Source organism: Chenopodium album, chromosome 10 (genome assembly GCF_948465745.1).
Source record: "Chenopodium album chromosome 10, dcCheAlbu1.1, whole genome shotgun sequence".
NCBI lineage: Eukaryota > Viridiplantae > Streptophyta > Magnoliopsida > Caryophyllales > Amaranthaceae > Chenopodium > Chenopodium album.
In genome coordinates, this window is record NC_137843.1 from 48,305,396 (window position 1) to 48,377,484 (window position 72,089).

Here is a 72,089-nt window from a genome sequence, read left to right on the forward strand (position 1 = left end):
CTTTATCATCTCAAGTTGTCTATGGTCTGTTTCAACTTGAATGTTGCACTTATATCTATCAATGAAAGCGTTTATTATTCCATCTCAAGTTGACAAACGGTTTTTAGAGATAGTGAGAACAAAGAGTGAAAAATATTCCTATCAATTCCCTTAATGTTCATTATAGTTTCAAAAACTCTTAAGTGAAAATAAGGATTGTCCGTTGGCTTAAACTTAGGGATGTCATTGGTATTGAACTTCTGCGGAAGAAGCTCCTTGTCCACTAAGACCCCTCGTGAGCTAATGCCCTAGAACCTATAGTCATTGGAGAGTTTGCTCAAGCTTTCTTACATGAGCTCCATTTATTGTTGCTTCACAGGGTCATTGATTTGAAGGGACATACCCTTCATCAATTCAGTCATGTTAACCACGTCCTTCCTAAGTTCGTTAACTTCTTCCTGAGACGCCATTATCTTCTTAGCTTTTCTCTTTTGTCGAATCGATTTATCAAAAAGTAGTGCTTGGGAAAAAGTGTTATCCTTGATTAATCTCCCTTCTCTCCTTGACCAAGTGCTGTGGAAAGGGAAATCGGGGATACTTAATGTTAATTATTTGACTCAAGCTCTATTCAACATGTAATAGATGGGAAGAGAACATGGAAGGGAATAGGAATGGAATGGGGGATGATATGTATGGAGAAATCATGTAGAGAGTGAAAAAATGATATAGATAGACGGAAAGGACGACTCATGCATGAACCTAAGACATGGTTAGGGTGATATATGTACAAAGTGTGTGAATACTTGTGAGTGTAGGTGACATGCTTTGACTCGTGTCATGACCATGTGACCAGACTATGTGACTAGACTCCATTAAGGACTAACCGTGGCTACTGTCATTAATAAACTGGTTAAACCGATTAAGCAAACTGATTAATTAGACTCGTCGTGAAGAATCGAGCAAAATCATGGACTGTTGCCAGAGCAACAGGACTGTCGCCAAACGCTAAAGACCAGCGCCAGACGACAACATTGTCGCCTGGCGCTAATCACTAGCGCGTGGCGCTACAGCCTAAATTTTTTCCCCATTGCTGGAACATTGGTCTGGGACTGTTTCCAGTATTTTACTCTAAAGGGACAAGCCTAAAGTCATACTAAGTCAAGTTCGATCAATTTTATTTAGACTTTAATCATTTATATTAATTAATTAATTAATTTAGCAAAGTCCTTTAGTAATTAATTAGTTCATTTAGACTCATTCACAAGTCAAACAAATGGTTAGTGTAAACACATATAGGTTAGGTTATGCACAAGCAAAGAATGCACAAGTAGTCAAATAGTCACAATATGATGCAATGAGTTTGCAACCTAACCATGGCTCTAGTTCTCTAAAGTTCAAGGATATGGGTTAGTCAAAGAGGGTCCATGGTTATGAGTACGGATGCACCGCGCGGAAGCCTTACCTTTAGAAGGGTTGGCGCGAGTGGAGGGGACCCCGCGAGTTAAACTCGCTTCCACGGTTTGGTGAATTCAACAAACTCGGATGTACCCTTCGTTGCCGGGAGCGTTCGATTGGGTAGATGGAGCGTGAATTCCCAGAGGGTTATGGCCATATGTAGGACACATATGGGTTTCAGAAAAAAGGGAAAAACTCAATCAGGAAGTAAAAATCGAGCAAACAGTACTAGAACTGGTCGAAACAAGAAGGTAGATTTCTGGCTCGGTATTGAAAGAACTCGGCGTGAGACAACAGTGCCTGTCGCCAGACAACAATTATTGTCGCCAGGTGACAGAGCCATCGCTTTAGCGATGGCGCTGTTTTCTCAGCGCTAATTCCTACATGCCTCAATAGTTTTCTGTTCTTGAATTTTCCAATTTTTGCAGCGTTATTTCGATTGTAGCTGTGAAAGAATTTCCCTAATATCCTACGTGTAAAAATCCTATGTTTTTGACGCATTACGGATTGTCTTTCCAATGCGGACTTTTTTTATGCTTATGCCAATAATGTTAATCAAAATTACGCACATGAAATACTTAGAACTTTTCGAGTCTCATCCACTCATTCTAAATTATTGCCAAAATAAATTTTAGGAATTAAAATAGAAATCCTCCCCATTGGAGTCGCCAAAAAAAATATAGGGAATATTTCAAGCATTTCACACTTGGGCCCCACTATGATCATACACTTAAGCATGGTGGCGTCCAAAGGGAAGGAAGCTAGAGTAAAAGAGTCGCCACCAAGTTTTAGGAACTTGTAAACCGTTCACAGGGTGAAGTTTACACCTCTTCACGATCCATGAGATCACTAACTCCATAGGTCCGGAACCATGACTGGATATTCGGGGATGGAGGTACAAATCCAACCTAAAAGAGATTGAACCTTCCCTAAATAGGCCTCTACTTTATTCTTCTCATATTCATGTGCGCTTTCTGACTAACACACAATCAATATGTTAACCCTAAACCTGTTTATCTATGTTGATTGAATATTAATGTACAAACAAATCTATTATTGACGATCACTTGAATTATAATCATATTAGCCTAAACAAGATTATTAATTATCTTATTAAGCGTGATTACAAGTACAAATTCCTTTTAAACATGCATAAAAGGCGTGATCAAGCAATAACAATAATATATAATATCAAGCAACATAATATAAATTGACAACAATCATCATCATCATCATATTAATAATAATAATCTCAATCTCAAAGCAATAATAATATTAGCAAGATCCTAGGCATGATACTAACAAGATTAATAACAAATCCTAACATGTCACTAAACCATAAAGATCAAAGCTTTATCCCTAACATGATACTAACATGATCTAAAGAAAGAATAGGAAGCATCCCATAGAAATATACATGATATTAGAAATCTTAGTTATTACCCTAAACATGATACTAGGAATCATAAAGACATCCTAACATGATACTAGGAATTAAAATAATCAAAGCATGATTTCTATATAACAATTAAATTACTTACTTGGATGCCTCGTATCTCTTTCTAATAACAAAATACACGCGTTAGTAACTTCAAGGAAAATAATAAACAGTTAAATTAAATAATTGAAATAGGATTTGGAATCAAACCCTCAAAAACTATCAACCTTTCACATCTAGGGCGAAGACAACTTCGAACTTGGCTAGGTGTGTCTAGAACTTGTGAATGTGGAATTTTGTAAAAGGGGAAGTTTAGAAAAAGAATAGAGGGAGAATAAGCTTCTAGCTTTTAGAGAGAGAGAAAGAGATGATTGTTGATGATTAAAAACGGGAAGATACGACCCCTATTTATAGAAAAATAGTCCGGAAATGATAGAAAAGAGTTCAAGTCCCATTCAGAATAAAAGACCTCCTGTCGCGAACGACAGGAGTTAGCGTCAGACGACAGGTATTAGCGCTAGGCGACAGGTAGTAGCGCCAGGCGACAGACTCTGTCGTTTGGCGCTGGGACAGTTTTTTATGGATTTTGTTTTTATCATATCTTTTGATATAGAAGTCTAAATAAGTCATATAATATGTCTTTGGAAAGCTCTTGAATTCTACTTTTCAACTTAGTTAGAATCAGATTAAAATCTTATGTAGATAAAAAGATATGGCCGAAATAGTGGAAGGGTGTCAGTTTTGGATAGAGTTTCGTATTTCTTTAATATCTTTTTTGTTATATCTCGAAATTAATATTATAATATATAATTGGAAAGATAATTTCAAGATTTATCCAACCATATACTATTTGGATAAAAATCATGAGGCACGAAAATAATATCTGACCATCTTCCATTTCGCACAGATTAAGGACTCTCAAAAAGAGAAGTTTTATTCAATTTCGAATTCTTTGATCTTATCTTTTTAAAAAGGATAATTAAGATATTTTAGAAACTTATAGAAGCTTCTAATAAATCCTAATTAGTTTAGGAATGAGATTAAACCTTTCGACCCTCCACATGATCATTAGGTTGTAGGTAAAATTCGGTATGGGCCCAGTTTATTATTTTGGTCATAACTTTCTCGTTATTTATCGGAATTGGGCTTATAATATATTGTTGGAAAGCTCTTTTCGAGCCTAATCCAACTACACTATTATTGGACCCTTATCATGGACCAACCTAAATTGGACTGGCTATTTTCATAAATAGAGTGTTAAAAGAAATATTTTCAAAAATAAAAAGAGATATATTTTAATAAAAACAACCGCATCACAAAAATTTTCACATTTTCACTTCGTTCGATAATCAAATGACGTGAAAGGTATTCATCACTGGGTTTAGTTTTGGGGAGACACATTTGGGTGTCTACACAAGGGTAATATCACAAATAGACAGACTTTCAGCAGCCATATTAATACACACATTCTCATAAGCATGAATCTGATCAATAATAGGCTTATCATCAACAGCTTGAAAACTCAACCACTCACTAACACAATAACGTTTAGTACCAGCATCACCAGTCCCATATTTTTTCTCTAAACCATCCCAAATATCCTTAGCATGATAAAAACCCATATATATATATATATATATATATATATACATCCAACAGATTATTCAACATATAATGCAACAACATGCCCTTACAGGTTTATCATCCTTAACAAACTTAACATCAGTTTCAGACAAGTCATCCTTATCAACAGGTTCAACAATATCATCAAGCACATACGCAACATCAATTCGTTCTAAATAAAAAAGCATCCTAACAGTCCAACGTTTATAATTCTTTCCATCAAGAGGTTCTAACTTAGACATATCAGGAATAAGAAATTTGGAAGCCATAATCGTCTTTTATATTGTTATTCTAATAAGTAATAAAAAAGAAATTATTTATCTCTTGATGCGTGAACCAAACTAACAGTAGCCGTGTCGTGGAGAACCACTGACCTAAAAGACGATTCCGCGCTACCTCCCGGTGCAGTAGACTAGAAGCGGTCACCCTCTAGGATAAGCACGGCGCCGGAGTTTATGTGCACTCACAAACCCGACTGGAATTCAGAACACTTGCCCAGAAAAAAGAAGAACATAAATCGTGCTTAGATGATTTTTAGAGAAGAAAGAAGATTGGAATTGTTGTATATTTTGGCTGAAGAAAAACCGAGTATATATAGCCAGCAAATGGAAAACGGCTAGCATAAAACGAGGGAAGACCTAGCCAAAAAACTGTCCAGATGAACTTGGTCAGTCAAGAAACAATCAGCTATAATCAAGGGATTAATGGCTGATTAAATTCCATAACAGTAAAAAAATCCCAACAGTTAAAAAGGAATATTCTGTCAACAAAGAAAGGAAATAAAATTTCTCTAAAAAAGTAAGAGGGACCCACGCCTGCGCATCCCCTAAGACCCCAAGTCCCGAGCTCGACTCCTACGCGTGTGTGTGGTATAACATCCACCTCCCACTCACTCAACTAAGTAGTGCTAAAGTACTATAATATAAAAACAAGGCAAAACACTCTTCCCCAACCAATGTGAGACTTTTTCCTTACATTTGTTTTTCTCTCTCTATTTGTTTTTTCGAACTCTCTTGTTTTATATCAAGAACTTCCAACAATTAGTTAATGTATGTATTTATCTGCAATTCTCTCTATTTCAATGAAAATTATTGGGCATCATCTTCACAAATAGTCCCGTTGTTTGGTGTTATACATTAATGTATGTATTTATCTGCAATTCTCACTATTTTGATGAAAATTATTGGGCATCATCTTCACAAATAGTCCCGTTTGTTTGGTGTTATACATTGGCATATGTACTTTGTTTCTTTTTTTAGATTGAGTAGATGGTGTTATTTGGGAGAATGTGGCGTTGAATTATTTGTATGGTAATTCAATCTCTATTTCATAATTAAATAAAGTGTTTTAATTAATTTAATTGAAGGTGGAGATGGGGTTTAACTTGCAAACCCTTCTTCATGTGAATTATTTGGTTGCCGTTCACTGTGGTTTTACATGCAAAGCTTGGATTTGGAGATTATTCAATTAAGTCAGATTTATTTTGCAAAGTCTGCTACCTGAAATTACTTGATTGAATTTCCTCAAAAAAAAAAAAAAATAAATAAATAAAAATAAATAAATAAATAAATAAATAATAAATAAATTACTTGATTGAATGTGTCTTGGCGTCTTGCATGTTTTAGAAGGCGTCGCAATGTAACAAGTCGCAATTCTCGCAAATAGCTACTACACCCCGCAATCTACCAACTCTCTTGCAGCAATTCCGATTACAGTAGTCGCAGGCAGCAGCGTCACAATCTAACAAGTCACATGCAGCTATTACGCCCCGCAATCTACCAACTCGCCAGTAGCAACTCCGATTGCAGTAGTCGCAGGTAGCGGGCGTCGTAATCTAACAAGTCACATGTAACTACTACGCTCGCAATCTACACCACTACCCCGCAATCTACAAATCTTGCCTCACCACATCGTAATCACAATAAAGTTATCCATGGTTAACAATTAACTACTTCACGTATGTTAACGATCATAAAAGATGCCCCGTTACCATAAATCATAACTTGCCAACTTTGCCCACTCATTTAATTGGTAATATTACACATTCGCCTAATCTGAATTCTCTCAAAGGGAGAAATTCCACGTTTCTCAATTTGAGAAACAAAAAAACTAGAAACAAAAAATTGTTTCCCAAGGAGGTATTTTAATCTTTTCGCACACTCTGTTGGGGGATATGGACGTCTTTTACGTATTTTTGGCTTGGAAGATGTTAATTGGGCGTTATCTCTATCCTTAACAATGGAGCTTGAATTTTTCAATGGAGAAAGGCAAACACCTCCTATTTGAATGTTAATCTTAGGGTTTTTCGTTAAATTCGACAACAAAGCCGCCGAAAATGGTGAAGCTGGGGTTGAGGTTTGTTGTGTTGTTGGTGGTGTTGGGCATGGTGTTTGTTGGGATTGTTTGGGTTCATCCGCCATGATAATGAGAAAGGAAGAAGAGAGGTGGAAAACAAAAGGAAACGAAGGCCGGTGATTAATCAAGTTGTAAAAACATTAAAAAAAAAAAAAAAAAAAAAAAAAAAAAAAAAAAAAAAAAATTAAAAAGTTATTCTAAAATTATTGAAATATAGAAATTTGGCTTGAATACTTTATTAATCCCCATCTCACTACGTTGAGGTTCGACTCAGCTTGGCTATTGGCCAAGCTGCACGGCTACAGTGCAAACTATTTTTGAAATTTTTTGGTGGTGCTTTAAATTCATCTATGCCACGATTGCCACCCTTTAACAAAAAGGCTACAAGACACTGAAGAAAAATCCAACTTTTACATTGTCCTTTCGGCTAACATGGTTTGGTACGTGCTGTAAGCCAGTAACATGTCAATTGAGATCAAACTCAAACTCATCTTACCATTTCTGCCGTAAAAAAGTACCACTACAAAAGAGCAAATTAACCAAGCTATCTGCCTACCTTTAAAGTATCAATTACAAATGTACTTGGTCATAGATTCTCAATGGCGAATTTTTTAGCACTACACTCGTGAAACTACAAAAGGTAAGCTGCAAACGAAGCAGTTCTGTAATCAGTTGAGCAGAAACTAACGTTTCTTCTTGCTTGCTTTGGCAGCACTCGATGGGCTTGCAACAAGGTACACAAAAAGAGAGACTATGGAAATAACTGAGACTAAAGAACCATATTTAGCCAGCAATCTCTGCAATTTTAGTAAACACAAGGTATTAGTATTTTTGAAAAACAGGAAGGAAAAAAAAAATTATCCAAGGAACAACTCGTGATAAGAAAAAACACGTACCTTAGCCTGAAAGATCCACAGCGCCAAAAATTTATAATCAAGAAGATAAATGAAAATTCATCAGTGAACGTGATACATAAAATATCGGGGAAAGTTGTAAATATGTTCTGAGACACTCACCCAATCGAATTTAGCCTCTGGGGGTCTGTCTTCAAGGATGTCCAAAGGAAAGATTGGCGTGGAATACGCTTCCTACACAGTACATTTCAACTCCATGAGTTTCTAATAAACAGAACTAAACTCTAAAGGATAGATTTGACAAATTGGTATGAAAATATTAACCCTACTGAGTGTTTCAAACATGGGTATTTTGAGATTCAAGGTGAATCCTCTTCTAGCACCAAAAGCCACCCTGACACTAGGCAAAGGATTTTCCCCTAGGCATGTGGCAAGTCATACTTCCGCCCCCAAGGAATTAAAGGAAACTAGCATAACTTTCCAGAACATCTATCGACTACAGCTACTGGTAAATCAAGAATGACATAATACTATATGTGGTACTTGCGGTGGTTGGACACAAAATTTGATCACAGGTAAGGTCATAATGGTAGAGACCACAATATGAGATCCTTGAGCACATGGCCTTCATGGTAATAGACAAATAGTATGACATGGAAGCTTATATCCATTTGTAGCCACCAGTCATCACGCAAAATTAGCCAAGTACCATTAAGGGTTGGGGACAATGGAGGTCAACGATAAGCACTGTGATTTACGCACATTAACCAAATATGACCCACATTCACACCTGATTACAAGTAAAAAAAATCCCAATTTACTTCACCTACAACTGTGCCCTTTCTTTAATACTTGGCTCAATTCCTCATTTCCAACAGATGCCTTATAATCCCTTGCATAAGTCGAATTGAGGCAAGTAATAGGTCTGGTTTAAGTATGACTATGGGTAGATAACTCAGGCTACTCAGCTAGTGACATTCAGCTGAAATAGTCCCCAAGGTAAATTGAACTTATGCCCTCATCTACTAGAATAAAATGATATTTAACCATCATAGAGAAATCGCAATAAATATTAAACCTGGAGAGCAGCTTTAGTTGGAACACGATATTTAATGACAGCTGGTGCACCATGGAACTTTCCTTTCACTTTGGCTTCCAACTCAAAAGAGTGTGAAACAAGAGCACCGCTGGCAACAAAAGAAAGGGTTTACTTCAGATCCATTGAGCTTTACTACACAGGCATTTTAGAAAATAATATGATTATGAGTAACTAACACATCAAGTCTCTCCCATGAATTTGAGGTTTTGCCATCTATGATATCAAAAGCATCTTCAGGCCAGCTTTCATCAGTCAGGCTTACATCATACGCCGTCCTGAGAATATACAAAACAAAAGAGGTCATTTGTGTTCTTATTTTCAAGGAAGAGCATCAACCATCATGGACAACAATAAGCTATTGCATTGAAACTCAAAACAGATCAAAGGAAGGCCATCAAATAAAATTAGCAGGTGAAGTATATTGACCACCAAGTTTAGATAACAAGAATAGGCAATGACTGGAGAAATCAAATATGCTCAAGCATCAAAACAATAAAACACAAAGCTTTAATGATAAATTCATAAATAATACAGATTGGTAAAAAGCATTGAACATGAAATATTCACCCATTCCAAGCGTGCGACAGAAACAAACCCAAGAGCACAGCTAAAAGATCTGCAGCTTTGCCATCTCCGAGAATCCAAGACAGTTAGAACAATCATATATATACTTATGTATACTTCACATCAGTGACTTTTAACATACATCAGAAGCCAAATAGTAACTACATAATCTATTGCATAAAAATTTTCTTTGCACATTAACTTCCAAAATCTATCAACACTCTACATAATGCACAGTGGTCAATAAAATAAAGCACCATGAGAGCCAGACAACAGAGACTTTATAAAGACCTTCAATTACTCTCCTTTAAGAATCTTCATGACCCCTGTTGTCCTGTAGTTTCTTTTTTAAGATTGGGTCTCACAACATTTAGAGTCAACTTTATTCCATTTATGATTGTATCCAAAGTCAATCTTGAACACAATTTTACCAACATGTTTTCCCTTCCAAATTACGAAGTCCACAGAAAATATATCTTCTGGTTACATTTATTGCTCCTCTCATTCATTGAAGGCTCTTTAATATGGTAAACTAAAGTGAAGTTAGCAGACACACAAAAATATTTGGTCCATGTCACGGGTGCAACAAGGATTTTTTTGTCCATTTGATGATTAAATGAGTAATAACCATCAAAATGAACAAAAAATATTCTTAGGTGCACTTTGCACCCGGGTGTACATAAGAATTTCTTTAATCAAGTGACACCAAACATAACTTACATAAGGCAATACATTCATTATCTAAATATAAAGGAGTTCATGAACAAACCCGATAAATACACTGGAAAGTGATGCCGACCATACTTATATTTAGCAATTTGGCTCACACTAAACAGTTACAAAAATACAAGATTGAAGCAAAATGCTCAACTGAAACTAGAGATTTTAAATTAGACCAGGAATTTAACAGAATTTGGATATTAAAAGAAAAGTTGGGCTTTGTCACTTTGAGCTTGATTGTGCATGCATGTTTTATCATGTTACCACTAAGACTCTAAACCAAAATTCTTTGAAAGTTGGGCTGTTGAGCTTAAAAAGTAGTGCACAGTGGTCATAGCAAAAAGAAGCCACATTTATTTGTGTTGCGAGCTTGCAAGTTGCAACAGTGAGTAAAATAGCATTCAGTTCAACATAATCTATCGGGTATTTCATGTTTATACTTGTAATTTTAAACTAATCTACTTGTGATTTTATACTTGTGATTTTAAAGACTCAAGACTTCAAGGGTAAATTTAAACCACTCTACAACCATGATGGAAATCCAAGCCCCTGTGTACCACTGGATCTCTTCCTCCCGGTATCCCTTCCATCCCCACTGACACCAACTCCCCCTCCGTCTATCAATATCTGCAGGTGTGTCTACTATCTATGTAAAAATGTTGTTTACTAGTTAAGAGTACTTGTAAAAGTTCCCGTTGAATCCTCATCCTGCTACCTGAAAGGGAGTTAGTCTCATCAGGATATTTTCCTTCTTGGTTAGAATTTGGTTTGGCATGGAATAATCAAAGTGACAACATCCCAGGCTACCAGATGAATGGGTGAAGAAATTGCAAAATTCAATAAAGGTTATTAATGGTTGCTTCATGGAGAAATAAGAAGCTCAGCTGCTATCCTCTTGCTTACAACCAATGACTCAATAAATAATTGCCAGGAAAAAGGGATCTTTCAACAAAGATAAACAGGGAAATAACCAAGAGAGAATCAAGTAGTCTATCTATGATGATCTTAAATGAATTAGCATTACTCTAGACGATACTGAATTGGGAAAAAAATGTAGGCTTTTTGAGAAAGTTCTTTTACTTAATCAACCAAATATTGACATATGAGATTATCTTCTAAGACATAGCATAACATTTCAATATTCTATCAATACACAATATCTTCAACCATCAATGGCAGCCTTTGTAGGCATCTTACGGAAGATCTTAATCGACCAAAATATTAAGGGGGCGTTTAGCATGAATAATGGAAATGGAGTGGAAACGAAACAAATAAGAGGGAGGAAAGGAATCATTTAATACTTACCTTTTTATTTGTTTGGTTTAATCATGCAAAAGAATCACCTAAAACTATCTCCCTTTATTTTTTATTGAGGAGTGTAAGGGTAATTGTTACCTAAGATTGTAGAGAGGTAAAAACTGGGTGGAAACCATTAACCTCAGGTAACAGTAATTGTTACCCAAGCCTCCCAACCAAACACTTTGTAACAGTAATGGTTATTGAATCCGTTTCCAACCCAAAAAAAATTCTCACCAAATATGCTCTAAAATTATCCCGCGGTCATCAACTCGCATATTATTCAATATTCTATCTACACAATTTTCTCAATCATCAATCGAATATAGATTGCATTATGCCTTGACATCAACACAATGTGACTAATTAAACTGAATAACAGTAATAGATCTAGCTACTCACTCAACAAATCAACATTTCACCTTCACTCTAGAGGTGATGCAGATAACTTAAAATTATTACATTCTCGATTTCATTTCATTCAACAAAACTTGGCTAATAAAATCAACAATTAAATACAAATTCAATCAAAACCTAAAACAAATTTCATAAAATCAGCTCGAAATTTTCGCTCTAATATACCTAAATACACAATCAATCACAACAAAATCAATCATCATAAAACAAAAATGAATCAAAAAGTCAACGAACACAATCGACTGAAAAGTAAAACGACAAACTCAAGCAATCAAAGAACCCTAGATCCATAAAAATCAAATTGATTAAGGGTAATTAAATCGAGTAAGAAAAGAATGAATGACAAGATGATTACGCAGATCCTTCGTTGTAGATATCGATGGAAACAAGAACGCGTTCGGCACCAGATTTGAGGCGCTTGAGAGTGGCTTTCTTGTGAGCGACAATGAAGGGTACATTGGAAGAGGCAACAGCAGAAGATACAGCGAGGAAGAGGAGATAGACAGAGATGAAGAGTGAAGCGTGGAGAACTCGATTCGCCATTGCTGAGGCTCGAGGTTTTGGTTTACGAAGGTGAGAGTCAGCTGAGTGGGTTGAGTTTGTTTGTCCGAGTATGCCAAAATCACACAATTAGACGTCTATATAAGAGCTTCCTTATTCATCGTAAACAAAAAAAAAATCGTTCATGTTACTATTTATTATTTAAAAAATATTTTCTCTTCGTATATATTAACCAAATAAATAATTTTCAAAATCCTATTCTTAACCATAAAAAAAAAAAAAAAAAAAAAAAAAAAAAAAAAGTGTTCATGTTACTATTCACTTATCCTATCTCAATTTATCTTTTATTAAAAATTAAAATACATACATAAATAATAATATTATAATTTCATGAATGAACAAATAATTTTCATGAATGGTTTGGAAAACCAAACCATTCATACTTGTTCATCCCACAATTCACCATCACCTTTTTTTTTTTTTACATTATTTTATTCAAATAGTAACCCAAACAATTTTATTTATTCATGGTTAAGATTGCTAGCCTAATTTACATTTTCGAGCACCTAAGGTTTCACATAATCTCACTTTAGGACTTGTTTTCTTCACTTTTTTTTGAAAGCCGGTTAAAGCATATTATTATATCACAGTAAGAGTGTCAACAAGTACATATGAGGAAACCTCACTAGGAATATGATTTTCCTAACATTGTTCTACGCCAACCGGTATTAACCTTGCAAGATGGTGAGCTACATAGTTACCATCCTGCTTAATATGTGACCAATAAACAGAGTAAAAATTAGAGCTAGATACACTGATATCTTCTAGGATGCAGTCCACAGAGGACATGTTGAAAGTGTTCTTCTTGAGCTTCGAAACCATCAGCTGTGAATCTGATTCAATAATCAAACCTGTGATGCCTAATCTTTTGCCTTCTTAAGTCCGAATGCAGCAGCCTTGCACTCAGCAACTACGGGGTCCCATCTAGCCTTAACACGTCTTACATCAGCAAACAAGACTTGTCCAGAGTTATTACGCGCCACAACACCTAACTCGATCCACCCCTCATCCCTAGTCGAGGCATCCACATTTATCTTAACAACCCCCAAAGGAGGGGACCAAATAGCTCTGTTGTGTGGTCTGAGGAAGGCTTGATGCTCCATAAATTTTCTCATTATATAAGTTGAAGTCAACCACTAACCTGTTATGGCGCTGAAGGACGATGTTATCGGGCTCCTCATTACATTCAAAGACCCACTTGTTACGTCTACTCCATAAGTACCAAACTAGGAACAAAGCCTTCTGGTAAGTAGCCTCATCTAGTTTCTCCTGCCACAGTAGTACAATATCACCACATGCCAAGGAATCCCTGATATTAAGGGCTACAGAACAGTCCGTTTTTTCCCAGAAGGTGCGAATTGAGGGGCACAAGATGAGAGCATGAGTAGTCGTCTCACTGTTGAAGCCACAACAAGGGCATCTTGGGTCTTCAATTAAGTGCCTATAGTGGAGTAGGCTGCGAGTTGGGAGAGTATTCGTGCAGCAACGCTAGAGAAAGTGCTTCTCTTTTGGGGAAACTTTAGCCTTCCAGATCTCCACCCCAATGTTTTTCAAAGTTCTCCAGCTAACAGGACTTGCCTAACAGATAAGCAGACTTCACTTCATAATCACCATTTCTTGACCAAGACTAGGAAGGAGCATCATCAGGTAACCTGTCGCTCAAAGGAGTAGCATATATCAGCTTCTTATCACGTTCAATGAATAGTCTTTCAACCTTCGCAAAATTCCAACTTCTTTCATCTGCTTTATTAAATCAGCTACCAAATTACATTCCTGATCATGCTTCTCACTCGTAACAAAATGACCATCATCATCAATGAGCTAAGGGTCATCCCAAACTTTAATTTTCTGGCCATTGCCAAGCCTCCAGAGAAGCCCCTCCACAACCAGAGACTTAGATCCCCAAATACTTCGCCATGAAAAACTCGAGCAAAATCCCAAAGCAGCATCAAAAACCGAAGTTTTGTTGTTATGGTATGAATTTTTTAAGGTCTGATCTGATTTAACAATTTGACTAAACTTTGACCGCATTTTAATACTAATCTATAAAGAAAAACATTATCAAAATGGATCTTATTAGATTCGTCTCATCATGAACTTTTTAAATATGTAATTTTTATAAATTTTTTTAATACGCAGTTAACGATATTTAACGATAAGTAAATGATATTCAAAAGTTTTAAGCTGGTTTGATCTGATCTGGATTTTTTAAGGAATACTCCCTCTATTTTTAAATACTTGTTCCATTTCTCCATGCGCGGAGTTTTAGGAGAATATGGATAAAGTAATAAAATATAGAGGTGATGGGGTTAGTGGAAGGTAAATTAGAGGAGAGATAATCTCAAAGTAATAAAATTGGGTCTCACTAGTTGAAAGAAATGAATTAAATTTTATAAAAGGTTTTCAAATAAGGAAATGGAGCAAGTATTTAAAAACAGCCGCAAAAGGAAAGTGGAGCAAATATTTAAAAATGGAGGGAGTAAGTAATAAGTATCTGAAATAAGTTGAAGAAAACAAGTCCTTAAATGCTTGAGATTAGGTTTTATTTTCATTTCGAGTACCTTAATTTTTGATAATTTCAACTTTGATGGTGAAACTACAAAATAATTTATTACTCCTTTCTTTTCGTAATAGTCGCAACATTAGATATGACCAAATAGTGAATTTTGTAATATAAAATATAATTAGTAGAGATACATTTAATTGTTTGTATGAGAAAGAAATAATAATAATAATAATAATAAGGAAAAATTGCCACCAATAATCCCAACTTTACCTCATCCGCTAATATTAATCCCAACTTTAAATTATTCCCTATCACTCCCTACTTTGTACCCCACTAGTTGTTGGTGCACGCGCTACGCGCGAGCCCCCCAAACACTACTATATGTAATTTAGTTAATGTAATTGTTTGTCATTATCTTTCGTTAGTAAATGGTAACAACAACTTATTGCTTGATTTTTTTGGTAATTAGAAGGGGACTCATTTGAGGGGGATAAAGAAAATCCCTCAAATAAGTCCCATACGATTTGACTTAGAAATCTCAGGGATACGAAGTGGGAGCAATGTCACTACTCCAGCACCTCAACCTCGCAACCTATTGCTTCATGACTTTAGTAATATTCTATTTATTATGTTATTATCTCTAAATACTGTACATATTTATAAAAATTGTACATTGCACATGTTAGTTTATACAATGATAATTTTATTTATTTTATATGATTTAAAAAGGGTGTGCACCATCTCTTTCTTTCCCCAAATTTCTCTTTTGAATTCTACTTTTTGAAAACAAATTAAATGTGACAGATAAAATCTTTACCCACTTAACCCCTTCATCATTTGATCATTCATCTCTGTCCCTCTCAAATATATTTTGTAGCAAGTTATTCACAATAGGATAACATTCCTCTCATTTCCTAGACTTTCCGAAGATTTTTTTAGCAATGACTATTAACAATAAATAAACAAATTAAACGTCATTCCAGTTCCCTTTAGGTTTTCTCCTTGGGATGGTTTTTTTTGGTTCCCTTTAGGTTTTTCCCTTGGGAAGGTTTTTCTAGTCTCCATTGCTAGATTTTTTCTGCTTTTTTGAAAGTATTCCTTCACTCTTCTCCTTTTTTCTCTTATCTTTCATCTCTTTTCTTCTGATCTCAATTGTAAATTTTTGTAGGGGCTTTCACCGGTGGTTTTACCAGTGGTAAGCCCCAAAAAACTTTTTAATTGCTTTCAATAAATGGATCCTATCTTTATGATGGGGTTTATTCAATTAGGTTTATTTTATTTTGTTTGTTCGTATGCTAAAGATTGAAGATTTAGGGTTTTATCGTCTCCGAAAGTATCTAGAAGGCCATATGAGTTTCTTCACCCAAACAACTATTCATCCGTGGATCTCAAGCCGAATTAGTGCTAACTCACATATTGTATTGCTTCAGATGAATTTTTTTATTAAGGCAATCGTTGATCGAATCTGTAACGTAACTAGTTCTAAGGAGATTTGTACTTGTATTGGAATTTTAGATTTCCTAGGAATTATTTGTAAGTGTTGTTTGGCTATCTTTCATTAATGAAATCCTTTTTCTTGTTGTAAAAAAAAAAAAGAATAAACAAACGTCAACATCGAGTCAATTTGAAAAATATAGGCGAATAAACAAACTAATGTTTTGAAATAAAAAGTCATTTCTTTAACACAATCAACAGAAAATACATTGTATATATTCCATTAACAAAATCAATGTTACAATACAGGTTGAAAAATATGGTGAATAATATGACACAATCAAGTACTTATGTCGAACCACCTCTACAACTCTACCGCGTTGTGCCATTGATGACTCTTACACTCTTCTTTGCCTAATGGCTCCCAACAATCTGCCAACAAGCACAAAGAAATAAAAATTGCACCATGATACAAAGAAATTAAAATATCAACGCAGTACGAGCTAGCCAAGAAATCAAAATCAAATCTATTTATTTAAAATTTCAATTAAGTTTACACCTCATCTATTGGATTATGTTGTTGTATATGAATGACTAAAGTCTAATGAGATCTTAAGCCAGTATTTCTAGGAAAAAAATAAATATATAAAACACAACCCTCCTACCCCACTCTCTATACCTCTTCTTTTGTACCTTCACCATTGCCATTCTAGAAACTACTCCCTCAAGATGCTCATCTTAATCCCTCTATCCCCACAGTTCTCATCTTTCTTTTCCGATGCTCAAATTAATGTTCTCATTTTATACAATATGTTTGGTCACTATAAAAATATCAAATTACTCCTCTTTTTTTTGCCTTCACACACTTAGAGACCTCAAATATTTTCATATTTTTTCTAAAAAAAAATATTTGTTCCCCCATCCACAAGCGTGTACTATATTATGTTATATTTACTTATTGTTTGTGATCTACTAACATTTCCTATATTCATGTTTTTGTATTTTTTACTTTATGTACTTTCTCCTCCGATTTCTTCTTACCTTTAATTTTGACATATAAGAGCAATATTTGGGGACGGGGGAAGTACAAAAAAACTTAGCCTTCATTTTATACAGTGTTAATTTTATCTTACCCTTACCACTTGCTTCCCCTACTGCCTCTATTTTCCTTTCTCTCTTACGGTTTCTATCACTCAACCTTTTATGATTTTGCGAATTTTTATAATCTTTTAGTACTTTCCTCTATTTCTTCATCATGTTAAGATTAACCTCCTCTAGTGCTCATTGTTTCTTTCTTCTACACCTCTTTTCGGTATCTACTTGCTTGCTCCCTCCCTTGCTGTCACACTTTCCTTTCCTACCTCCTTCACTAAAACCCCCATTCACTAAAACTCACTGCTTTCTCTTTCAAACTCTTCTTTTCACTCCACTCGTCTTTTATGATTTTTCACAAATTTTATGTCTTATTAAAGATAGAGTTTTAAATTGACCTTTATGATTTTGCAAATTTTAGAAAGTATTATATTATTTGCTACTCCTCCCACCCCCACCCCCCTTCTCATTTCCTTTTTCTCTATAGGCTCTATCTCCTTGTGTTACTCGTTTTTTTTATGGATCATGAATTTTAAAAGGCTTTTTTCTACTTGATATCCATCAATCTATCTATTTATCTTTCCAGACCCTTATTTTCTCACTCCCTTTCTCTCTCCCCTCTCATACTTTTAGATTTTTTGTAATTTTAGTAATCTCTTCCTACTTTCTCACTCCTTCACTGTACCACTTTTCCTTCCTTTCCTCTTCCCTAAAACTCACTGCTATCTCCCCAGATCTCTCTCAAACTCTTTTGTTTCGCTCCACTCGTCGTCTTGTGTTTTTTGGTTATGGTTTAACAAAGAAAATAATTCAGAGAGTTGGTGACTTGGTGGGCAGGGCCAAGTTGGGCCGTGTAGCCCGTGCTGAGCCTATATTGGCCTTTTGGTCACTTTTAGGTGAAATGATGGGAAACAATATTTAATATTGAAAGCCCTGCACTACCATTTAACTTTATCAATAATCATTTAGTAGGATGCCTCAACATAGAACAAAGTTCATAATTTCTGCAATTTTCTTCTATCATCAGTATTCAGTTTTTCTGGTCCTAAAGTTTCTTTACCAAAGTAACTTCCCTACATAATTGTAGACACCTGATTGTATCTTCCCAAAAACCAAACCCAGTGATGAATACCTTTCACGTCATGAATATCGAACAAAGCGAAATGTGAAAGAGTCTCGTGATGCACTTGTTTTTAATAAAAATACTTCTTTCTGTTTTCGAAAATCTTTCTTTTAGTACCCTGTTTATGAAAAATGTCCATTCCCATTTAGTTTGGTCCATGGTATGGGTCCAATAATTGTGTAGTTGGATGGGGTTCGAAAAGAGCTTTCCAACGATATATTAAAAGCCCAATTTCGATGAATAATGAGGAAGTTATGGCCAAAATACTGAACTGGGCCCAAAATGATTTTATATGCGGCCCAATGATCAAGTGAAAGACCCATTAATAATCATTCCTAAAGTCATTAGGATTGACTTTAATCTTCTAGAATAATCTAGAAGGTTCTTTTAAGTTCTAATGGAATTAAGATTAATAATTATACTTTTATTTTATAAAAGATAATGAATTTAATTTGGAATAAAACAAATATTTTAATGATAAATTGATCTAAAATTAATGATAATTACGGAGTCTAATCATCTAATTATATTAGGAAAAGGACTCCATAAATCTTTTTTATCATAGCCGCGCCATCGCGCTGCGAGGAGTCTATCGCGTCGCGATAGGAGCAGTTTTACTCCGAGTCGAATTCTGACTCTTTTCTATTGTTCCGGATGTTTTTCTCTATAAATAAGATCGTTATTTCCCTGTTTTCAATCATGAACAATGATATATTCTCTCTCTCTCTCTTTAGCTAGAAGCTTATTCTTTCTCCCTCTTTCTAAGCCTAGCCTTTTAAACACAATACCGCATTCACGAGTCTTAGACGCACCTAACCAAGCTCGAAGTTGCCTTCTCCCTAGACGTGAAAAGTTAATAATTTCTGAGGGTTTGGTCCCAAATCTTTATTTCAATTATTTAAATTAATCGTTTGATTTAATATTTTCATTGAAGTTACCAACGTGTGTATTCTTTTGATAGAAAGAGATACGAGGTAACAAAGTAAGTTGTTTTATTGCTCTATATCTTTAGAAAGCATATTATTTTAATTCCTAGTATCATGTTAGGATGTCTTTATGATTCTTAGTATCATGTTATGATGTTATTTATTGCTTTCTAGTATCATATTTAGGTTGCTTCTTATTTTCTTCTATTAGGTTAGGGTTAAAGCTTTTATCTTTATTGCTCAGTGACATGCTAGGATTTATTATTAATCTTGTTAGTATCATGCCTATGATCTTGCTAATATTATGCTTTCATGAGATTGAGATTATGATGATGATGATTGTTGTATTAATAATTTATATGCTGCTTGGTATTATTATTATTGCTTGACACGCCCTCTCTTGCAGATTTAAAGGGAATTTGTATTTGAAATCACGCTTAATAAGATAATTAATAATTTTATTTTGGCTAATGTGATTTTAATTCAAGTGATTGCCAATAATAAATTATTTGGACATTAATAATCAACTAACATAGATTAAACAGGTTTAGGATTAATATATTGATTGTATGTTAGTTAGAAAGCGCACAAGAATATGAGAAGAATAAAGTAGAGGCCTATTTTTAGGGCAGGTTCAATATCTTTTAGGTTGGATTTGTACCATCATCCCCGAATATCCAGTCATGGTTCAGGACCACTATGGAGTTAGCGATCTCATGGATCGTGAAGGGGTGTAACCTTCACCCTGTGAACGGTTTACAAGTTCCTAAAACTTGTTGGCGACTCTTTTTCTCTAGCTTCCTTCCCTTTGGACACCACCATACTTAAGTGTATGATCACAGTGGGGCTCCAGTGTGGGATGCTTGAAATAATTCCCTACAATAACCCACATTTTTCTAGAGAATCCCAGCTAATATGTCTTCCAAAAAGTGTTATAAAGTGAGTATCACCCTCATGTTCTCGGAAAATGGGAAGGCAAATCATGTTTTATACATCTACTCATTATCTTATAAGCTACACTCTAATCAATGTGGTTTGTCTTATTATCCACCACTAATGAATTTTAAAATGAATTTCTAGGCTTGCATTCTACGAAGTAATTTCTTACAATGCTTGAACATCTCATACCTAATCACTTTGATGTGCACTTGCTATGTTCTCATTGAGTAGTGTCACCAAAGGCATATTCAACTCATTTTGCTCAACCATCTCCAGCAACTGCACAACAAAGACAATGACATGAATCTGTATGAACAGATTAAAGAGTTTACTTTCAAGGCCCCGAGGCTTCATTAAGAAATGTGTTAGAAGTATAGTACATACATTTGAGTTTATATCCTTGGAAGTGAAGATCTTTGTAAGCCTTTGCTTTGCTTTAACAAGCTCACTCTGCATTTATCATACGCTTCTGCATACCTGCAAAGGACCTAAACACATGAGTGAAACGTGCAAATGAAAACGACGATCGAAAAATCATCTAAGATTAATAATAACAGACATGTTGCTTCTAAAAGAGCATTCTACAATGCCTCTAAGTCTCCAACTCAATCAATCTGTCCTCCATTTCCTGTAGAAGTAAGATTAGTTTATCATACTTTAACTTGATGTCAATTACAATATCTTTGGTAGATATGGTTAAAAAAAGAAGCACCTCAGTTTTAGCCATAGCAAAACGAAGCTGCCCTAATTCGGATTGTAATTTTCTAAAAAATTCATCATCCAATCTGCAAATTCAACAAAACGTTATAATATGGAAGTATGCCTCAATGGGTTTTGAGCTGAAGATGCTTACTTCAAACATCCTCAAAACAGCAAATTAATCCATTTCTCTATATGTATTTTGATATTACATACAAAGTTCCTAGCTATGACTAAAAATGTGATTTTTCGAACATTCTAATATAGTATGTGTTTTGGGTAAAATTTCTCAAGATGCATGGCCCAATCAGAAACTGACACGTGTCAACCCATGAAAGGTCCAAATGGATCAATCACCTAATGACATGTGTCCTCCAAACAAGTAGGAGAAAAGGCTGCCTTTCTAGCCCAAATCCGAAGAAAGCCGTAATACGACGCAACCCACCAAACTTAGGTTAGAATGACCTAAGAAAGGACACTTTTTCCAATGACCCTATAAATAGGGAGATTTCCCCCATTTTTAGGGTAGATTCGTTTATTACAACATACCTACATTCTCTCACATCAGAGAAAACACTTGATCTCGGAATCCGAGAAGATCTCACATTTACTTTTTCTGCACCTTTCATCTTCTGCTACCAATACTAATTTGATTGTCAGAGGCGGAGCTCCTACTAACTGGAGTCTTCGTGTTTTGCAGGTACAGACTGCGCCGTACGAGTCTTGGTGACGTAACTCTCCTAAGGGACCAAAAAACACCCAATACATTTGGCGCCTTCTGTGGGGAGAGTACGTCTAAGATGGTTTAAGAATCTGTATCGCCACCTGAACCCAACTGGCCTAGAGCCGAAGGGGAGGTCTACACAGACCAGGATACAGACAACAACTGTGAAGTCGAAACCCATGTGGCCCCTGATGGGTCACTCATCTCTAAGCGCATCCGTCCCAGAGATAGACTGGAACGAAGAAAATCTACTGGACCACTGCCTTGGGAAACCCAAATGACAAGGGGTCAGGCTCCAGTCACCCGAGACGAACTCGTGAAATTCATGACAAGTTTCAATGGTAAAATAAAAGATCTGATCAACAAGAGGAAGACTGGCTGTAGCAAGGGTCAGTCGGCCAAGAAAATTCCTCAAGCTGAGAGGAGAAAGCCACTCAGAGACAGGCAACCTACTCCACATCCAAAGGAGAAGGCCACACCCGTCATTGGATGGTCCAAGATCCTTCTGCCTCAGACGGGCAAAAGGAAGGTCATCCGAGCTGTTCAGTCGGATGGCAGTAAGAAAACCTTCTCCGATGCTCGACACATCATCGAGAATAACAGGAGCCAACAGCTGTCTGAGTCAGCCTCTACATCGAGCTTTCCAGACAGCTTCAAAAATGTGCCTTAGATGATTGGGTCAGCCCCGTATGTGCCTCAGATGCCATATGGGCAGTATACCCCTCCTTTCATGCAGCCGACTCTCTTTGGAGGACAGACAACATATAACGTCCAACCCTTGGATTGCCAGCTCCGTTTGCTCAAACTTGGTGAACAAACTTCTGCATTCACCAAGGAGATAATCGAGGCGGCACAGCCGGCCAAGGTTAAGAATGTGTTAGTTGGTGCCTATGATGGTACCACCAACTCTGAAGACCACCTCATGGCCTATACCAACCTCATGCACATGCAGGGGTTGGAGGATGCCATGTGGTGCAGATGCTACCCGGCAACATTGAAGGACATAGCCCAACAATGGTTTGATAATTTGCCAATCGGATGTATTGATAGCTTCAAGAGGCTTACCTTCTTGTTTGTTTCAAACTTCTCTGTGAACATCCCTGCCAAGAAAACAAGTCTCGACTTGAGCACTATTCGACAGGGGGATAAAGAGGGACTTCGCTCCTACGTCAGGCGGTTCAATCTGGTGAGAATCCAGATTCAAGGACTGTTTGACGAAGTTGCCTATATAGACTTCTTTAAGAGTTTGAAGGACGAGTCAACTTTTAAGTTTGACCTTGTCAGAAAGAGGGATTTCACCCTTCAAAAGGCGTTGATAGAGGCGGAAAGCTTCATACAAGCAACCGACTGACGTAGGAAAAATGTAGGTCGTTATCTAATCTTCCCTATAGCCAAAGAAATTTATAAACACATAACAAACCTAAATACGAGTATAGAGGCAAGTCAAGGGTCGAACCCAAAGGAACGGTAATGTTTAGGCGTTCTCAATTATGCGCCTAAGCTAGGTCGAAGCCAAAGATAAGAGAGAACACTAACAACTAACAAACAAACAACCAAACAAATAAAACACTAGGGAATGGGGATCAACAAGTAATCATGACAATTGTAGCAACTCGGAAACAACATGCAAATCAAAGGTTGCGAAAACTAATGGTAAGAGCAATCAAAAGAGCTCAACAAGCTATCTCCTAGAGGTCTAACTAGCGCTAACTACGATAGACTCTAACTAGGAACGTCACTAACCTAACTCAATCGACAATTGTGAGCTACAAATCAATGTAGACTCACAATGCAATCTAGCATAATTCTCAAGACCTAATCGAATTACACACATGCACAATTTCCATTAATCACTTTAATCTCAACAATTAATCAACACAATTCCCAAATTAAGCACAGTCAATCAATCATACAAGTTTCACCCAATCCCTAACAAAACAACTACTCAAGAATCATCATCTAATCAACAAACAAATAAGGAAATCAAGAATCAACAAAATATCAAGAAAAACTACACTAATCAAGCATCAAACATCAAAATCAATCTAAACAAACATGAATATTAAACAAAGCAATAAAATGATATAGAGTTGTTCATTGATAATAGAGAAGTTATTCAACACAATTGTCACCATTGAATCTTCAATCTCTCAATCACCATTGAAATTCCTCACTTTCTCTCTCTAAATCTACTCCTAAAATAACCCTAAAACTAGAGAGAGAAGCTCTCAACTAAGCTAAAATTATGATCAAAGATTATCTCTAATTTCCTCTCCTTTTTTCTCTAAAAATAGAAGAAAAGTCTATATATAGTAAAACTAACAAAGAGAAGTTAGCTAGATCGTCCAAAATAGACCCGTACAAGCGCGGCCTTCTTCAAGAGGATGCGCGACCGCGCAAAAATGGAACGGAACAGGGGGAGTAACAGGCGCGGCCGCGCCAAGGCCACGCGCGCCCGTGCCACCAAGCCGCGCGACAGCACCATCATCGCGCGCGCCCGCGTCTGGGAACAGGGCAGCTTCTTCCCCTTCATCTTGACACTCCTCGTGCGCTCCACTTGGTGTGCTTGATGAACACGGAGTATGGCAGAACCTAAAACACCTCGACGGTGGGTTCAACACCATAATTGGTGCCCCCACGGCTTGAATGCACGGCCTAAAGTCACTTGGAACTTGCACATGTCCATACTTGGGCTTCAAATGGAAGACACTAGGCATCCTAATCAATGCAAAACTCGGGAAGAAACCTCGGGAAACCTTGGATAACGATCTTAACCTGAAAATGAAAGAAAAAAAAACAAATATAAGGGATAAAGACAAAATAAACCTAGAAATGCATGAAAATGGAAAATCAACTAAGGAAAATGCAAACTAAAGAAATAAAGAGCAAAACTAAGGAAAAAGGAAAGAAAAGAGCTATAAAAGCAATCTAAATCACCCTAAAAGAGAACAAAAGAGTGCCATAAATGACACTCATCACCGACCTCTGCACGTCCAGCAATCAACCAAACTCTAAGAAGTCTAACAAGCAAAAGGAGAGCCGGTCTGCTCAGCCGACTCCCAAGGCTGATCAGAGCAAAAAGAGGAAAGAGATCTGGGCGGTTGACGATTCTAAACAACCATCCTAGAAGAAAAAGAAGGAATTTAAACCATACGTTCCTAGGTACAAGTTTAATAAAGACTACTACTCCATCCTCATGGAGATAAAGGATCGGGTGACTATTGAGAAACCCGCGACCATAAAGGGTTCTGCCAAGAATCGGAACAAAAATAAATACTGCCAGTTCCATGAGGACATCGCCCATGACACCAATGACTGCTACAGTCTCAAGTGGTTGTTGGACCATCTGGCTGATCAGGGGGAGTTGAAGTCATACATCCTCAAGTCCAAGGTCACCCAAAAGACAAACAAGGGGCAATCATCCAAAAAGGTTCCCTAGACTACTAGTAGCTCGGACACTGATAAAGATCCGATCTACACCATAACAGGCGGTTTTGTTGGAGGGGGCTCTACCATCCGGGGCACCAAGGGCCATTTGAGGAAAATGGATGTTAATTGTGCTGAGGAAAGTCAGGCGTCCACCAGCACATTCCTAGAGGTCGTCATCACTGAAAGGGAATGGGGCAAAGTCCGCCGGCCGCATGATGACCCTGTGGTCATTAAATGCAAAGAGGCTAACCAACTGGTTGGCCGCATTTTAATTGACTCTGGTAGCTCGTCTGACATCATCAGCTACAAGTGCCTGTCCAAGGTCAAGTACAAGGTGGACAGCATGCACAATGTCTCCCACCCTCTTGTTGGTTTTGGGAGAGGAGTTGTGCGCCTAATAGGAAGGATAGATCTACCCATCCGGTTGGGAGAGAAGGGCAAAGGGTCGTAAATGACCGTCCGATTTATGGTGGTTGAAAAGCTGATCGCCTATAACCTTATTCTAGGCCGACCCACTCTGAACAAGTGCAAGGCCGTCATCATCCTATATCTCATGCCGTTCAAGAAAGAAAGGGATGATGGCTCTGTTGGCTCCCTGAACGGGGATCATAAGACGGCTAGAGAGTGCTATCTCTCAGACGTCAAACCCACGGCTGCAGTAGTCTGACAGGGGCCGAAGCCAATAGACCTTGACGACATCAAGGCCCCTGATTCAGACCCACCAGCCGCCAAGAAAAGAAAACCTGCTCAGCTGGTGGAGGTGAAGAAGGAGAAGAAATAGCAATCACCGACCGAGGAACGGTAAGATGAACTCCATCCCCAGCCTGCTGGTGAACATATTGATATTGCTCTAGACGACACCCGACCGGAGCGTACTGTTAAGGTAGGGACGGTTGCTTTTGCAAAGTTGGGTGCAGACTTGAACAACTTGCTAAAGGAGTTCATAGACATCTTTGCCTTTGAAGTGGAAGGGATGCCAAGCATCAACCCAGATCTAGCTGTCCACAAACTCGCCACTTATCGTAAAAAAAGCCCATCCGGCAAAAGAAATGAAATCACGGCGACGAAAGAAGTTAGGTGGCAGCTGCCGAAGTAAAAAAGCTGTTAGACGCAAGGTTCATTCGGCCATGTAACTTCCCTGATTGGGTTGCAAACGTTGTGCTTGTAAAGAAGCCGAATGGTACCTGGCGCATGTGTGTAAACTACATTGACTTGAACAAGGCATGTCCAAAGGACAGTTACCCACTTCCAAAGATCGATAGTCTGGTTGACTTTACAGCTGGGCATGCTTTGATGAGCTTTATGGATGCCTACTCAGGTTTTCATCAGATACCCCTGTGAAAGAAAGATTAAGAGAAGACGGCCTTCGTTACTGATCAGGGGTTATTCTGCTATATTGTGATGCCGTTTGGCTTGAAGAATGCGCCTGCTACTTTCCAACGAATGATTAATACTGACTTCATTAATCAGATTGGGAGGAATGTAGAGCCGTACATTGATGACATGATAGTCAAATCCAAGCTACAGACGGATCACCTTGCTGATGTCCGAGAAACCTTCACCACACTCAAGCGACATAAGGTCATGTTAAATCCCAAGAAATCTATTTTGGTGTTGAGTCTGGGAAGTTTCTCGGATTCCTGATTGATCAAAGGGGGATAGAGGCTAACCCCGAGAAGATACAGGCGGTAATTGACATGAAGTCACCTTACACTGTCAAGGAAGATCAAAAACTCACCGGTTGCCTGGCGGCATTGGGGAGATTCCTCAGCCGGTCAGGTGACAAATGCCTCTATTTCTTCCAAGTAATCAGGAAAAAGACTAGATTTGAATGGCGAGATGATGCTGAGGCGGCCTTTCAGAAATTGAAAGAACACTTACACTCTTTGCCAAGGCTTGTTAGCCCTCTGCACAAAGAGATGCTTTACATATACTTAGCCGTCTCAAATCATGCCCTCAGTGCCATTCTCCTTGCTGAGAGAGACGACATTCACCTCCCGGCTTATTTCATTATCCATGTACTCAGAAATGCTCAACTACGGTACCCCATGGTTGAAAATTTTGGCCTTGCTCTTTACATGGCTGTCAAGAAGTTGAAATCTTATTTCCTGGCACACCTGGTTATGGTCTATACACAGACCAACAACTCAAACGACCAATGACAACCTTGGAGTCATCTAGAAGAATGCTCAAATGGGCTATTGAAATGCAAAGTCTTGAAGTCACTTTTGAACCAAGAAAGGCAGTGAAGGGTCAGGCGTTTGCTAACTTCATTGTCGAAATGACAAGGCCGGTTGCACCGGATAATCTTGACCAGGTTTGGAAAGTGTAAGTAGACGGGAGCTCTACCATGAACGGCTGCGGTACAGGCATAATCTGTCAGTCTCCTGAGGGGGACAAATATGAGTATGCACTACGATTCAAGTTCCAAGCCTTAAACGACGAGGCAGAATATGAAGTCCTGCTATTCGGTATCCGCATGTGTAAGCCAGCAGGGGCAACCAAAATTAACGCCTGCTCTGATTCACAGTTTGTCGTAAGCCAATACCATGGTGACTATGAAGCCACCCATTCGGCTATGATCAAATACCTTCAGGTGGTCAAAGCTGAAGCTGGGACACTTGAAGATTTCCATCTGAGTCAAGTGCCCAGGTCTGAAATCAATCAGGCGGATGCACTATCAAAATTGGCATCCTCCGCCTCTTGTGACACGCCTCGGTCAGTCTTCTAGGATGTTATGGAAAAACGAAGCATTACTAAAGAAGAGCCCATTGGAGTACTGGATTGAAGCTCTACCTGGATGGATGGCATCTGGGCATACATACAAGACGGCACGCTGCGTGATTTACCATAGGAAGCGACTGTCATGAAAAAACGAGCTGCTAACTTCGAGATAAGAAATGGAGAGCTCTTCGAAGCATGTTTCTTAAAGCCTCTACTGAAGTGTGTTACCCCAGAAAAGGGACAGGAAGTTCTCGAAGAATTGCAAGCAATATACTACGCCTCCCACATAGGCGGCAGGTCCCTTGCTTTCAAGGCCAGGCGGCAGGGCTATTTCTGGCCCACCCTTTAGCCGGACGCCATGGAGATGGTAAAAAAATGCGACAAGTGCCAAAAGTTTGGCAACTAATCCATCGTCCGGCCACTGACATGACGACAATCCATAGCCCGGTCCCTTTGCTAAATGAGGCATGGACATTCTGGGTCCGTATACGCCTGCACCAGGCGGAAAGCGGTACATTTTAGAGGAAGTGGATTATTTCACCAAGTGGGTTGAGGCAGAGGCGGTAAAATATATAAAGACTAAGGATGTCATCTCTTTCATTTGGAAAAATATCATCACCCGATTTGGGGTACCTATGTCTATGGTTTTTGACAATGGCCCTTAGTTTGAGACGCTTCAAAACAAGAATTGGTTGGGAGATCAAAGGATCTCGCATTATTTTGCATCAGTCGGCCGACCCCAAGCGAACGGCCTAGTTAAAGCCTTCGACAAACTTATCTCAGACGACATCAAAAAGAAAATTGAAAGAGTCGGTGGCTTATGGGTAGAAGAATTAATTCATGTTCTATGGGCCCCATCCGAACAACTGAAAAGGGGGCAACTGGTGAAACCCCATTTCTTATGGTATACGGTGCTGAGAACGTCTTGCCCATCGAGCATTATGAGCCGACTCTACGAGTCATGCTTTAGGATGAAGAGGCAAATTGGGAAGCTATGCGGCTAGCATTGGACTCACTCGCGGAGCGTAGGGGCAATACTGCCTTCCGTCATGAGATTTACCGTTTGAGAATGATCCGTGCCTACAAGAAGAGAGTACAGAAAAGACCTTTGAAAGAGGGGGACTTTGTGTTACGAAAGATGGAGGCAACCAATAGGGCCAATAAACAAGGCAAACTAACGCCCAATTGGGAAGGCCCCTACCGGATCTATGAGGAAGTAAGAGGTGGCACCTACCGCCTGGAAACTCCAGAAGGTAGGCGGTTGCCCAGAACTTGGAATGTAGACAACCTTAAAAAGTACTACTTCTAAGACTTGTAAATTTTTTGTAAATATTAAGCTATTAATGAGAAATTTGCTTTTTATTTTCAGATTGTGTATTTGTTCGCTGTAGACATAGACGTCCCTTAATGAGAATACCGCCTGTGCACACTACAGGTGTCCAACTTTAAAACGAAACTAAGCTAAGAATCTTAGCTGCTAAATAATAAAGAGGCCAATGGCCGGATGACATTTATATTTATAAATTCATCTGCTCTTATATGAGTATGGCGTCCGGCGACGCCCCTCCGGGTGAATTCGTCGTAGAGAGCATCTCCTATTTGGGTGGAACATTGCTCTATAAATGCATACAGATGACAAAGATTAAACGACCAAATTGGTTAACTCATAGCTATCTGACGTAAGTAATCTAAAGAGAACGCAGTCAGACTTAGAATGAGGCTGTGTCTAGGGACACATCTGGAATCCTCTTAAAGCTCTGACTTAGATTATGGCTTGAAATTATTAACCTATATAGAGTCTTCCCAATGGGACCGACAGATGGGTATATAATTGGATTGCAAATAGCCCGCCTGGGGGTAAGCAGATCACCCGCTTGTGTTACATCCGGATGGCATCGTAGCAAAGAGTTTCATCTCAATTAATATAACTCGTTGCTCCTAATATAAACAAACAACCAAGACTAATTGGCCTAATTGGCCCATTTATAGCCGTCTGGATTGAAAAACCTAGGTGGGTCAAGTACGCCCTAAAGAACCCGTTTGAAATGGGGCAAGTGGTGTCAATAAGACCGCCTGGAATAGATTAGCGCTATAAGGCCGCCTGTTCTTGCGACAAAGCAAAGCAGGCGGGCAGAAGCAGATTTTACATCCTGGTCCGCCTGCTCCTTTTGGGCGAAATGGCTAGAATATAAGAGCTAAGGCTCGAACATAATGGCCATCAGGCTACCTAAAAGAGGTCAAAGGCCGTTTGTGAAACCATTTATAAAAGAAAAAGCAAACATAGGCGGAAAGAAAAATGTAAAGAGAGAGAAAGAGTAGACGGTTACCTTGTGAAGGTATTGTTGAATACTGCTTGAGCCGGTTATGTCAGGCAGACTGAAAGCAAACAACAGACGGCAAATTCTGTTACGAAAAGTCAATGATTCTCTCAAAGTTTTTCGTGAATATGCAAAAAATGAGGGGCAAAAGTTATATTTATAGAGGGTAAATTCCGGGGCAATCCTGTAATTTCCCCAGATGGGTGAACAGTAAAACTGATACCCTAATGCATGAGTGACAAATGTCACAGATACCTTGTGGCATGCCACATCACGTCTGTGAGGGGCAAATGTTTTGGGTAAAATTACCCAAGACGCGTGGCCCTATCAGAAGCTGACACGTGTCAACCCATGAAAGGTCCAAATGGATCAATCACCTAATGAGACGTGTCCCTCCAAACAACTGGGAATAAAGGATGCCTTCCTAGCCCAAATCCCAAGAAAGCCGTAATACGACGCATCCCACCAAACTTAGGTTAGAATGATCAAAGAAAGGGCACTTTTTCCAATGACCTTATAAATAGGGAGATTTTGCCCATTTTTGGGGTAGATTCATTTATTACAACATAAGTACATTCTCTCACATAAGAGAAAACACCTGAGCTCGGAATCCGAGAAGATCTCACATTTACTTTTTTCGCACCTTTTAATCTTCTGCGACCAATACTAATTTGATCGTCGGTTACAAGTGCCATTTACAATACCTTGGTTTAGACACATTTCAAAAGGTCTATACTGTGGGAACATTAATTGAAAGGGACATGATAAATAAAACCATGATTCATATAGATGGACTAGAATTTTAGAGAGGATTTCACCTACGTTGGAAACGGACAAAGCTCGAAGACGCAATCTTTATAAGTTGTCAACAATTCAAGATGTAGCAACCTAGGTCTTGTTTTGTTTCTTTCCTTTTGTTTTTTCTTTTTATGATAGACTAAGGGATTCATGCTGTCGAATCTACTTATTTTGTACTCTCATTAATTAATGAATAAAAAATATATTTTCAAGTACGTCTATCTTGTTCTCTTTTCAATCTCTTTATTGTTATTGGCTCAAATTAAATAAAATGTATACATACAAACAGACAATATCAAAAAGGCATACATACTCAACACTTTAAGAATCTTGATGAGCATTGGCTTACTAGATTTATCGAATGAAAAGAGGCCCATCTTTGGCCCACAAAGAAAGGATAATCCCATGTAGGAGGCAACTTGAAACTCCACAAAGATAATCCCATGTTCTTAACCTTAGAGAAAATCTATCTTTTTGGAAGCCCTTTTGAGCCTCGTCAGTTGAGCCTTAGTTATTCAACCTACATTATTCTAAACCTTGGGATGGGAATGGTGCAAAGAGATAAATGAAAAATTAGGGGAACGAAACATAAGAGGGGGACACAAAGTTAGTCTAAACTCATGAGGAAAGATCCAATGAAAAAAAATCGTTCTAAACCCAAAACAAAACTTGTCAAAAAAGAAGAAAGAAAAAAGAGAGGACAAGGAAAAAGCACCTAATGTAGGAGTTGTCACACAAAGTAGAAAGGTTTTAAATTGAGAAGCACCAAAAGTAAGGGATTATGGGAGTATACTTGAGTCTATCCATTCTTAATAACTCCAAGCCTAGCCACATTACAACCTTGCAAAGGCCCTCCTTGAGGTAGACCATAACCATGTACCATAATCATCATTCCATGAAAATATGGCCAACCTTAGGCCTTTGCACATATGGACCTACTATTGAGTAGTTATTCTCGTACATAAAATGCATGAAGTGTTGAGTTATGATTACAAAATCATATAAAAAAAATGATCTGGATGATTTGATAGCCATTGGCTTGATGACACCATTTTAGTAAAGCAATCGAATCAAACTAAATTCGACGTTTTCCATATCTTTTGCCAAGAAAAATGAGATGACTATCACTTTAAAAAAAACAATCATCTTATTTTCTTTTAATAATAGGGCTATTTATTACCAAGGTAATTCAAGTTCTACATACATTGCCTAGAATGAAAAACGAGTTAATACAGTAAATTGATTTGATATGTCGACAGCCTCGACGTCAACTTTAGATGTCTTTTACAACTCTTGAGCATTGGTCTTCTCACTTATCACGAGCAACTAATATGTCCGCCTGCGTGGGATATCTCCATCCTCTCTAAGCGAGGAACATTGGTTGAACATGATCGCCACATGAAAAAATGATCGTTATCGCTATTACACGTATACCTCATTGCCAAGTCATCACAATGATTCAAATATTAAGTCAATAATCCTTGATTTTTAAAAACATGTCTATTTCTCTTTCTTTATTCTTCTATGGGAAAGTTAGATTCCCTTTCCTTTTTATGCAAATCCGTCTATTTTTTGTTCATTTCTTTTTTGGGGGGTAAGTCGGGATGATCCCTCCCATTAGCAAACTAAAAATCTAAAAATGGTAACAAATTTTTTCTCTTTGGGGGCTAAAAAAGCCAGGACATCCCCACTTCTCTCTATTTACAGACTTGAACACGCTATTTATGCTGCGAAATCAATGTCATGCAAAGCTTATTACAAACCATCTTAATAACTTTAAATGACAAAGGGAAGAATACCACTTCCTATTTTTTGACCAAGATAATTAATTATGTTACTTGATCAAACAATTCATGATAAACATATGAAATATTCCATAAATTGAAACTACAAATCTTTGGGCTTCAAATAAAAATGAGAATTATCCCCTAGCATGTGTATACATGAATTGCAAAAGCCACCTTAGGTTACACTTGGGGGCTACAAAAATATAGGTCTCACCTCAACTTTCGTTTTGAAATAAGACCATATTTTGGAAACTGATTAGAACGATTTTATAAATTATTCTAACACCCCACCAAACCTAAGTTCGATAAACGTTCATTTTCAAACTACGGGGCATATTTAATTGAAAGAACTTCACTTTCAGAATATGACAATGATGACAAGAAAACATAAACAAAATTAGATATACGAAAGTTTGCTCACCTTTTCATATCTTTGTTGAAATAAGTTGCAAATTAATTACAACTTACCTTCATCAATCTTGGACAAAAAAGGTCACACTCAACTACGAGCTAGACTTTTCTTTCCATTTTGGGCCCTGTTTTGAAAATAATATGATTATGTATTTTTCCTACTAGAAAAAGTTGCTTTTCAAAACAAACTTTCGTTTGAATTATTGGACCCTTTTCAAATTTTGAATTCTAGTTCGAAATAGCATGTGTCTAATAAAAAATAGTATTTAAAATTTCCTTTCTAAATTTTTGTTTCTTTTTTTTTCAAATAAATAAATTTTTAGATTCTCAATAACTGTTTGGATAATACATGTATATACATAAATATTTCCAAAAGGAATGAAATAAGATTCGACTTTTTCTTGACTCGAACTTTTTCTCGCCTAGTCCTCCTGCGAATATTGGCTTAGGGATGGTAAACGAACCACCTACAAGACCAAAATCAAAGATTGATAACAACAAAGAAAATATTTGATGTTCTAAATCAACTTTGAGAATAAAATCACCGCAATGATCTTTACAAACGTTTAGACATTAGGTAAGATTATTAAACTTTAAACACAATTGTTTTGGGTTTGTAAATAAGCAAAGAACTAACTTGCTTTCTTGAACATGATTTTAACTAAAATGCGAAAGCTATGTCATTGTCCTAAATATCTCAAAACAAAAATAGGATATATACATAGGTACATCTCAATATCATGATTATATGAATGGCCTAAACAGTAGCAAGCCATTAGAACTACCCCAAATCGGGGACTCCAAGACTTGTGAAATAGCAAGAATGCACATAACCCGACACATGGGGGCTCCAATATCCACAAAAAACAAAATGAGATCTTCATGCCATTCGAGCTACTTTCGAGAATCTCCTAAACTACAAAGGGTTTACGTAGATCTCAAGCCTTACAATATTCAAATGCAGCCCAATGATTTAATAATCATTTTGTTCCTTTGAAAACTAAGTTTGCAACTAAACTTGGCCATAGAAACAAACTACAAACATAAAACATATTCGAGCCATTTTCAAGTTCAACTTCAAAAACTAATCTAAGTGCATAATTGTTGTTTCAATACTTCAATTCACTTTAGAGGTTAGAGAGTATGAATATTATAGAATAAAAGAAACAAAATCATGAGTTTCAAAATAGAATTCAAATGCATACAACATACTTGCTCATACGAAAGTTTAGTACTTAATCATTCATCACGAAAATTGTATCAAAACACTTCATTAACATAAGACAAAAAATTCATGAGTTAGAATAAGAGACTCCTAAATTCTAAATATGAGCTCTTCATTTTTCTCCATTGTTTCACACAAGGAGGATAACATCTACTTTCCCGAGCTTCAAATCAGTAACAAAATTTGAACTCAAAAGAAAGAATTCGAAAGTAGCGAGAATAGAGGAAAAAATTGAACAACATTTCATTTTTCCTCTTACTTGTTCCAACGAACGACCAATATTACTAGACTTAGCAAATTTCATTTGTTAAAACTATGAATGGTTAAAAATGATTTTTTTAACACACTTGTGATTTCCAGACCCATTGCAAGCAACATGAAAGGGTCTAATTATTAAAATCAAGCAAGTCATCGAAGTCACCCTAGGGGCTACAACATTCGAAAATATAAAATGGGGGCTTACAAGCCCAAAATATAACCAAGCTACACCAGTTCGATGATGTCTTCAAGAATTTCCTAAACTAACTAGTTTGGTGCAAATCTTGAAATCACAGTTTTATAAGTGAATAATAATAACTATCGGTTATTTTATCATTGTTAAAACCAATTTTGCAACTTAGGCATGAAAAAAATAAACATGAGTCGCAAGAACAATTTCATGCTATTATCAAAGTTCAAAATTTCATTTATAATTTTAATGCATAATTGTTGTTCTAAACACTTTCATTTACATGAAAATTAACAAGTATAGTCTATGTGAGCAAAAAGAAAAGAGAAATAAAGTTCAAGCACAAATTCATAATTAAATGAACAAAAAAACACATATATGCTCATACAGGATCAATACCTTACTATTCACATGAAATTTGTTGCAATATATTGCTTAAACATGTCACAACAACAAACAAACAATTTCATGAAAACAGGTCGAATCGAAAACCCGAACTTAAGATTCTTCATTCATGTTTCTCCATTTTATTGACCAAGTTCAAAGATTGGAAAAATAAAAGGACCAAGATTTACTATCCTTAGCTTCAAATGACAAAAAAAAAAAAAAAAAATAGAAAGAGCCGAAAATGGTGAAGAGGAAAGGAGATAGAGTGAAAATAAAAATCACGCTTTGCGATTTCATTTACTAACTCAAATGTCGCACGCAACTGAATCTGTTAAGCGTGACAACCCAGCGTATGTGCATGCCTCGCCAGCGCGACCCACTGAGCTGCACGCGGATACTGGTCACTTAAAAGACCGGTATTTTGATTTCAATCCGTTTGATTTATTTCTAACGGTTTTTGCTCGTCATTAGACGTAATTGCGCGCAAATGATCGAAATCCTTTAATTTGCTTTGCATCTTGTAGTTATTTTCTTCTTTGAAAGATTTTTGCATCATTCTGCATGTACACTGTGCTTTGTGCCTGCCCTAAGCATACGTTTTGGACGTTTTTCGTGAGCATGTCTTAAAACGTTCCGGAGTGGTGCTTTACGTAAAAGCTCCCACAGACAGGTTTGTCATTTTACTATACTGACTTTATAAATGTCACATTTTTTTCTTTCTTTTTGGCGTCCATAGCAAAAAGGATGGCGTTATCATATAACATAAAATTGTATGGCGTAGGTGTTGTGTAAAATTTCACCTCTTCCCAGCAACGTGATCTACCTCTCGTAACTAAAAAAGTAAAATTTCTGTCTTTCTGTAGGCGTTAGCTAAAACGAGTCGACTGGCGCGCCAAACTAATCGAGAATAGACACTTCTCGATTGGAAGCAAATACGATAGTTAGTGAGCTTACTGGCTTATCGGGCAGTTAGGGTGTCCGTCCACCCCCTGTATAAAGAGGGACGTGCGATGTCGCATCTGCTTAGGCACGTGCCCCCAGTCCTGAGACACGTGTTTTCATCTTGTTTGACAAAACTGCTAAGGGAGTTGCCGATTTTCTTCTCTCTCACTGGATTTTGGATTTATGCCTCCTGTCCTGAGACATGTATTTCTATCTTGTGGACACCTAATACTGCATTTTGACAAGCGAGTGTCAAGAACTTTATGCACGTGTTAGGCTACGAATGCCGAAACACCTCTCCTTTTATCAACTTTTAACTTGTTAAAATCAGACTAAAGTTTCAATGACGTATCGAAGGACTTTAGGTCAACGATGCCATAATTGAGAGGATATCATCTTATTTAATCTTTTTAAACCGATATCTTCTCATGACATGACATCACCCAGGACAGCCTTTACTTATAAAAGCGTTCTACATTTGAAAAGGGTCAATCAAGTCTCTTTAGCGCACTAAAACTAGAAAAAACCTTTTCTCTCCTTAGCAGCTACTTGTCTCGAACATTTAGCGAATCGAGGATAGTTTCGACATACTCAACAATACTGAAAGATTCCTTAACTTTAAGGAACTTCGCAGAATGAGTCTCGGATTTTTTTCCTTGACTACTTTGATCATCATCAATTCTAGAATCGATCAAAGTGGGGGCTAACTGTAGACACCTACTTTTGGCCTCCTGTCCCGACAGGAAATGCGATGATGTTACAAAAACCCGTTCTACATGATAGATCAAAGTTGAAGTGTTTATGGACTACGAAATGCATTATGAAGTAAGTTAAAACCCACATTTGAGACCAAGTTATCTTAGAGCGTTGTCTGATTACTAATTAGGCCTAAAACGTGCTCATACATGTTTAAACTTGATTAATAACGGACCCAAATGCGTCAAATGCAATGATTGGATCTAACAAAACTTACATTGTTGAAAACCGAGCCAAATAGATAAACCAACAATCAAATTTCTGTTCAAGGCCTATTTATATGGATAGCCCTTTCAAATAGCTTTGCAACGGTATATTATAAGCCAAATTCCGAGCTAAAACAAAGAAGTTATCATTAAAATACTAGACTAGGCCCTAAAACTGACAACCTTGCACTCCAATGGCCATATCCTTTAGTGCTTTCCAATGATATCTCATTTACCTTAATCCGACTTCGCAATTAAAAGTTATGAAAGTTTAAAAAAAAACGCGTTTTCGTATAAGGCAAACCGCAATCAACGCAACTCAGTGAGTTGCGCGGGCCTAGCGCGCGCAAGTCATTGAGTTGCACGCAGAACCCAGCGTGACTCAGAGAGTTGCGTACGCCACCTGACGCCGCGGCCCTAAAACCCTAAACCTAGATTCCTACGCCTATTACTAGGGGTCTTCGCTTTGCCTAAAGGAGGACAGAAAAATCAAAATTATAAACCCTAAATTCTGAAATCCCTAATCTCTCAAACCCTCTTACTATCATACTAGTTTTCTTCTCTCTTCCCAAATACTTTCCAACCCTAATTAAATCCATTGAAGTCCTTGGAGGTACGAAGAAGAAAGAAGGTCCATAAAAATCTAAGACGGTGATTTAGCATAAAAGAAGAACGGTTAGTTTCCTGAGCACTTAGATAAATCACTATAAACAAACTTTTAATTAATTAATTCACATAGTATTCTTTAGTTAATCAAGACAAGAATTTGATAATTAATTGTTGTTTTATCACTTAAGACAAGGAGAATATTGTTTATTTTTGTTCTTTTCACGAATTTGAATTAAATAAGAATAACGAATTTTGCAATGTAATTCCTACATGATTGACGCGTGTAAATAAAATCAACTAACTTAGTTTTAAGTGTCACGTTGCATTTATTATTTGGTGATGAAATAGTGAAAAAGGAAGAGCTAGTAGAGGCCGCACTAGGGCTAGAATAGCGATTCCCCCCTAAAGGGAACGTTATTTTAGTACTCTCGCTCCCGAACTCATCTCTGGTACACGTAGACCAATTTTAGCATGGGTAAACTTACGATTCATGCTAAATATCCTTTGAACTTTACTTGGGAAAAAGGCATGAACGAGGTTTATGAGTTTTCTTAAAGCTCATTGGCGACTCCTTACTTGTTTCTTATAAAAAAGCGTGATGATAGGATCAACTCTAATTCAATATCTCCTAAACAGTTAGGAATTCAAAACCTAATACACCCTAACAAGTGTAAATTCATAGGCTTTTAAAGGGCCATGGGCATTTAAGGAGAAGGATCCCCTACGATGGGCACACCTTCCTTACAGCATGCTTCACATTCCGCGGCATTATTAGTAGCCTCAAAGTCAAATTCGGTAGAGATTGGAGTGTGTGCTCGCTCTGGACTTATGAGTAACACTCCCACACCATATCCTTTTTGATTGGATGAACCGTCAAAGTACATTACCCACTTGTCATCTTGTGTCATGAGAATCTCTTCATCCGGAATATGAGTAGTTTCTGCATGACTTGTTTGAATAGGATGTTGAGCTAGAAAATCGGATATTACTTTTCCTTTTATTGATTTTTCAGTAATACATTTTAGTTCGAATTCGGCCAACATTACCCCATTTGGATATTCTTCCTTGTATGGGTGGTTGTTCAAATAAATACTCTATCGGATTTTGTTGTGAAATTACATGAGTGGTGTGGGGTAGCATATAATGTCATAACTTTTTGGTTCCCCACACTAATGCTAAACTTGTTTTTTCCAAGGTGTTATATTTTTTTTCATATTGGATGAATTTTTCGGTTATATAATATATTACACGCTCGGCTTTTTCTACCTCTTGTGCTAACATGGCTCCTATGGCCGTATGTGTAATTGTGATGTATAGCCTAAGAGGTAGTTTGGGTACTGGTGGCGCCAAAACTGGTGGAGTTTTGAGATAATCTTTGATTTTCTCAAAGGCCTCTTGGCAATTCCCATTCATGTTTTTCTTCTTTTTTCAATTTTTTAAATATTGGATCACAAGTCATCGTCAACTTATTGATTAATCGACTAATGTACTGCAGTTTGCCAAGGAACCCCCTAATTTCGTTTTTTGTTTGAGGGGGAGGCATATCAATAATTGCCTTTATTTAAGAGGGATTGATCTCAATACCACGTGTGCATACTATGTATCCGGGTAACTTGCAAGAAATTACTCCAAAGGCGCATTTTGTGGATTCAATCGTATTTTATATTCTTTTATGCGAGTGAAGAATTTACATAAAGCTTTTATGTGTCCCATTCTATCTTTGGACTTCACGATCATTTCATCCACATACACTTCTATTTCTTTATGCATCATATCATGTAAGAGAGTGGTAGCCGTTCTCTGGTACGTAGCTCCTGCATTTTTAAACCAAATAGCATGACTGTATAGAAATATGTACCCCAAGGGGTAATAAAGAATGTATTTTCTTCGTCTTCTTTTGCCATTAAAATTTGGTTGTAACCTGCGTATCCATCCATAATGGATAACATCACATGTTCAGCCGTGTTATCTACCTATGTCAATATGAGGTAGAGGAAAATCGTCTTTAAGGCTAGCCTTGTTGAGGTCCCTAAAATCGACACACATGCGAACTCATCCATCCTTTTTAGGGATTGGGACGATGTTTGCTACCCATTCTTGGTAATAACATACGCGAATGAAGCCTGCGTCTAATTGTTTTTGTACTTCTTCTTTTATTTTTAAAGCGACGTTAGGTTTCATTCGTCGAAGTTTTTGTTTCACTTGTTTAGAGGTAGGGTTCAAGGGAATGGTAAGTTCTGCAATTTCCCTATCTATTCCAGGCATGTCCTTCTATGACCAAGCGAACACGTCTTCGAATTCTTTGAGCGTCGATATGAGGATCGATCCCTCTTCCGGATTTAAGGTTAAGCTAATTTTGACTTCTTTTTGTTTTCATTAGTTCCTATATTGATTGTTTCAGTTTCTTCAATTAAAGGATTCTTTTGTTCTCGTTCATTCATTAATTCAACCATTTTGTTAATGTTTTCATCTTCATTTGATTGATTATTATAGCATTAAAAAGATTCAGGAGAAGGCATATACTCGGAAATAGAGCTCATATTATTGAAATCAAAAGAAAGTACATGAAGAGAAGAATCCTTTTTGGGATCTTTGTCCTTAGAAATAGAAAATAAAGACTAAGTAATGGCCATAAAGCCTAAGCTTTCAGCTTCCTTAAAATCTAAACTAAACTCAACGTCAGATTCTTCAAATATCTTCCTTTTGCATGTGGTGATTTCCAGCTTGTCACCTTTATGGTTAATCCATTTGAAATTCTTCCCCCATCCATGCTCAAAGGTTTCGTTAGAAGAGGTGATCAACGAGGTTGAGTCAAAAGCTTCATCTTGGATGGCGTTTTGAGTAGTCATTGTAGCAACATGGTTTTACTCTAGTCCAAATAGCAAGTTGAATGCTTGCCTATCATAGCACCCTAGAGTTGGGTGTTTTGTTGGACGATTTCGAAATCGTCATTCAAGAAGTAGTAATCATGGAATGTTTCTAATCCAAGCTTCTTGACACCTTCTAGAACTAGTGGTTCTGAAAAGTCATAGCATGGGTAATCTTCTCCCTCCCTAACAAAATGACCGTTGAGGGTTTGATTGTAGGATGGGAGTAAAGAAATTATCCCTTTCTTATTGTTGTCTCTACATGCTTTGATCTTAGCATCATGAGACTCGAGTTCTTTTTTGGTTGGTTTATTTCCCAATCCAAAAGAGAAGCTTTTCTTTCGGATAGGATGTAAAAGAGATTTCTATATTCCTATTTCCAAAGGTATCCTAGGAAAGTAACTACTCTTGAATAAGATGTTGTTTACTATTTGGGTGGAATCTGGATCAAGTTTGAGTGGTTCTCAAGGATTTCCTCCATTTTTAGTGAGCAAATTTCCTCCACAGTGAATCCCCACATGTCCTCTTTATCATTATCATGGTTTATTTCCAAAAGTGATTGATCACTTATTGCTATTTTAAGAGGAGAAGCATGTATAGTCATAGGAATACCTTGATAGTTCAACTTAATCATTTGATGGAGCGAGGATGGTATTGCTCCAAGCTCATGTATCCAAGGACGTCCAAGAAGAAGGTTGAATTTAGGTTTAGTGTCCATAACATGGAATTCAACCATCTTTTGTATTGGGCCTATGGTAATTGGTAGCTTAACAGTCCCACACACTAATCTCCTTGAATTGTCATAGGCCCTAATGCTTTGTGTTGTTGATTAAAAGTCTTTTTCTAGATTAAGGCCTAAATATTTCGTAGTTCGTAATGGGCCTAAATATTTACGGTAGACCCATAGTAAACTAAAGTAAGAGGGATGTTGTATCCCTTGCACCCCACAGTTAGATATAACGCATTGTTGTGGGTAATGCTTTTGAGGGAAAATCATCACTAGTAAAGGTGATTGATTTGTCGGATTTTTCGCTAGTAAGCAAGCTAACGAGATTCTTTGGAGTTGTGTCTGTACTTACAAACAAAGCCATTAGAGCATTCATAAGAGAATTCCTATGTTCTTTAGAAGTACTTAGGAGTTCCCAAATGCTAACATTCGCCTTAGATTGGCGAAGTTGTTTAACAAATGGATCTTCCACCTCTGGTGGAGGTGGTACTGGATTTTGAACTTGATTTTGAGTGGTCGAAGATCCATTTGGTTGCATTTGATAAACTCGCCCAGAACGAGTTAGATGATCTATTTCGTTTGGGTTAGTTGTAGGACTCGTGAACCAACTTTCTTTTAGAGGCTTTGAGTATGCCTCACTTTCAAAATGCTCCATGAGTTGTGCTTGATGTCATTTCTCATCCAAGGAGATAATTGATAAATCTTGTGATTTCCCCAAGAAATGATCCCAATCAAGCGCTCAACTTGTTTTGTTTTGTAGACAAGGTGGAGGTGGGACAGCGGCATACATAGAGATATATAAGTCTTGGAAGTCGTCGTCCCATAACCCACACACTTCATTAGTTGCCCCTATGAGTGTTATGGTTAGAGGCTTCCTTGTGGGAGTGATATAATTCAAAGGATTGAACGTATCACTTCCCATATGATCCTCATCAATGTGAAATGTCCCCAATGGGGATACAATGTTGTTGGGTTTAGGTGTGGGAATGCTTCCATCGTCTACTAGATCCTGAATTGGTGTGCTTTAGGACAAAGCAACATTCAGTATCATGCCCAATGCCTCTATGATAAGCACAATAGGCATTGCCATCCCATTAAGGGTTTCTTTTTCCTGGAGGAGTGGGTGGTGTTAGCCCTGTTGGTGCGAGCAATCCTTCTTTATTTAATTTTTCTTGCAATTCTTTATAGCTCATAGGAAATTGTGTAAACCTTGTTTCTCTTGTCCATGTCCTTTGAGGGTCATTGTATCGCAAATATAATAGCACAACGCGATATAATGATGAGGCTTTTTTGCCTTTTCTTTAGCAAGATCATCTTCAATCCTAGTAGCCACAGAATAGACCTTTTGAAAAGTGCGTAACCAAGGTAGCGTAGATTTTTGTTGTACTTTCATGAAAATTGTCAATGAACTTTTGTACCAACTCGAGTTCAGGTGGCCTTTGGGCAAGGTGGGCCGTCTTTTCCTAAAGGAATGGTGTCCTTCGAACAAGTGTATTATTCCGATAGAGGGTTCGGAGTTATTAGAAAGCTAATTATTTAGTAAGGTCAAGTGATCGGAATGCCTAGATGGAGGCCGCTTCCGATCAATAATATTAATGTATAACTAATATTACAGCTTAATCTTGACCGAACCCTTCAGGTCACACCCAAGCAACTAACGATCCGACACGTCGAATTAATTCAGAAGGAAATGATGAGTCGCTCGAGTAATATGAATTTAGACGTTGGAAATCAAGTTAGGAGCGTCGAGACCGAGCGTCGCATGTCGAGTAGAATTAATAAAAGACGAGACGGTAAAATCAATAATTAATCAACAAGTTACCAAAATACCCCTAGCATCGGAATGCCCCGAGCAAACCGAGTGCTAGGGGCCAATGGTGCTAGCATGCGCATCGCATTAGACAATGGTGCTAGGTGCGCATGGCTAGCTAGCTACTGCCGCATAGCTAGCCTAGCTAGTAGCACCAGCCGCACGCACTCAAGTAGCAGCCCGCATTGGTGCGTGGCGTGCTACGCACATATGCGTGCTTAGTGCGCACCATGCTAGCAGCGCCTAGTAGCTAGCGATGTGCTATCATGCTAGTAGCCAGGCGCGCATGCCTTGCCCAACAGCCCGCAAGCGTGCGTGGCTTGCTGGGCTAAAGGCAACAGTAGCCCATCGCTAGCTAGCACGCACGGGGCAGCAGTCCAGCCTAGCACAAGGCCGCCAGCTAGGCGCGCCTTTGTGCCCAAGGCTGGGGTGCCACGTGGTGGCTTGTGAGGGCAGCTGAAATTGGGAAGCTTGGGGAGGAAGGCATGGTCCCCTCACCTTGTGGTCCTTACCTAACCTTCCCTTCTATGAATGCCACTTTTTGATTAATTAGTTGTTGGCTATTTTCTTTTATTTTTGATTTAAAAATAAAAAGGGAAAATTGATTTTACCAACTCTCCCACATTGATGGGATAATGGATTTCCTCACTTGAGTTTCCCTATTAATATCCCCCTTGGGAATTCGGGAAACTCACTTGAGTAAGAGTTCAAAACGGCATCTCCACTTGAGAGAAAGCCTTTAAACTCATTAATTACTAGGGTAATTATTTTGGATCGACTTGGCTAACCTCCAAGTAAGAGACCGGTTGGGGTCGTGTTGTGGGTGGATACTGTCAGAGGCCATTGCGCTTGTGAGGCTTAGTTTTCTCAAGTAAGAGCTCCGTTGGTTGATCGAACCACGCTACAAGGGTGGTTTAGTTTTTTTCCTAATCTTATTATTTATGTCTTTTGGTTATATTAAATGTGAGTTTATCCTTGGGCTCGAGTTTCATTTCCACGGTGAGTCGGAGTATCGAAACCCAGCAGCGATATCGGAGCCTTGCTCATTTATTTTTGTAAGTAAAAATTTTCATGGTATTTTAATGGCTTTATTTTTCTAGTTTTATGTTACTAATTAGATTTGTAGCTCGGTTTTATTAATTTTAACCCCGTTTTTATGAGATTTTTGGCCCCGAACCCAGATTTTCGCTAAAAAAATAGTGAATTTTTGGTGGAAACAGCGTTCTAGAAAGTTTTCAACCCTTTTAGAATTGTGAAAGAGCCAAAATCCAACCAGAAATGTCTTTTTTCGAGGGTTTTTCGTTGTTGACGAAAAATTTTAAGTCTTTTAACCTTGAATCTTAATGGCATATTTATGGTGATTATGTATTTGGTTCTTTGCTTAATGTTTTTGCATTTTTGGACCTCTTTAAGCATGGTTACTTGGTAATAATTAGTGCTTGAAATTAAATTTTCACATAATTGCAAATCCATTGCATTAAGTGTGAAAAATTTATTATTTGAGGCTTCTAAGTACTAAAGATCCAATCTTTAATTGTTTTAAGTGGTTGGAACTTTGAGTTACTAAATTCCATGAATTTAGTTGAACTTTCTTGATTTAATCATGTATTAAGTTGATTAAAGACATAAAGTTTCAATCTTGTGACAGAAATTTCATTAATCTTCATATTGGAAGATGTAATTTTTCAAGGATTCACAAGTTAAAGTTGGAATCTTTATTTGAATGTCTATGTTCATAATTCCAACTCCCCTTTATTTTTGTCAAATCTCATGATTAATTTAAGTTAATTAAATTAATAGTAGGAAAAGCCCTTATTTATTTTATTGCAGCAAGTTGAACCAATTTTATTAAAGAATAGTTCTTGGAAATAATTTTTGTATTGTGCACTTGGATGAATTTATTAAGTTGGACTTGTTATAATTTTTTATTTTGCTCATTAAATTAATTCTAAAATTAATTTCGAATTAATTAATTAAGTCACGTAAAATTCGGAATTAATCCCGAGGTTTTGGCATGCAAACCAAGGCAAAACAACCCCTGGCTAGCCGGCTGCACAGCAGCCTGCATGTGGCTGCCAAGGTGTGGTTGCTGCTTGGTGCGTGCAACCAAGCGTGGCTGCTGCTTGCTGACCAGTAGCATGGCGCGCCACAGCCAGCAAGGCAGCAGCAGCACGGCGCAGCAGTAGCTCGCATGATGTGCGCGCCATGCGCGCTGCTCTGCGTGTGTGTAGCTGTGCGATGCGTGTGCTACTGGGCGAGCGTACGCGCTTGTTTGTGTTCACTACTTGGTGCGACTGGGTGGTTGTTCGTGTGCGAGTGTGCTGTTAGCTTCCGGCATGATGCTCAAAGCAGCAAGCTTGAGTGGCCTTCGTGGTCACGTGTCGCAAGCACGCCCCGTAGGAAGCATAACCCGTATGCTATGTTTTAGACTATGGGTGTGACGCTTGGCACGGGCCACGACTGTGCGCACAACCCCTCTCTAGGCACACATGCCTCGGTTATAGGGCTATGTTAATTTTGCGATTTTTACCGTTTTAATTATTGTAATTAAATTAATTATGTTTGTTTTTTTTTTAATTATTTTAATTAATTTTTGAGGCTAGGCCTCGGTTTTTGAGTGGCATTTGCAAAATTTATTTTCGCAAACTTTTGGGTTTACCGGCTTAATTAATTGGATTAATTAAGTTGGATGCGGAATTTAATGGGAGCTTCATTATTTATGCTATTTTATTTATGCTATTACATAATCGGTTAAACAAATTTGACTAGTTTTAATTAGGCGCGTTAATCGTATTAACCACCTAAGTTAGTTACTAGTTTACACGAGTTTATGAATTGTTACTTGTTTGTCATTGTAAAATGCATGGTCCATTCACAAATAGTGAATGGATGAATGGAATGTGTATTCTCTCACAGGTTTTATGAAATGGCAACTAGTGGGGCCCGATTAGGATAGAAAATACTGACTACGTTCCGTGATGTATTTTTGTAAATCTAAATACGGTCTACGAACCGTTGAGTATTTTTGTACCTTGATATTTAGATTAGTCCTATTCGTAGATACTTATAGCTGCATAATTTTGGTTAAGTCTTGAAGACGGAGGTTCTTGGAAGACGAAGCCATGAAGTTGCAAAAGAAGACCCTTGAAGACTTGAACAATTCAAGGGGTCATGCTAGTTGCCAAATGCATCATTTACTTATGCTTTCTATATATTTTACGCTTGTGCTTATACATATTTGACTGATATGTTAGATGCATGTTTAGGACTTCAATGTTGCGATGATTAATTAAGTTCACTTAAATCAACCAACATAGAAACCCTAGGTCCCTAAGAATATTGAGTAAAACATGCCTTTCCAAAACAACACTTACCAACCGAACGAGGGTAATGATGGGCTACGCCAAAGCAAGGCATCACTACTACTCCGAGGAACGTAAGGCACACCGTGTGTGCATGTTGGTTTTGGTTGAACTCATCGATATGTGTGAGGAGTCCTCACATATCGTGGCAAAAGAGATAAATTGTTAAAAGAGCATTAGATGCGACGATTATCTAACCAAGAATGGCTTGGAGCCATTAGCAAGGAGTTGCTTACCTTAGGGTAACAAGTGTTAGGAAAAGCCAAAGCATGCCTAATTACTTGTTGATTCCTTGGATCTTGGAATCGCATTATTTTCACAAAATAGGGACAATTTTTAAATGTGTGAATAAGACGTTTAAATAAGTTTGAAATTTTCATGAATTAAAATTCAATCTTATTTAGTATTTTGGATGGTTTTTCATTTCAAATTCTTTTAATTGTAGACTCATGTCCTCAAATAACTGAAACAACCAGTTTTCATTACGCTCAATTCTCGACAAGGAGAACTTGAGTAGGCCTAATTTTCTTGATTGGCAAAGAAATTTACGCATTGTTCTTATGTAAGAACAGAAACAGTACGTCCTTGATGAGGAAATGCCCGAGGCTTCCAATGAGGAAGTGACTCAGGCCGCCCTGAACCGATGGCAAACGACCAATCGGGATGTCAAGTGCATAATGCTGGCTACTATGTTACCCGGCCTTCAGAAGACTTTCTTCGAAAAGGTGACGGCCTATGAGATCATATATGAGCTTTAGAATATGTTCCAAGAGCAGGCACGAACTGAAAGGTTCGAAACCGATAGGCAGATCCTTGAGAGCAAGCTCAAGAAAGGAGAGCTAGTCAGCCCACATATGCTCAAAATGATAGGATTGTTTCAGAACATGGATAGGCTTGACATGGGGTGTTCAACTGGGATGGCCATTGACTTAATTCTTCATTCGCTTCACATAGGCTATGATCAGTTCAAGATGATCTATAATATGCACAGCATGGAGAAAACCCTCACCGAGCTTCATGGTATGTTGAAGCAAGCTGAGCAAACACTCAATGATGAGGGGAAGCATGATATGCTCATGATAAAAAAGGCAAGCCGTTCAAGCGCACGGGCAAGAAGAAGAAATGCTTTAAGGGGAAAGGTAAGAAGACTTTCCCCCCAAGCCAAAAGCTACCAATGATAACAAGGAGAAGAAGGTAGCATCTTCTAAATCTGATTCCGAATGCTTCTATAGCAAGAAGAAGGGATATTAGAAGAGAGATTGCCTCAAAATCAAGGAAGATAAGAAGAACGGAACCGTTGCTTCTAGATGAGGTATTTACGTTATAGACTTAAACTTCACTAGCTCAACATCATGGGTATTAGATACCGGATGTGGCTCACACCTTTGTTCCAATTCTCAGGGACTAAGGAACACTAGAAGGCTAGCGAAGGGAGAGGTTGAACTCTGGGTCGGCAATAGAGGCAGAATTGGGGCTATATTGATGGGAGTTAGAACGGTCGCACATTCCACACTCTATCAAACACATCTATAAAAAAACATCCTACAAACCAAGCATAATAATAAGCAAGAGTTCGGTCCACAAGGAACGGGATATGGTCGCTAACGATCTTAACACTTAAGCTAATTCAAAGTCTTTGGTGATTTGGGGTTCGTCAAGTAGACAAACAAACTATGGTTCTAATTCAATAGATTAAAGACACTAGAGAATGGGTTCCACTCAACCAAGGTAATTAGGCAAATAGGGAGTAAAATAGACAAGATATAGCAAGGACTATATGTAAGATCAACCTCATGCAATTAAGAAACAACTCACACTACTAAACTTAGATTCCTCATTAGTTTAGCAATGGAAGATACATAATCAAATTGCAATAAGTAATTACATACTCAATTCACATTTCCATGTCAAACTAAGCATACCATGCTATCAAGCTCCTAAATCAAGAGTAGTTAATCCTATCATGAAGAACTAACAAGCAATCTCATATAATCAATTTAATTGCAATACAAGCATCAATACTCCTCCCACATTTACATAACTAACCAATGGGTTAAGCTTCACCCAACCCCTAGCAAAGAGGACTACTCACAACTCATCTTAATCAACATGCAAACAAGGATTAGGGTTCTAACTACTTCAATAATTGGGAAAATTGATTAATAATTGAATAAACTATCATCCAACAACAAATTATCAAGAACTAAAGAGATTCAAGTAACATGCAAATACCAAATAAAATCAGAAGTTAAGTAGATGAAGGTGGAAGAAATTACTAATTGAAGCTTCAAAATGTTGAATACAAAGTGCTAAATCTTGAGAATAATTCTTGAAACTTACTATTACAATGATTAAGATGAAAACTAAATTAAATTACAAAAATGGATTGTTTCAAACTAAGAGGAGTTGCTAAAAACTATGCTACTGATGTCTCTCACTCTCAAATGAACTAAAGGGGAAGTATTTATACCCCCCGAACTACATAGGTTAATCCGTCAAAATAGGACGGATTTCCAATGAGGAGCGCTCGCTCCGAACAGTTGTGCACCCGCTCCAGCTTGCCTTAGAAAAAGTCAGAGTTTAAATAATCGAGGAGGAGCGCCCGCTCCAAAGGCTCTGCATGCCTGCTTCCCTATGCTTTAGTATATGGCAAATTCTTCTTACTAGTCAGGAGTGCCCGCTCCAAGGAGGGTGCACGCCCGCTCCTCCCTGCTATAGAGTTGTGGCAGAAAGTACTAGAGCAGCTAGGTGATGTGTGACATTTTTGGCACTCATTTGGTTCCTTTTTGGATGATTTTTATTTCATTTTATCTCTCTTTTCTTTAGTTTTCCTTAGTTTTATTCTTGTTTTCTTCATTTTATGCTTTTTTGTAGTTAGTTTCTCTTTTTCATGTCTTTTTCTAGTTTAATTGTTATTTTTCTCTTTTACTTGCTTTTTATCTTTTGCTTGTAGGTGGTAATTGATTGTCCAAGAATTCCCGGGCTTCCTTTCTATAATTTTCCATTGATTTTCATGCCTAAAGCTTGTGCAAGAAGTTTCAAGTCAATGAGAGGTTCAAGGAGCATGCTTCAAAGTCTTGTTTATGCCTTCCTCATGGCTCATTTCCTTCAAGAAATTGAAGGAAGTTGCTGCCTACCTTGTCCTCCATCATCATCATCTAGGATGCGTGCACCTCGTGAGCAAGGGCAAGGAAGAAAGGAGGAAGCTGCGGCTATGTGCGGGCGCACTCAAGGAGTGTGCGGCCGCACATCTGTCGTGTGCGGCCGCACATCTGTCGTGTGCGGCCGCACATCAGGTTTGTGCGGGCGCACATTCCTGGGTACACTCCTTCGAGCGCCCGCACTTATGAGGGTCTATTTTTGGGCGTCATTGCCGACCTCTCCTTTGTATATATAGTTATTTCTACCTATTTTTGGGAGAAGAAAGTTTTAGTTTTAGATGGAATTTGATAGTTAGTTTTTGGGGAGAATTTTAGAGAGAGAAACTCAAGAACTAGAGAGAGAAGCTCATGATTTTTGGTGATTGCTCAAGGATTCCTCATTATATTTGATCTTTGGATTAAAGTTTTGTAAGGATCTTCTTCTTGATTTCAATACAAGTTTGATTTTAGTTGATTTCATTAGTTTTTCATATTGTTGATGATTGATTTGGATTTTGATTGAATTTTGATTGATTTTGATTGATTGTTGGTTTAATCTTTGAATTCAAGTATGTTGATGATGGAATTGATGATTGTTGTAGTTTTGATCTCCATTTCTATGGCTAGTGAGTAGTTTCCTAGCTAGGGAGATGGTGAAGCATGTATGAGTGATGGAATAGTGTAATTTGGGGATAATTGATGGAGTTGATGATATGATTAAACTTGGTTGATTTTTCATGTGCATGTGTGTGATTAATTGAGGTTTGGCCATCTTTGATTAATACACTAGATTGCATTGTAAGCTTGCTATGATACGGACCATTGATTAGTAGACTTGCAATTTCACGATTGAGGTGCTTTGTGACGTTCCCTAGGTAGTGTTTAGCGTAGTTGACGCTAGTTAGACCTCTAGGTGAACCACCTTAGTATGCTCTTTTGGATACATGATGATTTTCCTTCATATCGCTTGACTTAGTCGGTTTGACCTCCCAAATTACCGTTTCCATTATGATTGCATGTGGATCCATTGCCCTAGTGTCTTAGATTGATTTAATACAAGTTTGCATACCTAGTTAGCCTTAGTTCTACCTCAAACCCCTTCTTGATTCCGAAATAGCTTGATCTAGACTTCGTGCACTTGATATCCATTCCCTTGGGTTCGACGTTGACTTGCCACTACGCTAAATAGGGGTTAGTTAAGCTACAAATTTTGTTTGATAGGGTGGGGTGGTAGACCAACGACCTACCGTTCTCCGTCCCATCAAAATGGCGCCGTTGCCGGGGAATGGTGCTTGAGTGTATGTTGTTTTTGAGTCTATTTCATTTTGATAAAATACAAAAAGATTTTGTTTCTCTAGGCTACACTTGTAGCCGTGCTACTAACATTTTTGTGTGAGTTTTGCATGCATAGAACCCGTGATCGTCCCCTTGTTCCCCTTGATCCGGAAATTGAGAGGACTCTTTCAAGAAGAAGAGTGGATAATAGATCCTTGGCTTATAGCTCTTCAAGTGAAGAAGAAATTCAAGAAGAACAAGGAATGGGTGAAAATCCTAGAATAGCCTTGAAGGAGCTTGGAGTGCCCGGGGCATATAGGTTTGAGAGTGGAATAGCTCCACCTACTACCCTGACAAATGACTTCGAAATCCGGCCGGCAATGATCACCTTGATTGAGAGAAGGCAATATAGTGGGGCTAAGAATGAGAGCCCATTGAACCATTTGAAAGAATTTGAAAAATATTGCAACACTATCAAAGTCAATGGGGTCTCTCAAGAATTCATCCGCCTCAAGTTGTTCCCTTTCTCTCTATTAGGAAGATCTTTGGAGTGGCTAGACAAGGAGGTGAAGCCCAACTCCTTGAGAACTTGGGATGATGTTACAAAGGCTTTCTTGTCCCGTTTCTATCCCCAAAAGAAGACGGCGGAGGCAAGAGCCTTGATTCAAGGGTTCAAGCAAAGGCCGAGTGAAAGCCTTTATGAAGCATGGGAGAGATTCAAAGAGTATCAAAGGGAGTGCCCTCACCACGGAATCCCCACATACCAAGTGATCCAAATTTTCTATGGCGGTTTAAGTCCCCAAGGCAAGTCATGCCTTGATGGAGGGGCCGGGGGCCCTATCATGAACAAAACCGAAGAAGAAGTTGTGGACATCATTGAGGACGTGGTGACATATTATAGGGATTGGCAAGATGGGGAGAGAGACTCTTCAAGCAAGCAATCTTCATTGTATTCGGTGGACCATCTCAATGCAATCAACAACCTTTCCTCCCAAATGACAAACTTAGGAAAGGAAGTCACCGCAATCAAAGCTAAGTTGGAGAGCACTTCTACCTCTTCTCAAGCTTCTAATCTTCCCTCCCAATTTAAGGGGAGAGGTACTCCTTCTAACTCTCAACCCCCTCCCTCTTCACATAATATGCCTTTGGGTTGCTTGTTTTGTGATGCATGTGGATCGTATGATCATGACTCTAGTGTTTGTCCTAATGAATGTGTTGACGAATTTGACAACAATGAGTGTGAACATGTTAATTTTGTGTCAAACAACAATGTTCAAAGGTTTGATAATCAAAAAGGCCAATGGAATAGGAATTACCAAAACCAAGGCAATTTTGACAACTATAATCATAATGGTGGTTAGAGGAACCAAGGGAATCAAGGTTCTCGTGGTAACCATAACCAAGGTTATAGTAGCCAAAATCAAAGCCAAAACTATGGTAATCAAAATCATAATTATGGTAATCAAAACCAAGGTTATGTAAATCATAACCAAGGTAATGGAAACCATAATCATGGTGGTGGTAACCATACTCAAGGTTATGGTTCAAATCAAAATAGGAGTAATTGGAACAACCAAGGAAGGGGAAATTTTCAAAACAATGCTCAAAGAGGTCCCCCACCCGGTTTTGTTCCAAAGACTCAAAATGAAAATTCCTATTCACAACCTTCTTCTCCTAAGACAACCTTGGAAGAGTTGATTGATAATCAAACCAAGATCATTAACACCTATATGGCGGTTAGTGATAAGAAATTCAATGAGATGATGACCCACAATAAGATGCTTGAGACTCAAATTACTCAATTAGCAAGCACTATTAAGGATTTTGCTAGTCCTTCATCTTTGCCTTCCCAAGGTGTTGAACCAAAGAAACCCGTGTACTCTATTGCCACAAGTGGTGGAAATGATTTTGATGAGGGAGTTTCTTGTTCAAAAGAGGGAAGAGATGAGAGTGGTGCTAAGGAGAATGAAGTGGAAAGGGTTGAGTCTAAGGAAATCTATTGTGAGGTTGACAAAAGAGAAGAGTATGTTGGTGAAAAGATGAGTGAGATAGAGAGATTTCCCTATCTACCATATCCCCAAAAATATTTGAGATTCAAAATGGATGAGCAATTTGGGAAGTTCCTTGAAGCTTTTAAGGATGTTCATGATTCTACATCCTCTACCGAACCAATTCCCGACATGCCTAAGTACTCCAAGTTTGTTAAGGAGATCTTAAAAGAGAGAGAGGATTTTGATGAGGGTAGTTCGGTGGAAGGAGGGAAGTGCTTAGGTGCTCTTATCCATGGTGAACTCCCAAGGAAGATGGAGGATCCGGGGAATTTTTCAATCCCTTGTCAAATTAAGGAAATGGTTTTTGAAAATGCTTTGTGTGACCTTGGTGCTAGTGTTAGCATTATGCCTTTATCGGTTTTCAAGCGGCTTGATCTTGGTGAGCTTCAACCATCCAAGATAACACTTCAATTGGCCGACCGTTCTATTAAGTTTCCTAAGGGAAGAATTGATGATGTCCCCTTAAGGATTGGAGAGTTTGTTTTTCCGGTGGATTTTGTTGTTCTAGAGATTGAGGAGGATGAACATATTCCAATCATCTTAGGGAGACCTTTCTTAGCTACCTCGGGAGCTTTAATAGATGTCAAAGGAGGTCAAATTACTTTGAGGTGTGGGAAATTAGAAGAGATTTTTAAGTTAAAACCAATGCATGAGTCTTTATCTTGTGTCCAAGATATTGCATGTGCTAGTCTTTCTCGTTCCATTGATGGTATGTGCATGATTGATTCTTCTACTAACAATGTTTTTGAGATTGTTGATGATGTTTGTGCAAGTATTGATGATGTTAGTGAAGAAGAATTTGTGATTCAAAAGCCAAAGGATGAGAAAGACATTGGTTTTCCAAATTGGTTCAAGCTTAATTCTCATGAGGAAGAGAAAGCTTCCATGATTAAGGATGTTGAAGTCAAGCCGAAGAAAAAGGCCCGTGACTCAAAGAAGGCAAGAAAAAGGAAGAAGTTGAGAAGTGAAAAAGAAGAATTTGAAAAGAACTTTGTGAGAGTTTCATTAAGCAACAATGAGAAGTTGCCAAAGGTTGAAGAAGAATTTGCTCTATCAACCACCTTGAAGAAGGTGGTGTTCTTTGATCCTCCATGATTAGGAGGAAGGGTCGAGCTTAGGACCTTAAGCAAGCGCTTCCCGGGAGGCAACCCGGAGTTTCTAACCTTTCTCTTTGATTTTTAAATTTTCTCATTTTTGTTTCTTTTATTACTTTGTCTTTTCTTTTACTTTTCCCTTTATTTGGATCTTTAGGGTGTCCATTTGCGGGATTGGAATTCAACAAATATGCATGATGGATGGAAGGTGTTCATGGCACAATTCATATTTTGTTCGATTCTAGTCGAAATTTGAGGTAAAAGGGTAAGAATTTTTAGAGAGGTGAGATAGGAAATTCATATTTTGAATAATGGAGGAAATTGATACTTAGTGAATTTTTGTGGTGTGTACATGAATTTTCAACTTTGAGGACTTTGAAAATGATTTTAGCTACTAACTATGTTGTTCCTCATCACCATCATGATTCATGTGCGCACCCAAATAGGCAGTAAGTATCAAATTTTTGAGAAAAAAAGAAGGATGGAGCACGCACAGGTATGTGCGGCCGCACACGAGGCATGTGCGGGCGCACAGCCTGCGTGTGCGGGCGCACATCACCTCTATGCGGCCGCACATGAGCTGAACGTGCCATTTAACCTTCTTCTTCCTCCTTTTTCCCTTCACTCCTTCATTCATCATCTCCTAACTCACGAGCATCACCCTTCAAACCCTCTTCTTGTGTGCACTCCTCCACCCTCATTCATCATCCAAAATCACTCAAATTCTCACCAAAATCACTCCATTCTCACTCAAAATCACTCACAAATCTTTCTACACTACAAATTCCTCACAATTTGACCCAAATTTCACTCACTCTCTCTCCTACTCTTGGTGGCCGAAAATTGGGGGTTTTGTGTGGAGTTGGAATTGCTTGCTCAAAATTGGTTTATCTTGCTTCTTTTATGGTATAATCACTAATCCTTGCTTTAATTTTGCCAATTATATCATAAATTTGCATGAATTACAAATTTGTATGAGCATGAATAGTGTAGTATTGATTTTGTGAATTTTGATGCTTGTTCTTGATTTTGGTTGTGATTTGGTGATACTTGTTGATTGATTTTGCATGACATTGTGTTGTTTGTTGATTTTGTAGCAATTTTCATCAATTTTGGTTGAATTCTTGTGAGTTGAAATTTTGGAAAGTTGGTAGTAAGTGGTAATTTCGGTATTGGCTTTGTGTTTGCTCTTGGATTGATTGAAAAGGAATTTTTCTTGGTTCATTGATATTGTTGATTGGTTTGGAATTGGTTTGATTGAAGGGAATTGTGAAATTGGAGTTTGGTGATTTTGGTAGTAAGTGGTGAATTTGGGTGTGGTGCTCTTGGTTCTTTGGTTTGCTACTTGATTGTTTGTTGGTGATCTTCTATACTTCTCACAATGTCTAAATACCTCAAGAAACTCACCAAAAAGCGAAAAACCGATGTTAGCATCGAGGAACCTCCCCGCCCAAGTACCTCCACTAGGCCTAGTACATCTTCTAGGCCTAGTACTTCCAACCCATCTTCCACTCAAACACGACCTCCTACCTCTCTTCCAAAGAAGAAAAATTTCACCGATAAACAAAAAGCCTTTTATCAAAATCTGAAAGATGAAAGAACCCTCAAACAAACCCGCCATTACTTTCAATCCGATATGCTGAAGTTGGGGATTGATAATGATGTGCGGTCATTGCTTTTGAATTTGAGATTGGGGACTTTCATCGCCGATGCCTACTGCACCTACAAGGAGCCTACCTTGGAATTCTTGGCTACCTTGGAGCTTGTACCCATTGGAGGGGTATATAGGGTGCGGTTCCAATTGTTCAACAACATATTTGACCAATCTTTAGAAGAGTTCAACGCCGCTTTGGATTTTGATCCCCATGGGGATATTATTAACGTTGAACACTTCATCTTCCCGGACTATGATCAAGATTCTTGGTGGGAAGACATCTCCGGTGGTAGTGAGTTCATCGCCAACAAGGCCAATATCTCGGACGTGTACCAACCTTGTCTTAGGGTTATACACCGTCTATTGGGCTATGTCTTGTTCCCCAAGCAAGAGATGGGGAAATTGAGTAAATTGGAGCTCAAAGTCCTTTGGCTATCTACTCGCCCGGAGTTTGTGGGCCGGTTGAACTTGGGCTACATCTTTGCCCAATATTGCTTGGACCTTCGCAAAAGGAGGACGGGAGAGATCCCTTGTGGGGGTATGGTAACTAGGCTTCTGACTCACCTTCGCCTCGATGATTATCTCCCTTTTTGTAAGGAGATCGGGGATGCAGATTCCATCTACCTCGATATGCAACAATTGGGTCAAATCCAATTTATCTCCAAGGGTTTTAGTGAAGGGAGATATGAGTGGCTAAGGGGCAACGAGCATTGGTGCTTCTTGCCTAACCCTAGCTTGACTTCTTTGGCTAGGATTGCCAACAATGTATGGCATGTTCCCAGGTCTTTCCGGCATCCCAACTTTGATTCCGAGGAGGATGAAGAAGAAGAAGATGAGGAAGAACAACAAAATCAACAACAACAACAACATCAACAACAACAACATTTTTCTCCACACCAACAAGCTCCTCATGAGCAAGAACAAGAGCAAGGGCAACATGCTTTTGCCAATGAAGATTTGAAGGCTCTTAGTGAGCAAATGAGTGGATTGAAAGTCCACGTAGATGGCATGTACGATCAAGACTTTGGGGCCCTCTATGACCAAATAAGAGGTATTCAAGAGATGCAACAAGGTATGTTTATACAACAACAACAACTTTATGATGCGGAAGTTAACCGTGGGAACATTACTCCCCCGGTTAACTATCCGTATTTCCCGCCTCAACAAGGTCCTCTACCTTCGTTTGGGAATCCTTATTGGTCGGGGCCTTCTAACCCCGACACCGAGCGTCACTATTACCCGGACGAGCATGGTAACTATGATTACAAGGCTCCGGGTGGTAGTGACTATAGGGGGGATCCTAACTACCCCCATGTCCATCCCAACCACCCTTTTGAGCTCACTTTGCCCGATACCTACACCCCTCTTGCTCCTTGGCAACACGATCTTTTCAAGGGGCATTATGGGTGGCCCGAGGGGTACACCGGAGGATGGGAGCCTTACCCTCATCCCTTCGATGACCCCGAGCGCAACAGAGACCCCGATGGGGTCGGGCCAAGTGGGAGTGGTGGTGGTGATGGTAGTAGTTATTAGTTCCCTTTTAGCTTCTCATGCTTTTTACCTCCATCCCTCATATTTTTGATACTTGCTTTGTTTTGATCGGGATGTTGAGATGTATTTTCTATCTAGCTTGGGGGAACTAGTAACTTGCTCGGTGACCTTGTTGTTGTTGTGTACATATCTTAGTTGCTTGCATGTTTATTTTCATTCCTCTTTTTGGTTTCCTCATTTTCTTGATCTCTAGGCTACTTTCCTTGTAGCTAGCTTGTTTGCCCTATTTGCTTGGATGTTTGTTGTTTGTGGAGTTGTTTTGCTTGCCATGTTGTTGTTGATGATCCCTTATATCCAAACCCCTCAATCCAAATCCCTTAAATCCAACTCTTGTAGTTTAGAGTAGTTCTTTAGTTAGTCTAGATTTTATTTCCTTTATTCTTTATTTTCTTTGGTAGTTTAGCTTTTCTTTCCTTTAGTTGTATATACTTCTTGCTTTGTTTATTTTCTTTTATTTGTTGTTTTCTTTTATTTATTTTGAAGTTACTAACCATTTTCTTTGTTCATAGTTTCTTTTATTTCTTTTTCTCACTTGGTTCCTTGAAGAGCTTATGGATATGGAATGCTACGAGGTGGTTTCTTATTGCTTCGTTTATTTTTGCTATGCTTGGAATCCCGGTGAGACCTTTCTTATTTTTCTCTTTATTTTCCTTGGTTGCATAGAATAGGATTAGTTTAGGAGAAGTTGAATGGTTCGAGGATGGATGCTTGTTAACACGTAATGTGTTTGGGATCGGTGACTTTGTTGTCTATCGATCACTTGTTTGTCGATTGGGATTTTTATGTGTTTAACATGCTTTCTAGTCCTTTGCATGCTTTTCTCCTATGTTTTCCTTTCCTATGTCTCCATTTCTTTTCTTTTACTCTCTTTTATTTTATTTTTTTTTATCTTACTTTTTTTTATTTTTCTTCTTATTTTTGATGTGATTTTGAGGCATTGTTTTTCATTTCTTTTCTTTTGAGATGAACCTTGTACATTGGACTTGTCTTTTGCATGACTTTCTTCCTAGGTTGTAAAGGTATGCACGGTTTGAGATTATGTTCGGTTGACTCTAGGATAGTGTATGCTAGGGTAGTTGGTTTGAACTAGGAGGATCATGAAGCCGGATTCTACTTGTTTGTGGTATGTTGGAAGTTGCTTCTTATAGTTGATTTGACACCATTGGTGAGTTTTTGCCACAACCTTGTGAGGTTACTTGTTTTTCTAGCCTTCAACATTCCTTGTATGAGCGGCGTGGATCCTTGACTATGCAAACCTAATCTAATAAAGCTTGATGTATGATTCTCAAACACGAGACCGAACTATCTAGGAAGGACAAAGGCACATTTTTCGGGGTGGTATCTTTCATTTTTACTATATTTTGTTATTTTCTTTTGTTTTGGGTTTACATTTGCCTTCTTGCAACCATTTGAGCCTTATCCTTTCTTTTCAAGCCACATCTTTAGTTATTTGACCTTTTGTTTCATTTTCTACCTTTCTTGATTTTTGTGAAGCAATATGATCATTTGAGATGAAGTTTGTGGTGGTTAAGTTGGAATTTTGGTTTTTATGAAAGCAAGATTGTGTTATGATTTCTTTGTGAATAATGGCAAATGAGTATGAGTAAAAGCCGTCCTTTATAATAAAAGGCATGGACAAATAAGTGCAAAAGTTATAAAAGCCGTCCGAATTTAGCAAAAAGCAAGGACTTTGCAATTACAATATAAAAACACAAAAAAAAAAAGTGAAAAGTAAGAATTCAAAAATATTTTGATGTATTCTTTTCTCTTTCTAAGCATTGAGGACAATGCTCCATTTTAGCTTGGGGGAGAAGCGTGTACGCTTTTTGTATATATTTTTGTGAGTATAGCTTCAAGTAAGCTTGGGGGTGTTGTTTTTGTTTGGTAATTTCTTGATTGTGGTGTTAAGGATTGATCACCCTTTTGCTTCACTTTTAGGAAAATCACCAAATTTTAAAATTTTTTGCCTACCTTTACCCTTTATGCCTTACGTTACAACCTTGGGGAAAGACCTTTCGACCTAGATAGTTGAGTCACTATTCCGGGGAGGGCATCATGGGTCATTGCCTAAGGAAAGGGGATGCATAGTCAAGATTGTCGAGTAGCCTTAAAATATTTCTTTTCCGGTTCCTTCGAGGAATCATTGGGACACTCACCAAGGGGAGATTTGAGACTAGTGGGAAGAACGCGGTAAGATTGTTTGGGATGAAAGTGAATTGTGATAACTAGTTCCTATGCCTAGCATACCCTATGTTTCAATCAACCTTGGATATCTTGAAACGTGCATACCTTAACTACTTGAGAAAGATTGTCATTCACATGCTTTATAGTCTTTATGTTGATTCATTTCGCAAAGATTCGTTTCTATTTCATTTTCTTTCTTTTAATTCTGTGGTTTGCCTTATTGATGTTTGGTGGAGAGTTATGGGTCAAACTCTTAGGATACCCTTACGAGACCTCACTCGTCCTCATAGGCGACTTTGGGGTTTAAAGGGCTTGTTGTAGCTAAAAACAACCGTGATTCCTACGACAATGAGTTTTAGTGTATATTCTTATCTTGAGTCTTTCTTTTTCGTTTTTAATAAAATTTTCATCCTCTCTTTTTCTTGCTTTGTTTTGCTCGAGGACGAGCAAAAGTTTAGCTTGGGGGAATTTGATGTGTGACATTTTTGGCACTCATTTGGTTCCTTTTTGGATGATTTTTATTTCATTTTATCTCTCTTTTCTTTAGTTTTCCTTAGTTTTATTCTTGTTTTCTTCATTTTATGCTTTTTTGTAGTTAGTTTCTCTTTTTCATGTCTTTTTCTAGTTTACTTGTTATTTTTCTCTTTTACTTGCTTTTTATCTTTTTATTGTAGGTGGTAATTGATTGTCCAAGAATTCCCGGGCTTCCTTTCTATAATTTTCCATTGATTTTCATGCCTAAAGCTTGTGCAAGAAGTTTCAAGTCAATGAGAGGTTCAAGGAGCATGCTTCAAAGTCTTGTTTATGCCTTCCTCATGGCTCATTTCCTTCAAGAAATTCAAGGAAGTTGCTGCCTACCTTGTCCTCCATCATCATCATCTAGGATGTGTGCACCTCGTGAGCAAGGGCAAGGAAGAAAGGAGGAAGCTGCGGCTATGTGCGGGCGCACTCAAGGAGTGTGCGGCCGCACATCTGTCGTGTGCGGCCGCACATCAGGTTTGTGCGGGCGCACATTCCTGGGTACACTCCTTCGAGCGCCCGCACTTATGAGGGTCTATTTTTGGGCGTCATTGCCGACCTCTCCTTTGTATATATAGTTATTTCTACCTATTTTTGGGAGAAGAAAGTTTTAGTTTTAGATGGAATTTGATAGTTAGTTTTTGGGGAGAATTTTAGAGAGAGAAACTCAAGAACTAGAGAGAGAAGCTCATGATTTTTGGTGATTGCTCAAGGATTCCTCATTGTATTTGATCTTTGGATTAAAGTTTTGTAAGGATCTTCTTCTTGATTTCAATGCAAGTTTGATTTTAGTTGATTTCATTAGTTTTTCATATTGTTGATGATTGATTTGGATTTTGATTGAATTTTGATTGATTTTGATTGATTGTTGGTTTAATCTTTGAATTCAAGTATGTTGATGATGGAATTGATGATTGTTGTAGTTTTGATCTCCATTTCTATGGCTAGTGAGTAGTTTCCTAGCTAGGGAGATGGTGAAGCATGTATGAGTGATGGAATAGTGTAATTTGGGGATAATTGATGGAGTTGATGATATGATTAAACTTGGTTGATTTTTCATGTGCATGTGTGTGATTAATTGAGGTTTGGCCATCTTTGATTAATACACTAGATTGCATTGTAAGCTTGCTATGATACGGACCATTGATTAGTAGACTTGCAATTTCACGATTGAGGTGCTTTGTGACGTTCCCTAGGTAGTGTTTAGCGTAGTTGACGCTAGTTAGACCTCTAGGTGAACCACCTTAGTATGCTCTTTTGGATACATGATGATTTTCCTTCATATCGCTTGACTTAGTCGGTTTGACCTCCCAAATTACCGTTTCCATTATGATTGCATGTGGATCCATTGCCCTAGTGTCTTAGATTTATTTAATACAAGTTTGCATACCTAGTTAGCCTTAGTTCTACCTCAAACCCCTTCTTGATTCCGAAATAGCTTGATCTAGACTTCGTGCACTTGATATCCATTCCCTTGGGTTCGACCTTGACTTGCCACTACGCTAAATAGGGGTTAGTTAAGCTACAAATTTTGTTTGATAGGGTGGGGTGGTAGACCAACGACCTACCGTTCTCCGTCCCATCACTAGGAGCGTCCGCTCCAGCTAGGGAGCACGCCCGCTCTTCACAGGTTTGGATTTGGTGCTGAATGTTGCTAATTTCGATGGAGCACCCGCTCCTAGAGAGGTGCATGCCCGCTTTGAATGCTTGTCAAATTGAGTTATAATACCTGTAAAACATGGACAAACACAAACAAAGAGGGGGCAAGGCCGAGACACAAATTTTATATACAAAATGGGTAAAAAAGAGGGGAAACGATAGCAAAACCGGGTTAAAATCACCACAATAAGTGGTCAAATAAACCACTTATTAAATCCCCCCAAGCTAGCCAAAAGCTTGTCCTCAAGCAATTCACATTGCCCTAAAACAAACCACAAGATCAATTTGCTCAAAGAAAAGCACATGCATAGATACAAGAATCCTTAAGCAATAAAACTTGAGCATGAGGTATATACCTAAGATCAACCACGCTCATGACTAGCCAAGGCCTAGCTAACCTTCCCGAAAATACTCAACTTAGGCCTATTCAACACATCTTACCGCGTCCCCATCACAAAGTTCAAATCCCCCCTAATGGTAGTGTCTCGTGACTACCCGAAGGACCTGGAAAAACATAGATAAAGCGGGTTTTAAAACACACGACATCTCAATGAAAAAGTACCCTCTCCATATGCTTGTGAATCAACTCCCTCCACCGACAATGGCTTCTACTAGTCTACTAACATTACAAAACTCAAGGATTTCGGCACAAAGTTAAGGCATAGAGAAAACCAGAAGTGTTTAGTAATGAAAGTCAAGCAAAGATGTAAAACACTAAGAACAAACCTAAATAGGTTTCTAACTTTGACCCAAATTACAAACTATACATACACTTGAAAAAAAAAACGCACCCCCAAGCTTGTTTAATTGCAAGGGTGGTGGCTATTCATCACTTCTTTTCTTTCTATATATATATATATATTTCTATTTCTATTTTTCACTTGGACATTTACATCACAAACTACTAATTACAATAAACTAAAGATTGAGCTACGGAAATAAAAATGATATGCCTTTAACTTTTTTTGTGAATAAACAATACATGACAACCTTCATCAACACTAAGAATAGCTTATACCGCGATCTTGGAGTTGAGACTCAAGTTCTCGATCTAGGTACTAAATTAAAGAGGATCCTTGCCACTCATTTAAAATGTAGTAGGCTTGAAAAATATTAAAACCTCACTTTTAGGACAATGTGGGATCAAATACTACCTTTCGGGGTTCAAATTCCTTTGAGATAGGCGACACCGTCTTTCCACAAACCTAGACTTTAAGTCTCGTACATTAAGTAAGGTTATTCTCACACTAGCCTAAACTAGCCAATTCTATGTTCAACCATGAATTTGTTTGTATTATGTTGTTGTGACATGTTTAAGCAATATATTGCAACAAATTTCATGTGAAGTGGTAAAGTATTGATCCTGTATGAGCATAAATGTGTTTTTTTGTTCATTTAATTTTGAATTTGTGCTTGAACTTTATTTCTCTTTTCTTTTTGCTCACATAGACTATACTTGTTAATTTTAATGTAAATTGAAGTGTACGTAGAACAACAATTATGCATTAAAATTATAAATGAAATTTTGAACTTTGATAATAGCATGAAATTGTTCTTGCGACTCATGTTTATTTTTTTCATGCCTAACTTGCATAATTTGTTTTAACAATGATAAAAAAAACTGATAGTTATTATTATTCACTTATAAAACTGTGATTTCAAGATTTGCACCAAACTACTTAGTTTAGGGAATTCTTGAAGACATCATCGAACTAGAGTAGTTTAGCTATACTTCGGGCTTTTGAGCCCCCATTTTATGTTTTTTAATATTGTAGCCTCTAGTGTTGGGTGACTTCGATGACTTGTTTCTTTTTAATAATTAGACCTTTTCATGTTGCTTGAAATGGGTCTAGAAATCCCGTGTTCCGTCTTATTATGATAACAACTAGGATCTTGGAAACGATTAAACTAGTGTGTTTAAATCGTTTTTGACCATCCATAGTTTTAACAAAGGAAATTTGCTAAGTCTAGTAATATTGGTAATTCATTAGAACAAGTATGAGGGAAAATGAAATGTTGTTCAAATTTTCCCTCTATTCTTGCTACTTTCGAATTTATTTCTTTTGAGTTCAAATTTGTTACTAATTTGAAGCTCGAGAAAGTAGATGTTATCCTCCTTGCGAAATTCCAATGTGTGCAACAATGGAGAATAATTTAAAATGAAGACTCCTTAATTTAGAATTTAGGAGTCTTTTGTTTACATTCTAACTCATGAAATTGTTTGTCTTATGTTAATGAAGTTTTTTGATACAAATTTCATGATGAATGATTGACTACTAAACTTTCGTATGAGCAGGCATGTTGTAAACATTTGGACTTTATTTTGATACTAATGTTTTGTTTCTTTCTCTCTATACTAGTCATACTATCTAATACCTAGAGTAAATTGAAGTATTAAACAACAATTATGCGCTAAGATTAGTTTTTGAAGTAGAACATGAAAATGGCTCGAATATGTAACCTGTTTAAAGGCCAAGTTCAGTTGCAAACTTAGTTTTCAAAGGAACAAAATGGTTATTAAATCATTGTGATGCATTTGAAAATTGTAACGCTCGAGATCTACGTAAATCATTTGTAGTTTAGGCGATTCTTGAAAGTAGTCGAATGGCATGAATGTCTCATTTTGTTAATTGTGGACATTGGAGCCCCCATGTGTTGGGTTATGCACATTCTTGTTATTTCACAAGTCTTGGAGCCCCCAATTTTGTGTAGTTCTAATGACTTTCTTTTGTTTAGGCCATTAATATCATCGTGATGTTGGAATGATCCTATTTATGTATCCCATGTTTTTGTGTTTTGAGAACATTTTAGGACAATGACATGGCTAATGCATTTTAGCTAAAGTCATGTTTAAGGAATCAAGTTAGTTCTTTGCTAGTTTTATAAACCAAAAACAATTGTAGTTAAGGTTTAGTAATTTTTACCTAATGTCTAAACGTGTCTAAAGATCATTGCGGTGATTTTATTCCCAAATTTGATTTAGAACATCAAATATTTTCTTTGTTCTTATCAATCTTTGATTTTGGTCTTGTAAGTGGTTCGTTTACGATTCCTAAGCCAATATTCCCAGGATGACTAGGCGAGAACAAGTTCGAGACAAGATGAAGCCGAATCTTAGTTCATTCCTTTTGGAAATATTTATGTATATTCATGTATTATCCAAACGGTTATTGAGAATCTAAAAATTTATTTATTTGAGAATTTAAAACAAAAATTCAGAGAGGAAATTTTGAAGACTATATTTTTTATTAGAAACATGTTATTTCGAACTAGAATTCAAAATTTGAAAAGGGTCCAATAATTGAAATGTAAGTTTGTTTTGAAAATCAACTTTTTCTAGTAGGCAAACTACATAATCATATTATTTTCAAAACTGGACCCAAAATGGAAAGAAAAATCTAGCTCGTAATTGAGTGTGACTTTTTGTCCAAGATTGATGAAGGTAAGTTGTAATTTGCAACTTATTTCAACAAAGATATGAAAATGTGAGCAAACTTTCGTATATGTAATCTTTTTACCTCTCCCCTTTTTAGTGTTTGTCATCATTGTTATATTTTGTTAATTGAAAGTGAAGTTCTTCCCATTAAACAGGCGACAAAGTTTGAAAATGAATATTTATCAAACTTAGGTTTGATGGAGTGTTAGAATAATTTATAAAATCATTCGAATCACTTTTCAATGGTCTTATTTCAAAATGACAGTTAAGGTGAAACCTGTTTTTTTGTAGCCCCCAAGTGTAAACTTAGGTGATTTTCGGAATTCATGTATACATATGCCAAGGGATGTTTCTCATGTTTGATCAAGTAACATAATTAATTATGTTGGTCCAATAATAGGAAGTGGTATTCTTCGCTTTGTCATTTAAAGTTATTAAGATGATTCGTAATAAGCTTTGCATGACATTGATTTAGTAAAATAAATAGTGTGTTCAAATCTGTAAATAGAGAGAAGTGGGGGTGTCATAACTTTTTTAGCCCCCAGTTTGTGGCAAAGAGCGAAATTTTTTTTTACTATTTTTCGAGTATTTTAATTGCCAAATGGGAGGGATTATCCCGACTTACCCCCTAAAAAGAAATGAGCAAAAAAGACGGATTTGCATAAAAAGGAAGAGGAATCCAACTTTCCCATAGAAGAATAAAGAAAGAGAATTAGACATGTTTTCGAAAAGCAAGGATTATTGACTTAATAGTTGAATCATCGTGATGACTTGGCAGTGAGGTATACGCGTGATAGTGATAACGATCATTTTTTCATGTAGCGATCATGTTAAATCAATGTTCCTCGTTTAGAGAGGATAGAGATATCCCACGCAGGCGGACATATTAATTTCTCATGATAAGTGAGAAGATCAATGCTCAAGAGTTGTAAAAGACATCTAAAGTTGACGTCGAGGCTGTCGATATATCAAATCAATTTACTGTATTAACTCATTTTTCTTTCTAGGCAATTTATATAGAACTTGAATCACCTTGGTAATAAGATTATTGTTTTTTTTTTCTTAAAGTGATAGTCATCTCATTTTTCTTGACAAAATATATGGAAAACATCGAACTTAGTTTGATTTGATTGCTTTACTAAAAATGTTGTCGTCAAGCCATTGGCTATCAAATCATCCAAATTATTTGATTTTTTTTATATGATTTTGTAATCATTACACAAAACTTCATGCAGGCATAACTACTCATAGTAGGTCCATATGTGTAAATGCCTAAGGTTGGCCATATGTGTAAATGCCTTTCCAAAGTTGTAACGTTTCTAGGCTTGGGGTTATGAAGAATGGACAGGCTCAAGTATACTCCCATAATCCCTTACTTTTGGTGCTTCTTAAATTAAAACATTTTTGCTTTTTGTGACAACTCCTACATTAGGTGCCTTTTCCTTGTCCTCTCTCTGTTTTTTTTTTTTTGACAAGTTTTGTTTTGGGTTTAGAACGAATTTTTTTTTTTTTTTTGCATTGGATATTTCCTTTTGGGTTTAGACTAACTTCGTGTCCCCCTCTTATGTTTCATTCCCCCAATTTTTCATTTATATCTCTTTGCACCATTCCCATCCCAAGGTATGGAATAATGTAGGTTGAATAACTAAGGCTCAACTAACTAGGCTCAAAAGGGTTGCCAAAAAGATGGATTTTCTCTAAGGTTAAGAACATGGGATTATCTTTGTGGAGTTTCAAGTTGCCTCCTGTGCTAGTGAAATCATCATATCCTTTCTTTATGGGCCAAAGATAGGCCTCTTTTCATTCGATAAATCTAGTAAGCCAAAGCTCGCGCATCAAGATTCTTAAAGTGTTGAGCATATATGCCTTTTGATATTGCCTATTTGCATGTATACGTTTTATTTAATTTGAGTTAATAACAATAAAGAGATTGAAAAGAGAACAAGATAGACGTACTTGAATATATTTTTTATTCATTAATTAATGAGAGTACAAAATAAGTAGATTCGTCAGCATGAATCTCTTAGTCTATCATAAAGAAAAAACAAAACAAAACAAGACCTAAGGTGCTACATCTTGAATTGTTGACAACTTCTTGAGATTGCGTCTTCGAGCTTTGTCCATTTCAAATGTAGGTGAAATCCTCTCTAAAAATTAAGTCCATGTATATGATTCACAGTTTCATTTATCAAGTCCCTTTTAATTAATGTTCCCACAGTATAGACTTTTTGAAATGTGTCTAAACCAAGGTATTGTAAATGGCACTTGTATGGTGGAGACATATTGTCTATGAACTTTGGGACAAGTTCATGATCCGGAGGTCTTTGTGAAAAAAGAGAAACCTTTGATCGCCACCTAGAAAAGAAGTCAGTGAAGCCTTCTTCTTCCCCTAGCTTAAGCAATTCAAGATCGCAAGGTAATTGTGAGCTCGATGTTATCTCCATATTGGGTTAAAAACGCTTTTACAACGTCACTCCAAGTGGAAGTTTGTTTTGCATTGAGGTTATAAAACCATGATCTAGCAGTTGGGTCCAATGAAAGAGGAAAAGTACATGCGTATAGACTTTGCTCAACCCCTTTCAATGCCATAATTCAAATAAAGCTCTTTAAGTGAGTCTTAGGATTGTCTGTAACCTTAAATGTTGGTAAATCCGTAGTTAAGAACTTTTCTGGGAGAATCTTGCCACTAGGTTGCTCATAATTAAAGTACTTAGTCCCTGAGCTAGCTCGAAGGACATGTTTCTCCAAGGCCTCTAGGCTTTTGGCTTTTGCTTTTTCTTGCTGAATGTTTTCTTTTTCTTTCTCTACTTTTCTTTTAGCCTTTCTGCTTTTTTTATTAGCCTTTAATTGGGCTTCTTTTTCTCGTAGGGCCTTTAGGCTTTGGAGTTCTTGTCTAAGTTTCTCCAATGCTGCTTTGTCACCCATGATTGGACTATTATGGGAATGTGGAAGATGATCTAGTAATGTGTATCACTAGAAATTGAGCGCATTCACTTAAACCTTTTATACCAAGCATTCGAATAATGAATCAAAGTCAAAATGATTGATTATTTATTTTTTTTAATCCTTGTAATACAAATTCACTTTAAGCAAGTTTGTTGATGAATAATGTCAAAAAATTCATGAACAAACATTAATGGAATGTCATGATTTATGTTTACTTCAACAAGGTAATCATCTAAGGATTTTACTTGAAGTGAATTGTTTTCGAAAAAAAAGAGAAGGAAAAGGAAAGTTGGATTGACAATGTTCATCAAATTTTTAGAAAAATTAATCGACCCAAACATACTCCTTAAAATGATCAATATACTATGATATTTGTTGCTCATTTAGATTACAAAAAAGATCTATATCATTTTTTTTAATTATGATTCTCGTATTGCTCATCTTTAAAGGATAATATATTACTATTTCCTTAAAAAGAATAATGGCCTCCAAATGTAAAATCCAAGAAATAATTAAATCATTTTCTCGATTTTATCATTCATTATTTTCTCTCTCTTTTTTTTTTTGAGAATAATATGTTTTTTGTATCATACACTTTCTTTTTTTTTTTAAGAACGATTTTTTTTTTATTTTTTTTCGTTCTATTTCTCTTTTTTTTTTTCGTGTGAAGCAATCATCCCAAGTAAGGTTCTCGAGATTTTCTTTTTAAACCATAGAAGAGGTAAATAAATTATACTCTTAAATCAAGGTTGATCAATTACAACTAAAAAATGATGAACACGAAAATAGGCACGTTTAAGAATGAGAATATTGATGACGTTCTATTAAGGGTTGAAAATTTCTAATGACGAACCTTATAAGAAGTAATGTAATTAGTTTGATTATAAAGTACATAAGCAAATCATCATAATCGAAAATAATATCGCGCGCAATTTTCCGTCTTGCGCTAAGGTGGAAAGTGCAACTCCAAGAGTAGCATCTGCCACATGCATTTTTTTTTTTTTTTGGCGAAAACGCAAAAAAAATGATAAAAAAAAACATGTTTTTGGATTTTTTGAAAAAGGAAAAAAGACAATCAAAGTGAAATTACCTAAGTTAGACAACATTGTTAGCCAAAGAGATATTTTAGCACCTACTTAACGATTAACCTTGAAGCGGTAATATCGTTTTCTCCATGGAACATTGCTCATATTAAGTCAAAGTCAACATTGAACAGTGGGCGCGCGCATGACATAGAGTTGCGCGGAAGGGTCGCGCACAACTTTGACAGTTGCGCGTGCCACCTGGTAGGTTCAAGGGTTGGGTGTTCAAGGGTACCATATCTTAAGAGACGATGCACGAATCAATCACTCAACATGTTGACCCATGACATAGCCCTCCCAACATTTTGTTGGCGATATGGGTGAGATGATTGTTATTGATTTCGGGATTGAAGCCTGGTGTTAGCAGCCCCTAATCAATGAGTCAATCCCCAATGGTTAAAGTGTGCTATGATTATGCATGATGCAAGGCTGCTTGTTTGGGTTTTACTTTTGTGAAAAAGGCGGATATTATGCGTTCAAGTCTTCCTCTCTAGCTAGAGATTATCCAAGTTAGCCATCGTTACAACCCATAGGTAACCTAGTGTTGGAAACCCTGGACCATAAATAAGAACTAATCTTGCAACCTTTAAGTCCCCATTGGAGTCGCCACTATAAGGAGGGTGTGCCCATCGTAGGGGATCCTTCTCCTTATATGCCCATGGCCCTTTAAAAGCCTAGGACTTTACACTTGTTAGGGTGTATTAGGATTTGAATTCCTGACTATTTGGGGGACCTTGAATTAGAGTTGATCCTATCATTACGCTTTTTTATAAGAAACAAGTAAGGAGTCGCCAATGAGTTTTAGGAAAACTCATAAACCTCGTTCATGCCTTTCTCCCAAGTAGAGTTCAAGGGATATTTAGCACAAATCGTAAGTTTACCCATGCCCAAAATGGTCTACGTGTACCAGAAATGAATTCGGGAACGAGGGTACTAAGATAACGTTCCTTTTAGGGGAGAATCACTAGCCTAGCCCTAGCGCGGCCTTTACTAGCTCTTCCTTTTTCACAATTTCATCACCAGACAATATATGCAACGTGTTATCTAAAAACTAAGTTAGTTGATTTTATTTACACACGTCAATCATGTAGGAATTACATTGCAAAAGTCGTTATTCTTATTTAATCAATATTTGTGAAAAGAACAACAAAAAAGCAAGATTCTCCTTAATTTAGGTGATCAATCAACAATTATTCAATTCTATTCTTTATTTAATGCGATATACTATGTGGAATTAATTAATTAAAAGTTCGTTCAAAGTGATCAAACAACACTAATTAATTAATTAAAAGTTATATAAACAAGAAAAATAAAGGTTATTGATCTAAGTGCTTGAGAATCTTCCACTTTTCCTTGCTAGATCTTCGTTTAGAACACTTATGGACTCCTTCTTGTTCGGGAACCTCCACCGTAGTAACAAGAATTAAAGGGGGTGAGTGTTTTGGACAAGAGGGTTGGTAGTACACAAGTTCACAAAGTTTCTGCCAGAGTTTTAGGTTAATTTCTGTCTGTTTAAGCCTCATATTAAGCCTCTATTTATAGGGAATGGATGCATTTAGGGTTTTGAGTATTCTGTCGCAGCGGGTGTCGCGCGCATCAGAATGGATTGTGCGCTTCATCCTAGCGCAAGTAATTTAGATGCGCTGCTATGGGCAGCGTAACTGAATGTCTTGCGCGCATTATTATGGTAAGATTCGATTTTATATTTTTATGAAATTTTGAATCTTCCGTAAGCACATCACTAGAGGTTGTGTTGGGTGTCACACGCAACCTTGTGAGTTGCTCACTCCAGGCCAGCGCGACTCATTGAGATGTGCGCAAATTTTTTGCGGCAACATTTATTTTTAACCTAGGCGCCTTTAAATCCGTCATAATTAGGTTTTAACCTCGGGCTAAAGCTTAATTATTATCGAGCTTAGTTATTCGAACCTTAATTCATTTTGTTTTGGGTTAGGCTGGTTATTTAACATTCTTGTGATTAATCAGTTGTCCATAAACATTTTTCACGTTGATCCAACACAAAGATGGTTTTATTTATTGTCATATCACTTCATGTCGGGACAGGAGACCAAAAGCATATGTCTACAATATGCTCCGCACTCCTAAATCTTGAGAAAAGACAACTTGGGAGGTTTCTTTGTCCATAATTCATATAGAGTCTTTTCCACTGCTTTTAACGGAGTGCGGTTCAGTTTTATTGCCGCAGTTAAAAGTGCATGTCCTCAGAAAGAGATTGGAAGAATGCTAAGACCCATCGTCGATCGTACCATGTCTAACAAGGTTCGATTTCTCCTTTCGGATACTCCGTTCCATTAAGGAGTTCCTGGAGGTGTCAGTTCTGAAAGTATACCATGATAATCATCGAATTCTTGGCTCAAATATTCACTACCACGATCCGATCGAAGGGCTTTGATTTCTTTCCCAGTTGATTTTCAAATTCACTCTGAAATTCTTTGAATTTATCAAACGATTCAGATTTGTGCAACATGAGGTAGACATATCCATATCTATTGTAGTCGTCTGTGAAAATGATGAAGTATCGATAATCATTCCTTGCGGGTGTACTCATCGGTCCACATACATCGATATGTATTAGGCCCAATAGGTCACCGGCCCTTTCTCCTAACTTGGAGAATGGTTTCTTTATCATCTTACTTAGTAAATATCCTTCACAATTCTCAAAATATTCTAAATCAAATGAGTCAAGAATGCCTTCTTGTAGAAGTTTCTTGATGCGATTGATGTTAATGTGGCGAAGACGACAGTGCCACAAGTACATCTGACTAGACTCTATGGTCTTAGCTTTCTTGGTGGTATCACTTGTTTGTCTAAAATACACATTTTTGAATAAACGTGTCATTCCATAAATATATAAGCAAGACATAAAA

At 37.5% G+C, this 72,089-nt stretch overlaps 1 protein-coding gene and 1 pseudogene across 1 annotated transcript; both read right to left on the minus strand.

Moving 5' to 3' along the window:
• Positions 1-7,242: 7,242 nt before the first annotated feature.
• Positions 7,243-12,426, minus strand: LOC145564009 (uncharacterized). Its single transcript, XM_081624380.1, has 5 exons — positions 12,156-12,426; positions 8,980-9,078; positions 8,783-8,891; positions 7,861-7,938; positions 7,243-7,647 (listed from the first exon to the last, which is right to left on the minus strand). The coding sequence occupies exons 1-5, from the start codon at positions 12,341-12,343 to the stop codon at positions 7,534-7,536; spliced, it is 588 nt and encodes a 195-aa protein (XP_081480506.1). The 5' UTR covers positions 12,344-12,426; the 3' UTR covers positions 7,243-7,533.
• Positions 12,427-51,680: 39,254 nt separating this feature from the next.
• On the minus strand, positions 51,681-51,779 carry LOC145565818 (small nucleolar RNA R71; annotated as a pseudogene).
• Positions 51,780-72,089: the final 20,310 nt, after the last annotated feature.

Coding starts and splice junctions, on each gene's coding strand:
- LOC145564009 (XM_081624380.1), bottom strand. CDS start 12,343: ATGGCGAATCGAGTTCTCCACGCTTCACTCTTCATCTCTGTCTATCTC. Junction 9,079..12,155: donor ATCTACAACGAAGGATCTGC/GTAATCATCTTG, acceptor GTATATTCTCAG/GACGGCGTATGATGTAAGCC. Junction 8,892..8,979: donor TCATGGGAGAGACTTGATGT/GTTAGTTACTCA, acceptor TTTTGTTGCCAG/CGGTGCTCTTGTTTCACACT.